Source organism: Vigna angularis, chromosome 3 (genome assembly GCF_016808095.1).
Source record: "Vigna angularis cultivar LongXiaoDou No.4 chromosome 3, ASM1680809v1, whole genome shotgun sequence".
Taxonomy (NCBI): Eukaryota; Viridiplantae; Streptophyta; class Magnoliopsida; order Fabales; family Fabaceae; genus Vigna; species Vigna angularis.
The window spans coordinates 21,023,277-21,087,511 of record NC_068972.1 but is presented as its reverse complement, the minus strand read 5'-3'; the positions used below and the strand labels follow the sequence as shown (position 1 = coordinate 21,087,511).

Genomic DNA, 64,235 nt, shown 5'->3' with positions numbered 1-64,235 from the left:
TATTTTGTTTGACTTCAAAACCTATTTTATATATATATATATATATATATATATATATATATATATATATATAAATAAAGGAAGTATTTGAAGTGTTCTAATCATCATATTATATATTGATTTTTGAATAACATGTTTATACTAATTTCTCACTCAAATCAAATTAGGCTTTACAATACATCAAGTTTGTTTATAAGACTATAATTCCAACTTTTATGTTATATTTATGCCATCTTTGTAGTTGACTATCGAATTAGGTAAAATTGTTTTTAATTTTATATTTAACTTTATATCTTTTGAATATCTTGCTAGTTTTATATGTTCATTTTTGTTTTTTTTTTCTTTACTATTCCATTTTGTTCAATTTTTGAAAATATGAGATTAATTTTGTCATTTAGCAACATTTTCCTCTTTCTTTTCACAAAGGCATCTACCACTTCTATAAGGTTATATCTTAGATTATTATTTGTGATCATACTATTTAACTTGTTAAGCAAAAAAATTATATCCATAAAATTGTTCCCACTCCTCAAAATTCAATGAACATATATGAACACCTTTTGTCTTCTTTATTTTTCATTCAAGTGTCTTCTTTTTCCTTGATTAATAACTTCATTTTATTTTCTCTAGTGTAAAATTTTGATTTTCTTAATTTGATTTTAATATTTAAAAAAAGTTAGTAATTTTTTTATAAATTTGGCTTCACAACATTATATACACAATGTTATATAAAGAAGTGCACCTCTTCCTTTTTCTCTTTATCGTAAAAATTCTATCAATCGTGAAAATTCTATCAATTTTTTCTCGCGAAATCACATGTTTTATCTTAAGTAAATAATTTTAAAATTTATATTTGATTACAAATATTTGTATAATGATGTTATATTGTTTGATGTAATACAAATATTGTTATATTCTGTCTTGTATGAGAAATGTAAAAAAGTAAAGTAACAAATAAATGTAATGTCTGAACATCTATTTTAAAAAAATAATATTACATATAGGAAGATGAGATATTGCATTGACCTACAACCAATATAGAAAATGAAGATATTACATTGGTTGGATACACAATTAACATAGTATGTAAAATTTTTACATGGTTATCAATTAAGGTAAAAGGTCTTTCATTTTTTACCTCAGTGAGATCTACATCAGTTCTAAAAATTGATGTAGAATGTCGAAAACAATCAATATTTTCTAGTACTGTTTCAAACAATAAATCTGCTTGAGACTTTTTTCAATTAAACCACTCTTTTTTAAAATCATGGTTCATTTCCACATATTATCCTTCCATTGTCCATGCTTATTTAGTGTTACATGCTTCATATTTGAATTAGCATACGATCTAGGATATATGTCCCTTGTAGCTTGTCTTTAACCTATATATCTTATTAGAATTGTATGTGTACCATATAAACGGTTGGTCAACATACTCCTCTCTGTTGATCAACCGGTCAACTTTCTCCCAACTGCGAACATCTGCCCAAACAGGCTTGGGGGCCTTGTTTCATATAACCGGTCGGTCTTCGTTACGGAACTGACTAATCGATAAGTATAAGGTAAATTGCTCTTCATAAATCCAGCATGATTAACAAGGCAAAACATACTTATGAACTATTGGCTCGTGATTGGGTCGGCTCTAATCAAAAGTTTATTTAGAAACCTATAAATACAAAGGTAAGGTAAGAAAGTAGATGATTACATTTATTGAACATTTAAAACTTAACTGTGACAACCGATCGATATAAATTATTAACTTGAGCGTCAAAGTGCCTTTTATAGGTACTCACCCACTCAGCTTGAATTTGACTGAAGAAAACTAAAAAATATTATGAAAGAGACCTTAGATAAGACGAAAAGAAGTAGTAGAAAGTGTGAAGGAGCTATTATCGACTCCTACATCCAAAATAATATGTTATTTTCTTGTCTTACATTTCCTTCTATTATGTCTTCAAACCATGTATTCCTTATACTAGCTTCACATATTTAACTATCTTCACATATTCAACGTAAGTCTCTTTATTTCCTCACATTTTTTATTCCAAAATTTCTTTCTAAAGCCCTTGCTTTTTGGTTCCTAATCTTCAATTTCATCTTGCCTTTTATATCTTTAAAACCAAGACTTTTTTCATCATTTAATTTACATAAACTATGTTAAACCTATCCTCAGAAAATCATGTCTCTAAAATTTAGCCATATAAATAAGCTCGTATATAATTAAAATTTAAGAAATTATTGTGATGTTATGAATGCTGATATTAATGAATAAGAATGAAATAGATGGAAGAAGAAACCTTATATTGTCGTGTGGAATATGGAAACTTTCACAGAAATTGAAATGAAAGAGTCAAAAAGCTGACAGCAAAAATAACATAATGGCTAGAGAATATCCTAAAAAGGGTCACAAGAGAGAGAAAGAGACAATTCCAATCTTCTACCCCCTCCTCTATAGTAATATCCTCTCTTATACTCACGTAGTGCTCCACAAAAAATCCTTTAGTGCAGAATTGGTTATTCTTTTCTTGACACTTTTGCGGTTGCTCTTGTTTTTCTCCTTCTTTGCCATGTGTCCATTGGGTTCTGCATCCTCCACCTGCTCACTTCCCGTGCCATTCATAAAATTGCTTTCCCCATGGAGATCAACCTTGTCCTCAAGGTTGAAGTTAGGATGTTCCATTTGCAAAGTACTCACATCTTCCCAAGTAGCTTTGGAGATATCAAATCCTTCCCATTGGATCAATACTTGAGGTATATGTTGATTTGCGCGTAAGATGACTTTGGATTGTAACACCTTGAGCGGTTGAATGACAGGGCCATGTTCATCGGTGATAAAAGGCAAGGTCATATATGGTTGTTGATTTTCTCCTTTGAATGGTTTAAATAAGGACACATGGAAAATTGGATGAATCTTTGATGTAGGAGGCAATGATAATTTGTAAGCAACAAGTCCAATTCGTTGCATTACTGGGAAGGGACCAAAGTAACGAAGGCCAAGTTTCTGGTTTTTGCGAAGGGTGACTGAATGTTGCCGATAAGGTTGGAGTTTCACAAGCACAAGGTCTCCCACTCGGAACTCCACATGAACTCGTTTATTGTCCGCATATTTCTTCATTAGATTTTGTGCTTTTGCCAAATTTTGCTTGAGACAGAGTAGTGTGTGATCACGATACATCAACATTTCCTGTAAAGAAGGGGGTTCTGTAGCATCATTCACATGATTAGGAAGAGTAAGGGGTATCTCCCATAAACTTCTTTGAAGGGTGTCATGCCAATGTTAGTTTGGAAGGAAGTATTATACCAGTATTCTGCCCATGACAACATCTTACTCCAGCCTTTCGGGTCATCAATGGTGAAACATCTTAAATACATTTCCAAGCATCGCTTAAGAGCTTCAGATTGACCATCAGATTGAGGATGTTAGGTGGTGCTCATCGCTAATGTAGCGCCACTGAGTTTACAAAGTTGTTGCCAAACATTACTTGTAAAGACTTTGTCACGGTTGGAAACTATGAATTTTGGTATTTGTGCAACTTCACAATGTATCGCATGAAAACTTCAGCTACTTGCTATCTTGAATAATCTACCTTAAGCGTGCAAAAATGTGCATACTTAGAGAGACGATCACCTCTCTCAAGTATTTATCAAGCTCTGATATATAATCAAATCTACGTCCTGTAGCTCTTAGGTAGACTCATGCCATGAGGATCATCATCATCATCATCTAGTTGAGATTCTTGTTGGCTACTTTGAGAACCCTCCTCAATACCTTGATATTGTTCATAAAGTGTTTTTAAAGATGACAATAATTTTGATTTCAATTCACTAGCCATACTAGATTCAAAGAGGTAGTCAATGAAGTAATTAACAAAATCCAACTTACTCCTAGGGTCAAGCACAACAGCAATCAATAATAAGATATTAATTCCATTAGGATTTCCCCAATATTTTTCATACTTGCCCTTCATCCTCATTGCCATCAATTTTATGCTCACATCACTACTCTCAGAATATTGTCGAATCCTTTTACCAATTCCAAACACCTCCTTCATATACATATGACTCGTGACATAAGATGAACCAGAAATGCGTAGGGTAGAGTCATAAAATATCTTTAAAAATGGTAGAATAGACCTCGCATATTCCCAATCTTCTTCTAATGGCACACCATCATTACTTTTGGCCATTTCAACACCAAATTTCTTATCTTGCATATCTAGCAAGACAAAGGCATCTTTGTACTTCAAGCTTGCCTTTAACATTAAGTAAGTTGAATTCCACCTAGTTTCAACATCAAGACAAACAATACCTTTGTAAGAAATTCCCTCTTGTTCAACACATGCCTTGAATCTAGCAAATCTAGCAGGAGAAGATTTCACATATTTAACTACACTCCGGATTTTTGAAATTGAATCTTTTATCTCTTTTAAGCCATCCTTCACAATCAAACCTAATATATGAGCACAACAACGCATATGAACATATTCTCCCTTCAAAACAAGACAATTCCATGATAACATCCTTCTTTTAAGGTACTGGACCCCAACATCATTTGCGCTAGCATTATCCACTGTGATGCTAAGGACTCGCTTCAACTCCCAATTATTCAAACAAGCCTCAACATGTTTAGCAATGAGCTCTCCTGAATGTCCCGTTGTTTGAGAAAAATTCAAAATTTTCTTTTGAAGTTTCCAATCATTATCAATAAAATGAGCTGTTAAACTCATGTAATTTAGGTTTTGGATTGATGTCCATGTGTCTGTAGTTAAACAAACCCTCTCACACTGCTTTGATAGAAACATTTTCAACTTTGTTTTTTCCTCTTCATAAAGTTCCCATATTTCACGCCTCAATGTAGTGCGGGATGGGACTTCAAATCATGGTTGCAAGGACCATACAAAGTCACGGAAGTCCTCATTTTCCACAAATCGAAAAGGAAGCTCAGACTTCACAAACATCTTCACCAACTTCTTCTCAGAATGTGGTTTTTGTTTAGTAAAATGTCTCCACACATCTGATTGACCCTTACTATTCTCAATTGACGATGAATCGATACAAGGAGGTAAATAATCCATTCTAGAAGTATTTGGTGTGAGGGTTTCTACCGTTTCTGACATTCACGTCACTACATTAATTAAGAGTTCAATCAAACAAAAGGCAAATTTATCTAAATGATGATGATATAGGGTCTGAAAACAAATTCAGAAATCACGTCACTACATTATGTCACTACATTTTTCTTTAAAAAGGATTAAACTTCAAAAACTATCAACATGAACATGATGTTGAAATTTCTCCAGCCAATTCAACAGTAATTCCTTACAATCGCTAATTGACAATATTACGTATCTAGTTAAGTGTTAAAGTACCTAGTCAGTCTGTACTCACCCAATAATTTCAAACATACTAGTTAGATAAAAAAAAAGATTAATATCTATTTAGATTTTGAGTTAACAAAAGGAAGAGAAAAGAGGACCCAATAGAAATAAAAAGAAATAGAGTAGATCAGCAGACTGCACATCAACAGTCATAGGATGATGATAATAGTTTATAAGCTTTGGATATGTTTTTAATTTATAGACTTCTAATGTATTCACTGATGGTTTATTTAGCTGATCTAGTTTCTTTTTCAATTCTTCTATTTTTAAATCTGTATCATTTTTTAATCTTAATGAATCTAATTCTTTATGTGGTACGTTGAATAACTTATATATTAGTTTTATAGGTTCTTTTAAACTACTAGAAGTTTCTTTTTGCATCTTACTTTCTATTCTAGTTAATTGTTTTGACATAATATGTATTTGAATAATTACGTTGGGAATGCAATTTTTTAATATCTTTTACTTGTACAGGCTTATCTTCATTTTTAAAATATTTATATGGACTAACTTCTATTTCTATATCTTTTATGGGTTGTATTACGATTCCTTGTTTGGAGAATATTCTGATTCTATTATTTCAGTATTTACTGTTTTCCAAGTATTCGATATTTTGTCTAATGGACATATAGATTTATTAATACTAAAGGGATATTCCAAGTTATTATCTCTATTGTAATTCGAAAACCTGTCAAAGAAGTATAATTTTATTTCATTTTGTCTTAGGTATTTATAAAATTTTTCTCTAAAATTTTCTACTTGTTGTTTTGTAAATGTTTTATAATACCAATCTCTCCTTTCTTTATTAAAATTAGCTTCATAATCTTGTCTAATCCAATTTTTATCTATTTCAAAAGTTTCATCTCTACTTAAAGTATTTAATCTTAAATCACTTAAAGTTCTAAGTATGTTTGACATCCTTAATCTTTCTCTAGTTTCCATGTAAAGGGACCACCTCTTCCACTGAACTTGAAATGATTCCACAAGAACTTGTTCATAGTTTTGTTCATAGTTTTGTATAACACTTAGAACTTGAAATGATTCCACAAGATTTGTATCTGACTGCTGCTCCACAGAACCAACATCATAAAAGGTTCTTTGTGGCTTCTCAATCTCAACTACCCCCTGAGCATCACTTGACAAACATGGACCCTTTGCCTTAAGGCACTGCCTGTTTTCATTCCCTATAACGATCATTTCACTGTCTTTGGAATTCAATGGAACCTGGGGTGTGTTCAAGGTGGCCGACATATGTGATTCACATTTCTCGACTTTAACACAAGAACTGCTCATGTGTTGACAAATTTCATTGAGAATGGTTTCCTCATTATTCACTTCCACATTTCTATCAGCTGGAGAAGCAATTGAACTTCCAGTCGGCTGAAGACTAACTGAATCACAAACATTTTGGTTGGAATCTAGAAAGCTTGTTGTGAGACGATGTTTTGGTTTGAAGGAGTTATTTCCCTCTCAAAACCTGGATGGTCACGATGGGATTCTAACTAAATTGAATACATTAAGCCTACTGAATCTTTCTGAGTTGGAGTCTATAGGTTTACATCACCCTTGGGTAAAGCCATACATTGAAAAGCTAGAAGTATTAGCAGTTCTTTGGTGTTCTCGGTTAGACAGATTAGTATGTTGTGCTACATCTTTCATTAATATGAAGTGATTGCTTGTGAGGAATTGTAGAAAAATAAAGTGTCTATTCACATTTTCTATGGCCAAAAGTCTGTTGAATCTTTTGACAGATGATTATAACAAATACATAATACTGGACTATATATAAAAATACTATATTTTGAAGCTAATTAAAATATTTACTAAAATGCATACCCCATAAGTAAACTTTTCCAAGATTTATGCTTCTTGGTTTTTTTGGACTACAGAGCATAAAGCCACTACCCCACTCACCCACCACACATCCTTGAATTCGAGAACCACTGAACCTAGCAGCAAAGGTTAAAGACACAGAGCCTTTAGCCTATAATTAAAATTCTAATTATACCCTTATTCTAAGTTCTTAGAGTTTTAATGAAAATTTAGTGGTAACATACAACAGTCATACCAGATGGTAACAATCAACACAAAGAAAAAAATATTGGGAGAGCATGGATTCCATCTATCAAAAGCTAAACAAGACACAAATATGCCAAGGTAAAAAAATGCTGAAAATCATATCGAACAATGCGACTAGGGTTCACACCAAAAGTTCACAGCAGCCTGGTAAACTCACCTTTGACGAGGGCAAGTCTTCGACGACGGCGAGTCTTTGACTACAGCGAGTCTTCAACGACAACGAACCTTCGAGAACCTTCAACGGCGGCGAGCGAACCTTTGACGAACGGGAAGTAACGAGAGGACGGCGAGTCTTTGACTACAGCAAGTCGGCAACGAACCTTCGGAAACCTTCAACGGCGGCAAGCGAAAACTGTGAAAACTGTGATGGAGAAAGGGAAAAGAAAACCTAATTTTGAGAGAAATTGTGATTGAGAAAAAGAATTGGGAAAACTGAAACACAGTTAACTGGTTAACTGTACTAGAATAAAAATAGTTCAGTATTTTTAAACTGAATTATTAATAAGTATAATTAGTTTTAAGTAAAATTAGTTTAAGTTTTTTAAGTTTAAAACAGTACAGATAAACTATAGTTTAAGTTTTTTTAATTAACTATGCCCAGCCCTAGCAGTTAGGTTCTCCTTGCCAGGCTTATACTCAATGGTAAAATCATACCCCTAATAACTTGTGTAGCCAAGCTTGTTGTTCTAGAGTATGAATGGTTTGTTCCATGAGACATTTTAAGCTTTTCTGATTGGTGCGTATGACGAACTTATGGCTAAGTAAGTAATGCCGAAATTTCGCTATAGCCTCAGTGACTACATGAAATTCTTGCGTATAGGCATATTGCTTCTGCATGTGTGGTGACAATTTCTTGGAGAAGAAAGCAACTCGGTGTTGGGATTGACTAAGAACAACACCGATGTTTGTCCTTGATGCATCAGTTTCCAATATGAATGGCTTGGAGTAGTTCGGCAATGCCAATACAAGAGCCTTGGTGATAGTTGTCTTGAGGTTATCAAAAGCAAGATTGGCTTGAGAATCCCAATGGAAATTAGACTTTTTAAGCAAATTGGTTAAGGGAGCAGCGATGGAAGCATAACCCTTTATAAATCAACTATAGTACCCGGTCAAGCCCAAAAATCCTCGTAATTGCTTCACTATTGTTGGGATTTACCAATCCAAAATTGCCTTCACCTTATTGTGGTCCATCGAGACACCCTTACTCGAGACAATATGACCAAGGTATTCCACCTCTTGTATATCAAAATGACACTTGGACAATTTGGCAAATAGCTGGTGTTGTTGTAAAATTCGAAGTACAGCTTCCAAGTGGTGTAAATGAAGTGGCCACGATGCACTATAGATCAATATATCATAAAAAAAACTAACATTGATTTTCTCAACAACCCGTGAAAAATTGAATTCATTAAGCTTTGGAAGGTAGATGGGGTATTGGTGAGCCCAAACGGCATAACAAGCCATTTGTAATGGCCTTGATGAGTTCGAAAAGCAGTTTTGAATCTATCCTCTGGTGCCACAAAAAATTGATGATATCCTGAGTGAAGATCAAGCTTGGAAAAATATTGAGCACCCCCCAATTCATCAAGTAATTCATCAACCGTAGCGATGGGAAAGCTTTCCTTAACAGTGATGGTGTTTAGAGCCCTATAATCGGTACAAAATCGCCATGTACCATCTTTTTTCTTTACTAATAGTATTGGTGAAGAGAATGGGTTGTTGCTAGGAGAAATGATGCCTTCATTCAACATCTCAGCAACCATGTGTTCAATCTGCGCCTGATGGCTGTGGGGATACCGATAAGGTCGAACTTGCACAAGATTAGTACCTGGCAACAAGGGAATGCGGTGATTATGAGACCGATTAGTTGGTAAGCCCGAAGGTTTATCGAAAACAGATCTATAATTATATAGGAGAAGGGCTAGATCCGGTTGTAAGTCAGCAGAGAAATCAATCCCTTGATCCTTTGGCCTCCTCTTAAGAACATGAGTTGTAAAGTATAACATTCATCAAGAGCATGGGTGTGAAACATTCTCCGTATATGATGGAATTGTGCTGGGGTTGGAATCATAGAGTTATCACCATGTAGAGTAACAAATTCACCATTTAAGTAAAATTTCAGAGTCAAAACACTGTAATCTGAAATATGAGGGCCTAATGTCGCCAGCCAGGATGCGCCCAAAACCAAATATGCTCCAGAAATCAATAATAAATAGACTGAAAGAGTGAGTGTATGGCCTTGTACTGCCACCTTGAGTTCTCGGATCAGGCCTTCCACTATCAAGGAGTTTTCATTGCGCACCATAACAGGAAAGGTAGAGATGGGTTCCATCGTAATTTCAAATAATTTGGAAGACGAGGTTGTAGAAAGTTATCGGAACTGCCACTGTCTAACAAAATCTGAACAAGAACACCTTGAATAGAGCCTTGGAAGTGCATGGTACCCACGCCATGAGAGCCTTCAAAAGTGTTGAAGGAGAGATGATGGTCCAAACGAGGTTCAGTGTTGGCATCAGTAAGTTGTGGCGATGGGTTTGTTTCATCTAGAGGTTCCTCATCCTTCTCATATTGCAGCAAAAGGTACTGTTTATTAGGACATCTATGGTTAGGGGTGAATTTTTCATCGCAAGTATAACACAATCCTTTCTCTCTACGACTTTGCATTTCAGCTAGTGTGATGTTTTTAAAAGTGGGTGGTTTGAAAGGTTGGCTAAATGGTTTCATGTTCGATGGGGGTAACAGGGGTTGTAAGACATTTGATTTCAATTGTTGGCTTGTGATTGGTTTTGTGTTGGAGGGTTTGGGGTAGCTAGAGGGAAAGTAAGATTTCGATTGAGGAGTGTATTTTTCTTCAAAAAGTTTGGCTAAGGACACAACTTTAAGAATAGAATTAGGTGACTGAGCCAACACATCTCTTCTTATTTCAAGTTTGAGGCCACTCAAGAAACAATCCAATATGGCATCGACTGTAAATCCTGTAACACGATTAGCCAAAGCAGTGAACTCTACATAATAATCATTTACAGATTCCAGTTGTGATAGTTTAAATAGAGCAGAGCGTGGGCATGCATAAGGAGAAGGACCAAATTCTAGTTCTAATGCCTTAGTAAAACCTTCCCAGAATTAGAAGGGGTTGCTTTTTTGCATCATTTGAAACCAAGGTACAACATCCTTCTCGAAATAAATCGCAACAATAGTGAACCATTGGAGCTAAGGAGTGGAGTAATACTCAAAAAATTGTTCAGCCTTAAAAATCCACTACAGCACATTTGTACCATCAAATTTAGGAAAATTAAGTTTAATATTCCTGACTTGAAATGACGGTTTTCTTCTAGAGTTCAAACCACCAGGGTTATTCTACTTGGAAACGTCCTCGAGTGCCAACTCAAGCTTCTCAAAGCGTTCAATATACTGGAGGTCACGTTTGTCCATGAGGTCGAGGATTTTCTTGACATTGGTGTCAAGTTCCTTAAGGCGTGTGTTTTTAGCCATGGTGGCTCAATGAAAGCACTAAAATGTTATGAACGTTGATATTAATGCAATAACAATGAAATAGATGGTAGAAGAAAACTTATATTGTCGTGTGGAATATGGAAACTTTCACAGAAATGGAAATGAAAGAGTCAAAAAGATGACAGCAAAAATAACAGAATGGCCAGAGAATATCCCAAAAAGGGCCAAAAGAGAGAAAAAGACAATTCCAATCTTCTACCCCCTCCTTTGTAGAAATATCCTCTCTTATACTCACGTAGTACTCCACATAAAATCCTTCAGTGTAGAATTGGTTATTCTTTTCCTGATACTTTTGTGGTTGCTCTTGTTTTCGTCCTTCTTTGCCATGTGTCCATTGGGTCCCACATCCTCCACCTGCTCACTTTTGCAGGTCTGTTTGTGGTTTAAAATCTTTATGCAAGTCAATGTTGTATTGTATTTTGTTTGGTAAAGAGGCATACAAAATTGACTTTGAAGTTTGCATAATACTTATTGATAGACTTACCAATGGCTAAATTCGCCAATAAAGTATATTCTTGAATTATCGACAGAAAAGGAGTTTATCGCTAAATATTGATGGATACATTCGTGAATAAGGATATATGTTTTTCAACGAATATTTTCGTCAATAATTACTGATGGATCTCTAGTCTGTCGATAAATTTTACTGATGAAGTAATTTTAAATGGATTTTTGTCCGTTAGAAGTTCGTCGAAAAAAAGTTATTATCGTCAAACTTTTGTAATTATTGATAGAAAATGGTCATCAATAACATGCGCTTTTTTGCATTGATAGTAACACCAATCTCTTAATTTTTTATGATGGCCAACCTAATCTTTCTCTCCTGTGAACATGATCAAAAGCAGGAATAGAATAGAAAGAAAAAAGGTTTTCAACCAAATGTAGTATGCATGATCATAGTAAAAGAGTAGCAGATAAAATATTCAGTGTACTAAAAATCATATTCAAATAAAGATAAACCAAATAGTTATTAAACACAATACAAATCAAACCAGATACAATTAAAAATTAAACCAACAAAACAACAACTAATCACAATAGTTCAAACAAAAGATTACTCCCTTTATGAATAAGTACCCAGGCAATAGCAAAGGCTAGGTTAATAAAAAGGGTTTTTGAAAGTTGTATCTAGTGTTAGTGAGAGATTAAATGAGGAAAAAGAGATTTGAAACAAATGTGCAATTAAGAGTTCATTAAAGCATGAGGTGGAAACTAGTCATATTAGTATATTAATAAATTAAATTGCGACATAATCGATTAACACCGAAGCAAGCACAAATGCAACTAGATACTATTTAATCGATTAATATCAACATATAATAGATTAGTATATGCAATAATATTAAAAATGCATATTTCAATTATACAAACAATGTCTAATATGCCAAAATCATGATTCTTCCTATTTATAAACAAGCATGCGATGGATTCAAAAGATGGGTTGTCAAAAACAACCATGTAAATGTTTTGTATTCCTTCTCCTATGAAAATTACCTTATTTGATGTAGAACAACAAATCAAACAATGGTTTACCACAAAAATTAACTTAAGATTGTCACATAGATGATGATACTAAGCAAGTTGTGCTCACCATATGTCTTGAGCATATTTTTATTAATGTAGTCTGAAACTCCCTTTATAGAAGACAACTTTCTTGCAGGCACTTGATTTGATATGCATTTCCATTTTATCTAAAGTGCTGAAAAATTTTAAAGTGCTAAAAAATAAAAACATATATACAGCAACATAATTTGTATTTGTAGAAACAGTTTTGGTAAAAAAAAGATTAGTTTTGTCTCCAAAAACATCTTCAAACATATAAAATTTTTCTTTACTCATATAATTATTTAAGCAGGGAATGATCCAAATTTGTCTTTACATGTATAGCCTAAAAAAATGACATTGATCGTTAGGTTTTTCATAACCCCTACAAAAGCAAGTAAAATACATCTAGGTACCCATTTTTTGTGGTTGAGTCCCTTTATGTTAGCATTATAGATGTTTTAGGGTAACCAAAAATATTTTTCACTTAGAATACTGACATTTTTTAAATAACAAGAATTTGATGTATGATCATTCTTTAAATAATAGAAGCAAGATACAAAAGTTGTACTGAATGACTTTTTAGAATGAGAGATATTAGCCATAATAGATCTTTTAATCAATTAAATTACAAATAACCAACTCTGATGCTAATTATTAAAAATGGTCACAATTAATATATTCAACTAAGAGGAGAGTGAATGGGTTCTTTTATAAAATATGGTTCTTTATATATTTCAAAATAGTTTTCAAAAAATTCTTTAATAAATTAACAATATATATGAATGATGCTCAATTTAGGTACCTTAATAATCTCCAAAATATAAAAAATTCAAAAAAAGAATGCACAACACACAAATTTTTGTATTTGTTTGATTCTACATTAATCTACATCTAGTTATCTAACAACCTTAGCCAGATTTTCAATGATAACATTAAGAATTAGAATTACAAAATTCACCTATGTAACTTACACTTTAAATATACAAAGAACTTGAAAAATATTCAAGATTTACAAACAAGAGTAAAACTACACACAATTACTCTAACCTACACCACAAAGTTAAAATAATACAAAAGAAAAAATTACAAGGAAGGAAGTCACTTGATTTATGAAGATATTACAATTTCTTCTAATGCCAAGTAGGAGTTTTCAATAATACATGATCTTGATCTTTCTTGGATGAACAAAAGATTTTGTAATTGTTAATCTCTCAAAATACTCTCGTCCATAGTCTCATGGTTTGTAATATAAAAAGAAATTCTTCAAAATAAAAAAAGATACATCCTTTTAAAGAAAAAAAGAGAGAAAATTATCTATATTAATCGATTATGTATATTACTTAATATAAAGACAAAAATAATGTCTTAATTCTACTTGATTAATCTATTATCTCTAGGATTAATCGAATAATGTAGAGAATAAAACATAATTTAAATTTTACATCAACATTAATTAATTAATTATGTTATTAATATAATAAATTATCATAAAAAACGTAAATAAAAAATCATTTTGACATAATAATAATTTTTTGATATAAATTTTGAATGGTTATCTGTGATAATTATTATTATTATTATTTGAGTTCTAAGTTAGAAGAATTCAAATTTGATTTTGTTAAAGATAACTTATATAGATCAAACTTCATAATTTATCATTTACCTTTTTCATATTTTTTTGCATATTATATTAATATTCTTCTTAAACTGAATATTTTATTTTTCTCATAAAATCACAAAATATGCTCTATATAATTAATAATTTGTCACATATACGACCAATAATTTTATGAACTTAGCTATATTTTCGAGTTATTGATTTTCGACAAAGGATAGTTTGCATAATCATAATATATCTGTGAATAAAGAAAGTAATTTTAATAAATTTTGTTGTTTAGTTATTTTAGTAAATTTTTCTATTGAACAAGTAAACAGATTTTCATGCACAAATTTAACTGATCAATACAAATCTTGAACTCCACCGATTATTTAAACACAAAAGTAGAATGAAAAAACTGTTAATGCGTGTAGTGTTAATATATATATATATATATATATATATATATATATATATATATATATATATATATATATATATATATATATATATATATATATATATATATATATATATATATATATATATATATATATATATATATATAAAGTGTAGAGAACAATCAAATAACTTTAATTAGTTATCACAATATTTGTATTAGTTTTACATTCTTTTAGTCAACTTTATCATCTAATTATTTAGATTTCTTTTGAAATTTCTTATTTTTAATTTAATTTGGTGGAAACAGGAGAAAGATATTAGCGACAAAAATACTTGGTATTTTTATACATTTAATTTTTTTTAATAATGATAGTTGTATAAAAAATGGTTGATTATAGGAATATTTTATCATTTAATTTTAAAATATAAATAAGAATAAAATTGGAATATTAAATATGTATTTCTTTTATATATTATCATAATTTTTTAATTAAAAATATATATTTAATAAAATAGGAGTATAAAATATATATACCAAAAAGTGTACATATATTTTTATTTTTTTAACTTGATATTTTATTACTTAAATCAATGTGAGAAAATAAATTGTAAAATGATTATTACAATATTTTCAAATATTTGTTTAAAAGCTCAATCAATCTGTTTCTGAAAAGAATAATTCAACATACTTGAAATTGTGTATTTGGCAGTGATGATAGAAAAGAAAAGTATTTTTTTAAACTAAGTTGGGGTTTTCAGCATATAGTTGACTTGTTTAATACACTTTTAAAAAAATAATTAAAAAACGCATTTTAAATATTTCTTTATTTTTATTTTACTTTTCAAAATAATAATAAAATAATAAAATTAAAATTGATTAAATCCATGAGTATTATATTATAAAAATTTACTCTGAAAAATATTTTTTATTGCAAATAAAATATATATTTTTTATTTTCTAACAGTAATCACTAAATTATTTTACTTATATCCAGATTTTTGAAAAAAATTATTATGACGCACGAATCCAGTTTTCTGCTCCATCGTTTCACGATTCTTAATTAAAAACATTAATTGAATTTATAATTAAAAAAAGACATATTTTTTATTATATATATACATAATAAAACAGAAATAAAAATATTGTAATAAATAATATTTTAATCATATTGAATATGGGTTAAATATGTTTTTGGTCTCTTAACTTTCAGTGAAAATTGAAATTAGTTTTTTAAAATTTTGGCCTAATTTGGTCCCCAAACTTTATTAATGTGTAAATTTAGTCCTTTTAACTAAATTTTGTTAGGTTTATTTAATGTTTTAAGTGCATTTCATGATAACATCTGAGTTCTTTATACCTTTTGACACATTCTTGCTTCAATGTTAATTGAGAAATGTGTTTGAAACATTAAATAAAGTTAACAAAATTTTGTTAAAGGGACTAAATTCACACACTTCTAAAGTTTGGGGACTAAATTAGTTCAAAGTTTTGAAGAGAGACTAATTCCAATTTTCACTGAAAGTTAAGGAACCAAAAACATATTTAACCCTTGAATATGTAAATGGATGATTAGTTTTGTTTTTGACTAATTATAATTTGATTTCGGTGTACAAATCAATTAAATTTTGTTATAGCATAATTTTTTTTTACAAAATAACTTAATGTTATATTGATTATAGAAAGTTAAAATTACATTTTAAAAAATAGTCTTGTACCGTACGGTCTCGCATCCAAAACCGAACGGCTCCCCGAGTCCAACTCTCCTAAAGGTCGGTATACCATATGGTCCCCCGACCCCGTGAATCGAACGGTTCTATCCAAGCTGACCACCCATACCGGTCGACCGATCATATGGTCAAATTACAAACGATAATAGTGCATTAAAGTCCCTAATGGAGATTAAGGCGTGATTGGGTCGCCATTAGGCCGACAAAAGGTAAAAGTCCATTACAACCAGTATAAATAAGAGTCCCAGGTATGATTTCGGGGGATGTTGCATGGGATGCACTATATACATGCATTACTTACCGCTCAGTTACATTACTAACTTGAGCGTCGGAGTGCCTTTGACAGGTACCCGCCTGTCCGGCTCAAAGGAGGAGGGAGAATGAACAACTTGGAACATGGGAAGATCAAGGTGGTCGTCCAGCCTTCAACGAGTCCGTCTACCCCTCAACGTGTTTGTCCAGTCATCAAGAACCGTCCGGTCTCGAAACCATCTCGGAATGTTTTAAGGGGTCTTCAACGTTCGTCCAGCTCCCAATGGTAGCCCGCTTAGAGCAAAGCCCACCCGGTCTTCATCCTGCAGCGCGTTGAACAGTGTTCGTCCGTCCGGCCTCTAGCATCCACCCACTCTTCAATACAATTAGGAGTGTTTTAGTAGGGTCACACCAAACCCGACCGAAACATTTTGGCGCCCACCGTGGGGTCGAGCTGGTATTCCCCATTGTAGCCACAAGGAACCAGTGAGTGGTGCCTTAAAAGAACGTCAACTCACCCTTTCGGCTTCTCATGCTCGGCCTCGACTACCCGACAACTCGGCCTTGTCTACTCGGCCACTTGGCCTCGTTCGCACGGCCATTCGAGTCTCCACTTTCCGACCATTCGGCCTCCAAGGTAATGCCTCAAACCTAGCCTCGGAGGTACCTAGCCAAATTTGGCATCAACCGTTCGGTCATTCATCGGCCTCAACTTCTCGACCTTCAAAGGCCTCAAACTCCTCGAGACCATCCCTTGGTCTCGACCATTCAGCCACTCCTTGTCCTCAGCAACTCGGCCTCCAAAGACCTCAGCCGTTCGGCTTTAATGATTAGGTACTTTCTCAAACCAGACCTCGCAGGTACATAGCCAAAATTGGCATCAACGTCAAATCATTAGGTCGTGCGGCCTTAAGTACGTTCGTCATCCGGCCTCGCCTATTTAGCCTCATAAGCCAAAGTTGATGAACAACAAGTTCTTTAATGAACCACTGTCAGCTTGGCCGGGCAGTGAACGACGAGTTCTTTGCTGAACCACTGCTGCCCGACTCTAGACAAAGTCCAAGTTGATGAACGGCGAGTTCTTTAATGAACCACTGTCAACTTGGCCGAGCAGTGAACGTCGAGTTCTTTGCTGAACCACTGTTGTCCGACTCCAGACAAAGCCCAAGTTGATGAACGACGAGTTCTTTAATGAACCACTGTCAGCTTGGTCGGGCAGTGAACGACGAGTTCTTTGTTGAACCACTGCTGCCCGACTCAGACAAAGCCCAAGTTGATGAATGACGAGTTCTTTAATGAACCACTGTCAGCTTGGTCGGGCAGTGAACGGCGAGTTCTTTGTTGAACCATTGCTGCCCGACTCTAGACAAAGACAAAGTTGATGAACAAGACACCCTGTTAACTTTCCTGGGTGGTGAATGGGACACCCTGCTGTCTGGAGCATTTCAAAGGTCAACTTCTCGGCCTCCAAGGCTTGAATCGTTCGGCCTAACACCGGCCACATCTTATCGGCCTCAACATCTCGGCCTCCAAAGGCCTCAACTATTCGGCCTTGAAAAGGTCTCAACACCTCGGCCTTCAAAGGCCTCAGCTTCTCGGCCTCCAAAGGCCTCAACCGTTCGACCTTCAAAAGGTCTCAACTCGGCGTCCAAAGGCCTCAGTCGTTTGGCCTCCAAAGGCTTCAACATTTCGGCCTCCGCAGCCTCAACCTTTCGGCCACTACTTGGCCTTAACTTGGCCTTCGTACGGCCTCACCCGCTCGACCTTTAAAGGCCTTAACTTGGCCTTCAAAAGGCCTTAACATCTCGGCCTCCAAAGGCCTCAACCGTTCGGCCTTCAAAAGGCCTCAACTTGGCCTCCAAAGGCCTCAACCTTTCGGCCTCCGCGGCCTCAACCATTCGGCCACTGCTTGGCCTCAACTTGGCCTAGTATGGCCTCGCCCGCTCGGCCGTAAAAGGCGTTAACTTGGCCTCCAAAAGGCCTCAACATCTCCACCTCCAAAGGCCTCAACATTTCAGTCGTTCGACCTTCAAAAGGTCTCAACCTCTCGGCCTTCCGTGCCCTCAACCTCTCGACCTCCCGTGGCCTCAACCTCTTGACCTCCAGTGGCCTCAACCTCTTGGCCTCCAATGGCCTCAACCTCTCAGCATCCCAGGGCCTCAATCGTTCAACCTTGAAAGGCCTTAGTTTCTCGGCTTCCAAAGGCCTCCAACTCCTCCGCCTCCAAAGGACTCAGCTTCTCGGCCTCTAAAGGCCTCAACTTCTCGGCCTCCAAAGGCCTCAGCTTCTCGGCCTCCAAAGGCCTCAGCTTCTCGGCCTCCAAAGGCCTCAACTTCTCAGCCTCCAAAAGCCTCAAATTCTCGGCCTCCAACGACCTCAAATTCTCGGCCTCCAATGGCCTGAACCGCTCGGCCATCTCGGCCTATAGAGGCCTCGACCAACCGGCCCTCAAAAAGGTCTCAACTTCTCGGCCGTCCATGACATCACAATTACTTAGCCAAGTTTGGCAATCAACCATTCGACCCCGGTCATTCGATTACAGCCACCTGTCCTTAGTCATCCGGTCACAACCTAACCTCAACTTTTCAGCCCTAGTGACTTGGTCATGAGTGGCCTCAAGTACTTTATCAAAGTTGGCATTAAGCATTTTGTCATTTGGCCTCACAACTGTTCTTCTTCAAATGGAATTCCAGCCAACCCCACCGTCAGTAAGCAACAACGGATCTCCACGATTTGTTACCTGATTTTGCCTCTCATCCACTCAAACAAGCAGAAGGGACTCATATACGAAAGCAAAGTAGAGAACTCGTCCTTTTTAGGAAAGTCATACAAAACCCCTTCGCATAATTAACATCATGCTCGGGCTTGGGGGGCTGATGTATCGTACGGTACACTTGGAATGCCTTTGACAGGTACCCGCCTGTCTAGCTCGGAGGAGGAGGGAGAATGAATAACTTGGAACATGGGAAGATCAAGGTGGTCGTCCGACCTTCAACGAATCCGTCTACTCCTCAACGTGTTCGTCCAGTCATCAAGAATCGCCCGGTCTCGAAACCATCTCGAAATGTTTTAAGGGGTCTTCAACGTTCGTCCAGCTCCCAATGGTAGCCTGCTTGGAGCAAAGTCCGCTCGGTCTTCATCTTATCGTGTGTTGAACAATGTTCGTCCGTCCAGTCTCTAGCATCCACCCCGTCTTCAATACAATTAGGAGTGTTTTACTAGTATCAAACCAAACCGGACCGAGAACATATTAATTATTTTAAAAATTAAACTATTATGAATTTATTCTTCTAAAAACATAAATGGTTGTTTGGAAGCTTTTGTATATATAAATAATAATTTTCGCAGTCAATTATACTTGACTTTGCTCGTTCTCACCGACTGTCACTCACAGGTAGCCGTGTCGGAACTATAACCACGGTCAAAGCTAAGCTTCTGCTTCTTTTTTCTCTATCTCGCTGACACTAACTATCATCGGAAACGGTAAGTGAAACCCTACGTGCGTGTTTCTTCGGGTTGAAACATCATATCCTCTCCAAGATCTGAATCTACGCAATGTAATGTAACGCACTACTTCTCCAGTAGGATCCAGAAGAACCAAACTCATCAATGAGCAAAATCCGTCGCTGCCAGAGGATTTTCATCCTCTCTCTTCTCTCTCTCTCCGTCGTCGCTCCCCTCGTCTTCGTCTCTCACCGCCTCAACCTTCTCACTCCTCTCGGTAAGTTCAATTCCTCTATCTTTCTCTCTCATCACGTGCTTCTTTGCTACTTGTTATTTTGCAATGTCGTTTTGCTTTCACCATTTTTTGTGACTCTTTCGATTGATTCTGCGCCTTTATGTTGCCGTCATTTCAGGAAGAAGAGAGTTTCTCGAAGAGTTATATCGCGCTGTAAGACTCCGGATTCCTGTTTTTTTTTTTGAAATCTGTTTCTAGCTCTTCTTGCTTTTGGTTGCCACGAAAGAGTTTGAGCCGGAGGATATGTTGCTTGCCTTGGTTTTTAGTACTGGATTTTAAAATGTAGTGTCGGTGAGTGGAGTTGTCAACGGAATTTCTCTCACTTTCCCGGAATTTAGTAGCGGAGAATCGTATTACTTCGGATTTGTTTGTTTTAAGTGGAGGAAACATTTGTGTTCCTTTCAAAGCAGCTAGTTGAACTATACCAGCTTTTATGCTCCGCTTTGGAACTTGAATTTATTTTAGGATAAAACTTAGATGCAGTTTGATACGTGCTACTGGTGTATTTTTCCAGTTAGAACTATAGTTTTATATCTGTTTTTTGTGTCATCAAGGTTTTTCATTCTCGATGTAAAACTTCAATTTTGATTTAATAACAATACCAAACACCTATGGATTGTTTTAAACGATCTTTGTTTATTAATTTATTTTTGTTGTAGGCATACAGGACGGATACTTTGAAGTTAAATGCTGTAGAACAGGTAATAAGAGTTTTGATAATGAATTTTCCTCATTGCGTTAAGTACTTGTTTTCTTTTCCGAGTGAATTGACATATAATACTTTTAAATTTTCTGCCTGTTTTTGAGTTTCAGGAAGATGCTGAAGAATTAGATGAACCAAATCAAGTTGTTTATACGGAAAAAGATTTTGTTTCAACAATTGGTTACGATTCAGAAAACAATCATGATTCTAACGAATCTAGAAATGCGGGATACAGAGGCGCCACTTTGGAAATAAATGGTTGGTATATATGAGTTTATGTTTTATTATTTAATTTTGGGCTTGCATATTGCCACTTAAGTGATAAAGTATATGGGTCTGTCTGAAATTTGTACTATTGTCGAGTTCAGGTTTCAATCAACACGGAAAAGAACACCAGGGAACTCAGCAGAATGATTTATCCTTCACGTCTCAAGGTAGGAATATACATGATTCACAGAGACTGTTAGAGAAGAATATTGAAGTAACAACCAAGAAGGTTCAAGAGATTAAGAATCAACTTAATTTAGCCAAGGCATACTTGAAAATTGCACCACCAAGCAGCAATTTGCGCTTGAGAGATTTGGAGCGGCTATCAAGAGAGATGGAATTAGTAGTTGGTGAAGCCACCCAGGATTCAGATCTGTCAATGAGGTAAAATTTCCCATGTAAGTCTATGCTTGCATCTAGAACTTTCAAGTGAAAACTGCTAATGTTTTGATCCTTGAAGAGAGTAAATATGAAACTTGAATTTGTCCCACAATCACTATGGTTAATTGCTAATTTTTTGAACTGAATACAGCAACAACAAAAGCCTTATTCCGCTAGGTGAGATCAGTTACATAGATCACAGTGTCACTGGTTTGATTAAAGATCAAATCATCAAATCTGAAATGAGTTATCTTTGATCCATGTTTGTATATTGATGGGTTTTACGTTGTTTGTGAATAGCCTAACGCACTCATTTACCTGGGTTTAGGATTGGCTATAACACATTCATTTTTTGTTTGATAAGAATTGTTAACAAAATTTGACAATTTTTTTCAATCTGAAAACAAGTGAAGTTCACAGTGCTTTGCAGAAAATGAGACACATGGAAGCTTCACTGTCTAAAGTCTACCGTGCTTTTCCTGACTGTTCTAATATGGCTGCCAAGCTCAATACAATGAAGCGTCAGGTTGAAGAGCAAGTCCGTTCTCAGCGACATCAAGCAACATATCTTGTACATCTTGCTGCAAGGACTGCTCCAAAAGGCATTCATTGTCTTTCTATGCAGTTGACTGCAGAGTACTTTGCATTGAGGCCAGAGGAGAGAAAACTTCCAAATGAAAATAATATTCATCGCACAGAACTTTATCATTATGCTGTCTTCTCTGACAATGTTCTGGCATGTGCAGCAGTTGTTAACTCTACTATCTCATCTGCCAAGGTAAAATAACTTACTTTTTTTTTGGATTAACTTTTATCTTGTTTTTTCTTTCAACACAGATACTCTCTAATATTTTTTGAGCTAATGTTTCTGTTGTGACTCCAATGTAAGTGCTGAAAAAGCTGAAAAAGAAAAAGAGATACTAACTCATACTAATAAGTTTAGCTGTCACGTTATTTCAAAGTAGACAAGTCCCTAGTGGTTAGTGGTTGCTTTGGTGGTTGATGACTTGATGTTCCTCTCTCCAATATTACTCGAAAATGCTTGTTTGACATTTGAGAGGGTGAAAATAGGAACTTGCGGGAAGAACCTGATCTATCATTATAATCCCTCCCCCTAACCTTGGGGAGTTAATTACAGGACAAATTGTACACAATGTTATTTGAAGTTGACCCTGACTACTTGAAAATTAGAATAGTTATTCTAGTTGCAGCTTTCAATGTTACAGAACTTATTTCAGAATCAAGAAGCCAAATCAGCAAATACCTAAGATGATTTATGATCTATCTCAATGTAGTTTGTTAGAAAATAAAATTCTCCTTTCACTTTCTTTCTACAGTATGTCGCCTTTCATTATTTAATTGGGTTGATATATATATTCCAAAAGAAAATTATTGTTAGTCACTCCCTGATAAACAGTCATTTCCAGTTAGTGGGAGCTCGTTTTACCTCGTCAGATTTCTCAGCATCTGTATTAAAGTGTCTAAATAAGTTTTTTTTCTCAGAAGAATGTTGTCTCTCTGCATCAATTCATGTCACTTTATCTTGTAAAGTTGTGGATTCATTATAATTTAGTTGCAGTTAAAAGTATGCTAACTTAACATATCTTTATATTAGTTTCTAAAGTACTTAGAAAATATTATAAAATCAATTAATCATCTAATTAAGAAAGCAATATTAGGAGTTGTTTTCCTGATTTTTCAATATTTCACGTTTTGTTTCCTTATTTAGTTTGGTTTGTTAATGGGCTGGTTTTGTACTAGTAATACAAGTACCTGGCCGATTTATTAGTATAAATAGGAGTATGAGATGAAGGTACTGCAACAAATTATAGATTATCAACAATATACTTTGTGTTATCATTTGCTTTTTTTTCTCTTCTCTCATTACTCCATAAACATACTATTTTTAATAGTTCTCATTAAGTGTGTATATATATTGTGGTTAGAAAGCTTGACAATGAACTCCAAATTGCAGGAACAGGGGAAACTTGTTTTCCATGTATTGACCAAATCACTCAACTTACCAGCAATCTCAATGTGGTTCTTGATAAATCCTCCTGGGAAAGCTACAGTCCACGTACAGAGCATAGACAACTTTGAATGGTTGTCCAAGGACAATTCCTTCCTGGAAAGTAACTCCAGCGATCCAAGATACACCTCTGAATTGAACTACCTACGTTTCTATCTTCCGGACATTTTTCCTGCTCTAAATAGGGTTGTGCTCTTTGATCATGATGTGGTGGTACAACAAGATCTCAGTGCACTGTGGAATATGGATATGAAGGGAAACGTAATTGGAGCAGTTGGAACTTGTCAAGAAGGAAAAATCCCATTTCATAGGATTGACATGTTCTTAAACTTTTCAGATCCATTAATTGGAAAGAGGTTTGATATCAATGCTTGCACATGGGCATTTGGGATGAATTTGTTTGATTTGCAACAGTGGAGGAGACACAATTTAACTGCTGTCTATCACAATTATTTGCGAATGGTACGATTAAAAAATGTCTTTATTTAGTTTTGTGCACTTCAATATTTTACACTAAAGGTGGTCATGGATTGGATTTTTCAAAATCTAGTCTAGATCCAATCTAGATCTAGTAAAATAGATTGGATCTATAATCCAGATCCATTTTAACTAGATCAACTACATATGATTTTTTTCGGTCTAATTTAAATTGGATTAAATCTAGATTAATCCACTTTGTCAATTAGATTAAATCATGTAAGATCAATCTAATACACTTGACTATAAGGCCTATTAAGACTTGGGCGGGACTAACTCAATTTGACGTGAACCCAAGCTGATTCATGTTGACCTAGGTTTGGCTCGACTTGGGTTTGAGCCTAATCATCTTCACCTTTATATTGGGTCAATTAATCTTGATTCTTCGGTTTGGGCTGATTGAGCTTGACCTACGGTCATGACCGATTCAGTTTGACCTTTGACCGAGGCCAACATGGCTTGCTTTTTTGTCTTAGGCCAACTTAACTTGACTTTTGGTGTGGACGAACTCATCTCAATTTTCGGCCTATATTGACTTGGCTTGACCTTCGACCTTGTTCTACTACGCTCAATTCTTTTGTCCAGACCAACTCATCTCGATTCTTCGACTCGACTGATTCGACTCAATCTTGGGTTTTTTATGACTCGACTCCACCCTTTGGCCCAAGCCAACTTGCCTGGACCTTCAGTCTAGGCAGACTCAATTTGACCTTCGAACCAGACTAACTCTCCCCAATCTTCGACTTGGTAGACATGCCTCAACCTTTGACTTGGGTTGACTCATCTTGACCTTTAGCCCGAGCTAATTTGACTTCACTTCCTAGGTCAACTTGGCTCGACCTTTGACCGGGATGACTCGAATCTACCTAGGCCGATTTGGCTTGACCTTTGTCTTAGGCTAACTTGACTCAACTTTCAGCTTGGGCTAACTCCTCAACCTTGGATTGAGCTGACGTGGCTAAACCTTTATCTCAACTTAGAACCCCCTTGATTTTGAAAATCCAAAATATGATCCAATCTAAATTCAATTAAGTGGATTGGACTTAATACAAAAGTATGGATTTGAATCGGAAAAAATCCATTTAAATAGACTTGAAGTAATATGGATTTGGATTATTATGGATTGGATTTCACAATTTGGATCTTTTGTCCACCCTTATTTTACCCCAACCAAATTTCTCCGATGTAAATTTCATTAGATTTTCGGTTAGACTCTTGACATTAACGAGGTAATGGTAATTTGAAGAACAATGTTTGGCATCCAAGTTCTTGAACCTCAATTGTATTGATCATCACTTGCGATTGTCTTTTTCGCATTTTAGCATCCTTAACGAAGTAGTTTGAGTTTTGATTCTGAATTACCTGAATCGGATGCTATTATCAGGCAAAGATTTGATATCACCAAGGCATTTTTTAGATTTGTATTCAAAATTGGCGTTTTCTTCTTGTATCTAATTTTGGTGGTTGAATCATAATGGGGAGTACGTCTCATCATTCAAATTACTGTTTTAGATGGAGCACAAATGTTAATTTGTTTGAGCAACTTTTCATTTCTTTCCCCGATGTTGTTTGAAAATAAAATTATAATGGAATAATTGTCTTATGTATTTGTCTGGGATAATGTTTGCAGGGGTTGTCGAGCGTTGGAAGTCTACCTTTAGGCTGGCTCACTTTCTATAACAAGACAGAGTTGTTGAATAGACAGTGGCATATTCTTGGCCTTGGTTATAGTTCAGATGTCGATCGAAATGAGATTGAGCGGGCTGCCGTTATACACTATGATGGTCTTAGGAAGCCGTGGTTGGATATTGCCATGGGCAGATACAAAAGTTTTTGGACCAAATATGTGAATTATGACAACCATTTTTTGCAACGGTGCAATCTCCAGGCATAGTTCAAAATTTAAAGTTCCCTCGACCCGATTTGAGTGGGCTTCGGTTGTTGACAGGCTCACGGATTGCTTCACGTTATTATTTCTTCAATTCTTCTTTAGAGTTTTCCACATCTCTGACCACCCCAAATTTCCTTGCATTTATTTCTGGAACTTTGGCAAATTATAGTCAAGATGAAGATTCAGTAGCTGCTTGCAGATGCAATTGGTTGTATATATAAATATTTAGTGTCTCTTAATTTATACCGACATTCTCTGCTATTCGGTGTGTATTTGGTTGGGCGACACAAGGCCTGAATGTGATTCATGTTGAAGCAACTCATACTTGCTTTCCTGTTAGAAGAGATTTTAATGTGAATTTGGAGCAAATGTGGGTCTTGCCCAGTTCCATGATGCATCGACTGGGAGCTGGTTTATTTACTTAGAAGAACACAATTGCAAATTGGGATGACGGCTGTGTTTTGAATTGTTCCGTGCGGATGATTTGATCTCTAGTCTTTACAAAGTGGAAAGGAGTGACGTCTTCATAGTGTTTATGATGGTTTTTTTTTTCTCATTCTCTTTCCTATGGTGTGGCTATGAAATATCAGAAGTTATATTGGTCACGAGGGTATTACTAGGAAGGTTTGGAAATCATAATGGACGAAAGGCAGCAGGCCTATTATTAGTAATTGAAGTTACATTTTGAGTGATTTGTTTGAAATGCTGATTTTTTTTTTTTATATTTCATTTTCATGTGGCTGTGTAACGGTCCCTCTAGTTTTGTAATCCTGGGAAATTTTTCCGAGGGCAATGTTAATTATACTTTTTTAATATATTTTAGACATATTTTCATCATTATCTGAAATTTATTAGTAATATATTATACAACAATGTGTGAGAATTGTGCTCTGTCTGTAAAAATCTGATTTTCTCTATGAATTTTTAAGTTATCGCTATCGAAATTAACAAATTTATTATATATAAATAGTTGTTATTGGATGATAATTACTGCTTGATCATTTTTCTCTTATTAAATAATTAGTTCAATTAACAAAAAAAAAGTTTGTTCCAACTTCCTAAAATCAGCTTAGATGAATGAGGAGAAAGTTGATCATCAAATGGATTAATTGACACATGGCTGGAAATGATTGGATTGCTGAAGATAAGGATATCTAACAAGGGGCCACGAATCTATCCATGTTTTGTGGTGTATAGGACTCTCTTTGGATCGGTGATATTAACTTGAACATTAGGTTTGGTACTAAGCTGGTACCCTTACTCTTTACAGCCAGATCATACTCTACCACTTCAGTTCCACACTCTGATCATTCGTAGTTACTGAAAAAAATGGCAACCATCTCCGCTGCTACCACCACCCCCTCGATCACATGTCTTGTGCAAAAGCGGCCTCTTGGGGTCTCATCTTCTGTTCTTGGTTTGTCTTTTCTCATCCTAATTTGCCATTGTAAATAACGACTTTAAGCTCTTTCATGTCTGATTTCTTCAACATGCCATGCAACCAGAAAGTAAATAAGTAAAGCTTGAGAGTTTTGGTTATCTTATCTGGATGGATGAGAATTTTAAGATACATGTTTTAATTGATTGTTTGGTTTAGAATAATGATTTCTGATGCAGCAACCCTTTTCTTAAGCATTAAATTATTTTATGTAGGATTGCCAACAATGGGTAAGGTGGGAAGAGTGAGGTGCTCCATGGAGGAAAAACCTTCTGTAAAGGAAGCAAGCAGCTCAAGCATGGTGATGGGAGCATCTTTGATGGCAGCCACCTGTGCTGCAGTCATGTCAGGCCCAGCCATGGCCTTGGTGGATGAGAGACTAAGCACTGAAGGAACCGGGCTTCCCTTTGGGCTTAGCAACAACCTTCTTGGTTGGATCCTGTTGGGTGTCTTTGCTCTTGTATGGGCTCTCTTCTTTGTCTACACTTCAACTCTTGAGGAGGATGAAGAGTCGGGATTGTCCCTTTAAATTCTGGATTCATCTTCTGTTGTGTTAAAACAAACTTGTGTGCTTAATTTCTTCTCCTTTCTTTCAACTTCAACACAATCTTCACCACTCCTACTTCTTTCTGTTGTCTGTTCAATTCTTCACACACTAAATAACATGAACAGCTACTCCACGGTGGAAGTGTAAAGTGGACGAGTAGAAGAAGAAGCATTTGTGGCGCTTAAAGAATCAATTTAAGAAATGCTAGAACCAATGTTTTCAATTAATTTTCCAAATCGCAATTAACCAAGAACCAAATTGCAATAACTACACCTATTACTTATATTTCTTTCGACCATAGAGTGCAGATCTGGTTAATTGTAATAATTTAAAATAAAATTATACAACTACGATAGGTTTATCTAGCTTTGGCAACATTAAATAGCGTATCTGATCCATCATCTAAATTGCAGAAGTTATTTATCTGCCCATTTTATTTATCTTTTTACCAAAGTGGTTTTATCAGTCTAAAGAATCAACCTTGAGTATTTCCATATTAATACTTTCACAATATTTTTTTTATAATATTTTAATATTATTTACGGGGTTCAAAATTATTTTATGATCAATAATAATAATTATAAATATCAATGTAAATTCATCCCAGAATGATACATATTCATATTTTGATTATGGGTATGTTCGAAATAAATAAGGTTTAAGTTTGAGTAGAGAATCTTAAGATGGGTAGACCTGAACAAGAAGAAAAAGTTCCTGGTCTTGGGTTAACTTCTCTATTGCAAAGGAGACAATTTAGGCTCTACAAATAGGAACTTCGTTGCAACAATCAACGTTGTCGAGGGAGAAGCTGTAGGAGTAGAAAAATTAAAAAAATGTTAATGCTCTTATTGTTGAAAACTTTTTTGTCTTAGAAATGGAATAAAGTGGTTCTTTGATATGAAATATTATTCTCCTTCCTCAAGTGCTACACAGTTGTATCAACATTGCAGATTTTTATTTTGATATGAACTTCACTATCCTATAATCTAAAATTATAACTATTTTAAAAAATCAAAATAATATAAATTTAAATACATTAAATATATAAAAAAAGTTTAAAATATAAAAAACAAACTTATATAATAAGGACCAGACATTTATGTTCTGTATAAATGAATGTTTTTCACATAAATTGTGCTATTTCTCTTATTTTTTACTTTGATGGTGTAGTTCATTATTATTGTTATTTTAATTTAGAATTCATTCAATTTCATGTCTTTATTTAACAGATGACTTATTAGTACATTAACATTTTTTTTATTCGAAATATTTTATTTATAGGCTGATTGCATTAGTTGATTGATAGGCAATTGAAACACTTTGAATATTTAGGACACTTATTTTATTTTATTGATTTTTAATTAAAAATAATCACTTTATTTTTAATCTATTTCATGTTTTTAAAGAAAGCTAAAGTTTAATACACTTATTAACCCTTATACATATGACATTTTTTAAAAATCTTTTCTTAAAAATAATTCTTACTACTTATAAATTAAATTATAATATAGTATTTTAAATATGATATTTGTTTGGAAGAAAAAAGAAATACTATCTTCTTATTTTCCTTTTTGAATCTTTTGTATTGGCATATACTTATATTATTTTATGGAATATATTTGATGATTCTAAAATTACATAATTAGGGTTTTCTATTTTAGAAGTGAAAAGGAGTATAAAGCTATATTGCGACAAGTAAATTTGCATTAGCAAGCAAAAGGAGTCCACAAAGAGAGAAGTGAAAAAAACAGAAATACAAAAGCAATGGCAACTTCGCTCTCTTTTTCGCCATCGCTCTCTCTCAACACTCTCTTCTTCAACAAAACGCTTCCATTTCCTCGCTCTTCTTTACTCCGCCGCCCTTTCTCCAAATCCCTAATTCCAATTTTCACGCGCCGCTGCACCTTCGCCGTGCGCGCCCAATCTCAAAACGGAGCTGATGCTGTCGCCGTCCACTACGACTTTGACCTCTTCACCATCGGCGCAGGAAGCGGCGGCGTCCGAGCCGCTCGCTTCGCCGCGAATAACGGTGCTTCTGTTGCTATCTGCGAGCTCCCTTTCTCCACCGTCGCTTCCGAAACCACTGGAGGCGTCGGCGGAACGTGAGTTTCTCGTTTTCCCTCTGTTTTTACATTTGCGATTTGTTAAACTAGGGTTTCTTGTTGTGGAGGACAGGGAATAGTGGATTTCAGGCTAACAGGCTCTTTTGACAAGTCACACAGTGTTAAATATGTAATTGCTTTTTTGATGCAACGTAATGAAAATATTTAAATACTGGTATTACTGTAATTCCTTTCCGTCCTTAAATTACAATAGATTTAAAATGTTTAGTGTAGGTATTAAAAAAAATTTAATATGGATACTAATTTTCTTTTTGGAAGTACAAAATAGTAATTAATCAATTATAGATAATAAAAAATAAAAAAGAGTTAAGCTTTTCTCATATTACTTTCATAATCTCATCTGTAGAAGTTCTATCTATATCTATTAGCTTCTTCAAAACTTTATTTAAAGTGTTGCATACAGCTAGTTTTAACCAATTGGAGAAACTTAGTTCATTTTTTTAAATATACAATTGCAATTTATCCAAACCGGCTTATTTTCTTTACGATATCACAATAATGACTGAGCCTTAAACTCAACTGGTGGTGGTTTTTGTATGAATAAGTGTTTACAACTTAGCTATTTCAATTAATTATCCCTCTATTATGGCCTTCTCACTGTGTTCATTGATTGTGCTATTCAGTTTTTGTTCCTTTGTAAAAGAATTCAAATGCTTATTTTTTATGTTTCCTTTTTGTCTTCTCCTTGTAGCTGTGTAATACGGGGATGCGTGCCAAAGAAGTTGCTTGTTTATGCATCAAAATTTTCTCATGAGTTTGAAGAAAGTCATGGTTTTGGCTGGAGTTATGACAGTGAGCCCAAGCATGATTGGAGTAGTTTGATAGCTAATAAAAATGCTGAGTTGCAGCGTCTTACTGGCATCTACAAGAATATCTTGAACAATGCTGGGGTCAAGCTGATCGAAGGGCATGGAAAGGTAGGATAATGCTATGGTTTGGTTTTGAAGTTCTTTATAGCTTTCTATATATTAATCAATGAATGAAGATTTTGTTTTTATTTTATGGTAATGTTGCTTTTGGAATCCGCAGATTATAGATGCTCACACGGTTGACGTTAATGGTAAGCAATATTCAGCCAAACACATTTTAGTTGCCGCTGGAGGTCGTCCCTTCATTCCTGATATTCCTGGGAAGGAATACGCAATAGATTCAGATATTGCCCTTGATTTACCATCACAACCTGGGAAAATAGCTATTGTTGGCGGTGGTTACATTGCCTTGGAGTTTGCTGGTATCTTCAATGGTTTGAAAAGCGACGTTCATCTCTTTATACGGAAAAAGAAGGTTCTGAGGGGATTTGATGAAGAGGTATGCACTCATGAATGATATATAATTGGAGAATTGGTACTGCGTAGTAAACTGTCCTATTCAAATTGTGAACTGTCTGCAGATTAGAGATTTTATTGGAGAACAAATATCTCTGAGAGGTATTGAAATCCATCCTGAGGAGTCTCCCCAAGCTATTACGAAGTCAGCTGATGGTTCATTCACTTTAAAAACCAACAAAGGTACAATGAATGGTTTCTCACATATTATGTTTGCTACTGGACGAAGACCTAATACTAAGGTATTATTTCCAGTTGTATAGTTTTACTTTTTAGTAGCTACCTGTTTGAAATTTACATACGTGCCTATATTTTTTAGCTTAGAAAATGATTTAGAGGCAAGGAGTTTGATTGACCTTACCTATATTAACAACTTACATCATTAAATATATCAATAGAAACAAGTGTTTAACTATTGTTTTAGTTCGTTATGTGGCAATATTTTCCCTAAGTTATGTGCTTAATTTTCTTTGAATGATTCTATGCTGATGCTTCATGCTAATTTCTGTCTTTATTGAAGTTCAAAGGTCTGGAACTTTTGAACTATGGTGTATTTTCTCTTGTTCCATAGTTGGCCTAGTTTCCTTAATAGTTGAGTTACATGTTTCAAATTTTAATATTTAAATTTTTACTTTGCAAGCATCTTATTTTTACACATTGAACAGAAAGAGACAAAAACATAGAGAATATGTATGAACTTTGATTTCACTGCAGAACATAGGGCTGGAGTCTGCTGGTGTGAAACTAGCTAAAGATGGAGCAATAGAGGTAATTTAAGCTTTATCATTGGTTCTATTTGGTGTATATTGATATGATCTTGGTCTCACACTTCTTCATTCCAGGTTGATGAATACTCTCAAACATCAGTTCCTTCAATCTGGGCAGTTGGAGATGTTACAAACAGAATAAATCTGACCCCAGTTGCTTTGATGGAGGCAGGGGCATTAGTTAAAACACTGTTTCAGGATAGCCCAACAAAACCTGATTATAGGTATTATATACGTAATGCATCATGTTTAGTTATAGGTTTTTATTTGCATTTTGCTGGAGGTCACATGGATTTTTAAACAAAATATCATTGATTATAAATTGGTAAAAGAACTGATAGAGTGTAAAAGTAGTCCTGTGACAATAACGGTTGCTTATAAAGTTTGTGTAAAATATAGCTTGACTTTTTGTATTATTACTATTCCTTCATACCTATAAAATATAATTTTTCCATTTATTGCAATTCAATCCTGGATAATCATTTTAACTGCTTGTTTTTATTGTTAAAAACACAATGAAATATCCTGGTCGCTGGACTTCAGAAAACATTTATTTGAGATGTCAAATGTGCCAATTATATAATATAATTATTAACCTTAAACATATGCTAAAAGATAGAATCCATATTCTAATATTTTTAATCTTCATGAATTGCTCATACATTTTGAGACACCAGTGTTAGGATTAAGAAATTCATATATAACCTTCAATGTTGACTTAGTGGCTGGTCTGGGACTCAGTTATATCCTCAAATGGCATCACTATTTACAGAGAATATCATTATACAAATCCAACTGTTGAATCATCGGTATCTCTATTCTGCCAATCTTGCACACCCAATGATTACAATTTTGAAATATTTTTATTTGTTTGAAAGCTTGTTCATAAATCTTTGATGATTAAAGAAGTAATAGACAATGTATCTCAATTCACATTTGTGATGGAATTAATGAAACTATTTGTTAAAAGGTCAAATTACTTGGAATTCCGTTACCTTATTTGCAAATATTGAGAACAGAGCTGAGTAGTTCAGCAAAGGTGAAGAAACGAAAATCTTTATTGTATTTCAAACAGTTTGAAATTTTAGTTCCTGGCTTAGTTCCTATTTGTTGGGACCCAACCAAATAGAATTTCACCCAATAGTTAATAATAGAGAAACGGTTGAAAAAAATGCCAAACAGTGTCTTGCTAGTAAATCTTCTGTTCAATCATTCATTAGTGCATACGTAATGCTCTAGCTTTTCGTTGCCATAATGTGTTTCATCATTCCTAAACGTGCAGGTAATATCGGAAGCTAATCTTGGTAACTTGTACACACTATGTTTTAGTAAATTCATAGCTTACCAACTGATTCTGTTACTTTCCTCTTTATCTAGAGCTGTTCCTGCCGCTGTATTTTCTCAACCACCAATTGGACAAGTTGGTCTTACTGAAGAACAGGTGAGAGAATTATGCAGTGTCTGATTCTCATACATGCAAATGGTCTTGTGCATATTTTAATCGGTTGTGCAGATTAATGTTTTATGACGTTTTTTGTGATTTTCCAGGCTTTACAACAGTATGGAGATATTGACATCTTCACTGCAGATTTTAGGCCACTGAAATCTACTCTCTCTGGGCTTCCTGACCGGGTGTTTATGAAAGTAGTAGTCTCTGCAAAAACAAATGAAGTTTTGGGTCTGCATATGTGTGGAGAAGATGCTCCTGAAATTATACAGGTTTTTAGAGTTGCTACTGCTGCTCTGTATTGCCTTGTTAACGATACGTGAAATTTCAATTCACTTGATATGCATTCGCTTGATGCCCAGGGGTTTGCAATTGCTATTAAAGCTGGCTTAACCAAGGCTGACTTTGATGCCACAGTAGGCGTTCACCCAAGTGCAGCTGAGGAATTTGTTACCATGAGGACTCCTACTAGGAGGATTCGAAAGAGTCAATCATCTGAGGTAAGTCGATGACTCTTAGCTTGTCTTCCATTGATTTCTTGTCTAGAATTTTGGTCAACAAAATGAATGCCTTGGTGATTTAAGTGGTAATGAATAATACATCAATTATAGATTTTTGGAACTGAAGGCCACTACATTTATTGAAAAATAACAATAAAACAGAGCTGCGGCTGCCCTATTTGTTTTCTCTGACTGGCTATCGAAGGTCTGGCAATGTGATTTTCATTTGGGCTTTAAAGTCTGTAATTTTCAATACTAATGATGCATTCTTCTAAAAATTTTGAATTGGTAGTTTTGCAACTTTCTATAATATAATGTTGCGAATGAGTAATGGTTGTTCCGTTTAATACCAGGGAAAGTCGGGTTCTGTAAAAGCTGCAGCAGGAGTTTAACTATATTGCTCTGCTTAATTGTTATACTCGAAGAAACCAGTCGGTGCCTCAAGGTATCAATGAATTTCTGTTTGCTGAAAGAATACATATTTTTTCGTAGGGACTTGCTGCGTTAAATTTCTTAATGGTGAGTTTGGACTTCAATATTTTAATTTCAGTGGATATTAGTATCTTGTTCGTGCAGTGGTGCCATATGACACGTGGACAAGTAAAATTACGAAATGATATGTACTTTCAGTAACTGACTGGGTTAGTTGTCTATTTTCTGATTCTTAACCAGATTGGTTATCACTGAAATTATCGTGATTGTCAAATTGTTGGACGAAATTCAGGACGATCTTCAGCGACTGAGTTTTCAGCACAGTGCATGGAATGTTAAAGTGACCCCGGAGAAGGCGAGTGAAGTTTTCGTTGCCATTTTATTTAATTATTTTCATTTTTCTTTCGCCAGTCCTTTCATGTACAAAAATAATAGGAAAATCCTTGTGGGAGTTTGATTTAAAATAGTCTTTTTGTATCGAATTTGTAGTGGGAATCAAGACAAAAGTCAATGGTCATAATGAATAATGGTTTTCTTTTGTAATATACATGGCGTTATTCACTGGAAAATTTATCCATTCTTGTGGACTAATGATAGGACGAGCGGAGTTAGGCTTAAGAAATAAAATTTAGTGGTCAAATTATATGAGAGTTATGAATGTTATAATATGTTTATTGGTTAAAGGATTTATAGGATGCGTTTAGGATAACTGTAATTTGCTGATTAGATAAATAAAAGGCTAGCTTGGGGATAGCCACCCAATTCTTCTTGCAACCCTGTCCAGACTTTGACACCCATGGATTCATCTCATCTCAATAACGTCTGTCTCCTCATGCTAAATATATTAATAAAGATTAAAACATTTTATACTATTTTGTTTCTTTCTAAGTTGGTTGTTCTCGGGCTAGAAAAATATGGAAAGGAAAAATGAAGCATATCCAGAATAACTACATAACCATGCCTACAAGTATTTATTCTTTTGGTCAGTAGCATTAATTGATGAAAGCCGCATATGTCGTTTTCATAATGATAGAAAAAGAAAAACACAGGATCAATATGCGGTCTAACTTTTTTTCATCTCTCTCTCTTTCTATATATATATATATATATATAATTTTTTTAATTTATGTTTTTACATTTTTTTTATTCAACTGAATTTTTATTTTTTTTAAGTAGAATGAGTGTGATTTTTTTTTCATTAAATCAATTTAATGCAGTGAGATATTAGGTGTCACAATGAATACTAGATTATTTTCTATCTCTATAATTTTATTTATAACTTTTTTTTGTAATTTTTTTTTCACCTTCAATCTTTTATCATTTTATTTATTTATTATGTACTTGTATGTTTTTGTTGTTTGGTATGGACTTGTATCATTTTTTACATTGTTGATGAACATATGACTTTGTGAATATATATATATATATAAAATTATGTTGATATGTGATTTGGTTATTGAGAGAATTTTAAAGAGAAATTTTATGTTTTGGTGATTGTTTAATGCATGCTTGACATATGAAATTTCATAAATGAGATATCTTGATATATTATTAATCATTCAACTCATATAGAGATGAACGAGGTAGGGGAGAGAATGGTGGGAGGTTATATTTTTGATTTTAGGTGTGAAAGATTAACATCGTGCGTACTAGGATAATAACTCTTATGTTTATGATTATGTAGAGTATAAATACTACTACGAATGCACATATATAATGAGATCTTATGTTAAAGCATGTATATTGATAATTGAGTCTAAATTCAAGTGTATATATGTTTTTGTGAGTTTCTAATACTTTATAAATATTTATCTAGTATTTGATATGATTAAATGAGCTAATTAAAGTACCTGAAAACACTAGAAGGGGGTTGAATAGTATTAATGAAAACTTTTTGCAACCCTTTTGATATAGCACGTAATCGAGTTCTTGAAATCTTCTTTTAAATAATCGTATGCTCGATTTAATAGGATTTTTCAATAATTGTTTTTAGTGTGCTATTCAGAATATATATATTGCAACATTTTGTGAAGAACTTCCTTTATGAAATAAATCGTTTAGTTTGGAAGATTCTTGTATTTAGAAATAAAGCACAACTGCAGGTTTTTACAAGATTATCGTTTTAAGTAAGAGAAGATATAATTGCACAAGAGATTTGATACTAGTTCACTTTAATTGAGCTATGTCTAGTCTCCTCTGCAGAGGGTTCCACTATAATCTTCACCCGATTACAAATGAGTATTAGCATTACTCCTGGTATACTCAGCAACCTTGCCGAGATTTTCTTTAAGTATTCATACCAATTTTGGTACTCAACAACCTTGTTAAGATTCCTTAACTCAAACAGAGTTCAGTTAACGATTGCTTACAAGTAGTTCAGACTATATCTCTCACAGAGAGGATTTGATTACAATACAAAACAGTTTAAATACTTTCATGTGTTTTCTCTCTTCTCTTTTACAATCGTAAGCAATATGACTATGTAGCTTGAGAGTATTTCTTTCTCTTTTTCTCTTCTTTTATCTTTTCTTCAGCTTAGATGTACTCTTTTTCTTGAGTTCTTTCTCCTCTCTTTTTCAGGTTGAGTATGTCGTTGTAAGTTTTTCTTTTCTTATGCTCTCTTATTATTCTCTTGATTTTGTTTTTGAGAGATCTTTTATTTATAGGCTTCATGGTTATATGTTTGTGAGACTGAGTTTGTAGTTTAAAGTCTTGATACTTGTGTTTTCTCTTTCTTCTTTTTACAGCAGTCGTTGCGTAAGTCAATTTTGTTAGAGCATACGTGCTTTTTCAGTCCTTTGCTTGAAGTAGGTTGTACGATCTTTTTAGACTTTGCTTCAAGTGATGAACATTTTGTGAATATCTTCTTTGTCTCTAACGTTCACTTTTTTATATTTGATCTATAGCACCATGGATGCTTGTAGTATAGCTTATCTACAAAATTAGAGTAAACTGTGCATGCAACATATATGTCTTTTCTTATCACTTTTGTTGTTTTTGAACGTTGAATATTTAATGTTTGCTCGAAACAACAAAGTGCTTTTTGATTTTCTACAATTGGGTAACATTTTTTGATTAAGTGTTTTTCTCTAAGGATACCAAGCATAGATATATACTTCATCATAAGATGAGATATTTGTTAAACTCATGGCATCGTTTAGTCAAGTAAACACTTCTTTGGCTTTTATATCTTTTTAGATAGATATCGTTTAGCTTGCTTAAGCTTTCTTACACATTTTAATCATTAAGTTTTTTTAATATATTTTGTCAGAGACATTGTCTCGATCTATTTTGTTTTCGAGAGAGGTTGTATACATGTTCAAAGTATTACCATCATTGAGCGTTTAACTTAATCTCTCTTGGACACTTTTAGGCAGAACATCATTAAGTCATGCGTCTGAGTGTTTTAACATAGATGCTTTTCTATTTCCTATGACCTAAGTGTTTACCTAAGTTTTCTATGTTTTCTATGTTTGGGATTCAAGCTCTAAGTCTTGTGTTTTCATCTTAAGTTGTTTTCTGTTTATTATCCCGTTTTAATGTTATTTCATTAAACTTCAAAACATTAAAGTTTTTGGGCACATAGACGATTTTATCTTTAACACTAATAATGTTTTCTTTTGAACACTAACTTATCATGTTGTCACTTTTGTTGTCTTTTGTGTATTGTTTATTTTTTTTACGATGATCATGTTATTGACATGAGCATATGAGGGATAGATGTTGAAGCATCTTTGATGGAAAACGATGACATTGTAAAGTTTTTTTTTGGTTGTCTTATGGTTATATTTAGTTATTTTAGATATATATTATTATAGTTATTTTGAAGGATTATTTTTGTTAAACATGAAATTTCGCATCAAACTTTTTATGATGGGACACCTCAACAAAATGAAACATCATCATATTTTCAATTTAGCAAGAGCTTTATGCTTTCAAGCAAACTTACCTATTAAGTTTTTGGGTAAATATGCTTTTACAATTGAATATTTGTAGAAAAATGTATTTTTTATGGATTATATGTTCATAAATAAAGGATGAAAGTTGTATGATTTGTAGAATGGAGAACATTTTATTTCAAAGGATGTGTCTTCATCAAAACATTATAAGGACCTGAAAAATATTAAGTATAATAGTAGACTAAGTGCTAGAGCTTAGTAAAAACTACAAAGTATGAGTGAGGTGCTAGGTGTAGTTACATATAGTAAATACTTTGTGTAATTGCACGAAGTTAAGATATTTTGATGATGACAAAAATAAGTTCAAGAACGTAAACATACAAAAGATATTGGAAGACTTGTGATTTAGTAGGTTTGAAAATTAAACTTTTGTAATACGTCTTGTCATGAACAAAATTGTGTGTAGGAGTTAGTTTAAAGAGTCACAAAGCAGCCTTGCACAAGATCACTCAGGAAAGCTTTAAATAATTTAAAAAATATCTTTGATAATCAATTAACTATAGTGGTAATCGATTATTCAAATGAATTTTGATTTCCTAGAAAAGTCTCTATGATAATCGATTATCACCTTCTGGTAATTAATTATCACATTAGAAAAAAGTATTTTGAAAAATTTCTATGATAATCGATTATCTCTTGAAATAATTGATTATGAGCGACAATTACGACTTGACTCTTCAGTTTCTTGACTTAATTCTTAAAAGAGAGAGTCTATATATTTTTCCTAAACCTAGTTTCTAAAATAAATTTTCTTTTAGAAGTTTAAAGCTGAGACTGCGAAAGAAACTCTTTGTGTTTGTCAAAAAAGACTTTGTAAGACCTAATGTTGGTAGAGCAATAACTTTCACTAAGTGTGTTCTTGAGTGTTGCTATAGTTACTAGAAAAAATTGTTCATTTTTTGTGTAACTCAAAGGAGATATTTCATTTCTTGTGTGATTCAAGAAAGATGTTGTTTATCTCTTAGTGTCTTCAAAAGAGATTACAAGAAAAAAAACTCATTATCTATAACAAAAATTCGTAGGTAACGCAAAAAATTCGTAAGTAATATTATGTTACTTATAAATTACCTACAGATAAAAATGTATAGATAAAATAATCGTAACAACCGTTACCACAAATTTATCCGTAAGTAAATTATCTACGGAAAAATCCATAGATAACTACATATAAACACATAATTTGTAACTAATTATTTACATATAAATTTGTAGGTAATTATTTATGAATAAATTCATATATAATTAGTTACGAATACATAATTATTTATAGATAAATCCATAATTAACGTGGTCAGTTTATATATAATGTTTCACTAGTAAGGTCATTACAAACATAATAAATAGCATCAAGTAATTAACATCAAATATTCTTTAACTAAATTTAACTCTCTCGTAAAACCAAACATTATAAAATCAAACTATATTAGATAAACAAAATCCAACCTTATGAAAAAGTTACTAATGTAACATAGTCTAATCTCTAACAATATTTAAACAAAAGTTTCTAACACAGTAACAATAATGATTAAAGTTCCTGTAAGTACAAAATAATTAATGTTGTTCTTCATCTTCTTTCTACTCTTCATTTCAAAATCTTTTATCATCTTCTTCATCATGATCAAAAGCAACAAAAATAAAATAAAATAAAAGCAATACAGTAGAGGGAAAACGCCTTTTAGAATTACAAACCTCCCTAACCTGAATATTGGAAAAATATTGGTTTCCAACTATATCTTTGTTGGATTCTTCGTAGGTTTATCAACCCATCCTTGAGACAACACTCGATGATTACGCACTAATTTTTCATCTCGAATGACTGAGTAAAACTCTGTGCAAGAGTAAATTGCAAAAGTTAAGCAACAATCGTCTATACTACAATGTGAACTAAATGGACATCATGCAACATCTAATTTGAACATCTCTCTCAAATTCCTGGAAATATATGCTAATGTAATCATGCAAAGAAAGCACAAGAAAAAAATATGGGAAAACATACATAGATCAAGCACGTGAAACCTTCAATTCATTAATGGTCAAAGTGCAAATTACAAAATAAGGGGTTGCTTATGTTTTACTTACCTATGGATCGTATCTTTAGAAAAATTTCCACTATAGCACCCCAATATTACATATGGAAAATCGGTAGATAATTTTTTTACTATGACCTAAAAAAAATTCATATAACTCAAATTTTCATATCCGTTGAGAAAATTGGTATATAACACTACTTTACTTACAAATTCAAATCTAAATCTGTATATAATAATTTGTAGTTAAACTATATCTTCTTCGGGAATGCAAGTTATAATTTATTTTAGTAATTTGTTAATCCTCTTTAGAGGTTAACAATTGGATATTGTGTAAATCTCACTTTCCTATACTCTTTATTTTTTTTGTTATTATTTAAGGAATCATTTTTAATTATGAAGTCACTTTATAAAAAAGTAAAAAAAAAATAAAAGCATAATTTTATTAAAAAAATCAATTCAATTCCCTTCTTTATTTTATCCTAACGCAATTATTCAGTTGGGTGATTCTAACACACATTTATAATTTTAAGACAAATGTATTACATACAATATTATTAAAAAAGAAAATAATAACTAGTAGCCCTGCTTGTCAAGTTGTTCCTACAAGGATAATTTAATTAATCTTTATACTCCGTGGGTTGTTGTTTAGGCAATGAGTGAAAAATTAACTTTTATTTTAATATTACATCAAATGTATTTTTAGTCCTTTTAATTACAGAGTCACTTGGTAACAAGGTCGTCTCTTTAAATTAATAATTAACATGTTCTTAAATTGAATGTATCTTATAGAAACTTTTTTTAGAGTTAAATAAATAAAAATAGATTAATATCTTGAAGCATTTAATTTTATAGTATAAAATTGATAATTATATATGTAAGAACCTAGAAAATAGAGTATTAGAGTTGATAGATATTTAAAATAATGAGACCAAGTATTTTAAATATTAAAATAATTCAATAATATAAATAGAAATTCATAAACTCGTCTCATTATCTAAAACACGTACCACATCTCTAGAACTCTTTCTCTAAGTTCCATTTTTCTTCTTTCTACGATTTCTTACTCCTTGATCAATTGTTTGACGATCAGAAAAATCCTAAGAGATCACAACAATATATTCTCCATCATCATCCGATCAGTTTCCTTTCTAGAACAAATAATTTTCTACTCATTTTCTTAAATTTGTAGTTTAGATGCAGGCGACAAAAGTTTCTCGCATGTGTCGTTCATCCTCCTTTCTAGTTCTTTATTGATCAAAGCTCCTAAGGACTCACTTTGATCAAAATTCGATGATTTGTATGTGTTCCTAGGATTCCTTGGACTCGAAGCAAGGGTAGAGCATTGCGTAGAGCTTGGTAGATATTCTGATAAGGTAAGGGAAGCTAGTGTTTTCTTTTAATTGAATTATTAAGTATGAAATGATATTTGGTAGTATATGAAATTAATGCATGTTGTTTTTTATGTTAAAAATTGATTGTTATTGTATTACGTATTTTGGAATGATGCTACTTGGTTGAATGATGTTGGTGTATTTTTATGATTTGTTTGGATTTGAGTGATTGTCATGAATTCTGTTATTGTGAGGTTAGTGGTGTCAAGTGGATGAGATGTTGAGAAGAAAGGTTTATGTGAAATCATAGGCCATCTTGGTCTAAAATAAAGGTTTTGATAGGTGAGATTTTGTAACAGTGGTCAAAGAGGGAGAACTGGACTTTAGGGCCTGTCTTGTAGTCATTTGGAACTTGTTTAAGTTATGAGTAGGTAGATATATAAGTTAGGACAAAGTGATAATCAATTAGTTGCAATTTGAATGGTTTTAGAGGTATTTTAGAGGTTTTGAGTAGTGAGTTTTAGAAGTAAAAGATCCGAGGCAAAGTGGAGAACTTGAGGTTTGTTTTTAGGTCATTTTGGACTTGTTCAGACTCCTAACTAGCTTACTTATGAGTAAGAATTGGTAGAAATGATTTATGGTCGTTAAAGTAGCATTTTAGTTGATTTTGAATGGAAGTTCTATGGTAGAATGAGTTAAAATTTGTTTGGATTGGATTATATATATTTGGATAGGTTTATTGTAGCTTAGAATACCAATTAGAAGTTGGTAGAAGTGCATAGGATAGGAGATGTGAGGTTGAAGGAGTGTTATTTTGGCATATTTGGAGTGTTGCAAAATTATGCAAAGTGGGTGAACGAGAAAACAGCTCGCTGGGCGAGTAAATAGGATTTTGATAGTGAGTTTCAGGGGCTGAGCGAGCTCCTTCGATTGGCTGTGGGAGCTCCTTGTTTTCACTTTTGTCGGGCGAGTGAAATTGCTCGTTGGGTGAGCTAGGGCTCGCTGGGCGCCAGGATTTCAGGCGTTGGGCGACTAGTTGTCCTGCCTAGGTGGATTCTACTTTCATTTCTCTTATGAATCTGAATGTATATGGTATGATATCAGTCTTATGTGCAGTAATGAACTTCAACTATATGATGGTATGGAATAAATCTATGTAAAGGATGTGAAATATGGTTATAGGGATTTCAAAGAGAAGTCCTTAAAATGATTTTGTGTAAGTGTATGTATTGATATGGGATGCTATTAATTAGAGATTATTTTGACGCTTTCAATAACTTCTAGTCTTAAGAAGATAATGATAGTTATGTGGTAGAGAGTAGCAGAATGTCCTTAGTCTATTGGTTAATTGTTTGGTCATAGATGCTTGAAAGGATTAACCTTAGAGTGTGGTGATTGTTGTTGAGGAAGTTTTTGTTGTTCCACCTCAAAGGCATAACTTCTATAGTTTGAAATCAATACATGTATCTGGATGGTCAGTCTAGAGTTAGAGGAAGAAGTGTGTATGAATATTGTTAGTGGTTTATAATTGACTTATAAACCATTGTTGTAATTGATTATATGTTCATTCTTTAATAACAATAGCTTATCATTTTCTTTGTGTTTGTGTTTGCTTATTTCACAGGATTGCCATAATTATCTTTATGATGTAAGCAGATGAGGAGCTTTCGTTAAATCAATTGTTAGGTCGCAGAGATGTAGCATAAGAGTAGATTTAGTTTATTATCTTGTTAATCTTGTAATTATATATGTATATGTATTTCCTTTTGGATAACATTTAGCTACACTTATCTTTCTAGTGTAAAGTTATCTTGTTGATTTCAAATTTATTTGACTTTTTTTAGTACATGTTATACTTTATAGTTATACCTGGATAGCAATAATAGTTCATATATACTTTTCAAGAGTGTTCTAATTTTATTGATGTGTGATGAATTCTATAATAATATTAATACTATTAAAAATTTGGGATATTACAATATTTATAGTAATTACAATTGTATAATTAATTAATATATATATATATATATATAAATCTAATTTATATATTACTTTTAGTAATTAATTAATCGTCATTAATAACTTCCTCAAAATAGCATTAAAAATAAATAAATAAAAACGATATGAAACTTAAAAAGAAAAATTAGTTCAATAAAAAATTCAAACCTTCCCTAAAATTTTTGTGGACAAAATTATAAACCATTTTTATGTAAATTTTTGTGGACAAAATTATAAACCATTTTTATGAAAATTTTTGTGAAATTTAATATATTGGATGCACGATCAATCATATTTATAAAATGCCCCAGAAAAAAAATATAATTTTGCAATTTTTTTCGATTCGTCTAAAGAATTAAAACAGCGTAATGAACTTATTCATCACATTTAATCATCATTACATCTATATTGAATTAAAAAACAATAACAAATCAGCAGCATAAAATTACAAAAAAAAACTGATTTTGATAAGAATTGAAGGTTAAAAAGTGCATTTTTAACATGCACAACGAAAAAATGGATCTATTGTAGATAAATTATGCATACTAGAAAATAATGTTTAATTTTCTTTACATATATTAATTTATCCGTATTAATAATATTTTGTCTTTAATAATCCAATGATGAAGAACAAGTCTTTAATTTGAATGAAGAATCTTATCCTATAATATGAATGACAATAAAATAAATAAACAAAAAAATAGTAAATAATTTAATTACTACTAACATAACATAACCTAATAGATACCTCAAATCCACATGAATTTGGATGGTTGGGAGCTAAAGCAATTAGGATTCCTGGATATATAACACTTTTTATGAGTTATGAGATCTACCTGATCCTTAACAATACACACCCTTCATAAATGAGACTAATTTACTTGACCATTACTTAACCAACTTTGAGAAGTGTTCAATATTTGAAGAAAAACTAGGACAAGGTATCTGACAAGGTGGTAATTATGATCTTGTGTTTATTTTAAGTGAGAGTTTTATATATATGATGAATTACAACATGGAAGCATCATGCATGAGATGAATTGGTGAGACCGAGTTGGGTGAGATGGTGATGCATATCTTGAGGATGAAGGTCAAGGTTTGGTCGTTCAGGCTGAATCCAGCGTCCATCATTGCTCCTCATCATGCCCTTGTTCGCATCTTGCCTCCAGTTTGGTGGAATCATGTGATGGTCTTTCAGGAAGTCACATCCTTTATTCACCAGTGCTGGATCTCTTCCACTCGCTAGCACGAATCTTTCACCCTTTCCATGGTATCTGCACATCATCAACCATTTGACTTGCTTGATGGTTGTAAGAATACATGTTTCTTAGGTTTGACCAAAGAACTATTACTGGCAATGTAAACACGAAATTAACAACTTATACCGAGCTTCCAAGAAAGCAGTCAAATAAAAAAAACAAGTATTTTGTCCTTGCTAGTATATTCAATATAGCTTCAACTTCTCCAATAATGAAATTCATGGATGGCAATGCCACTATCTAGTAATTTATGATGCATATGGTCCCATTCTTATCTAATTTATTACCATAATACATATCTATATGAAGACCAACAAAAATGTTCATCACTAATTAATTCAAATATTGATCCAGTCCTTTTATAATACCAATATATCCCTTTCCCTCAACGGAATCAGTATTAATTCTTGTCACTGACGTTATGTATTAGGTTGTTCATATCATCATCATCAGTTATTGCTTCTTAAAATAATCAATGCCCACTAAAATCTATCCCTATCTCACCTAATAGCGACGTAAGTTACAACTAATATACTATGTTATTTATTCTTCTTCACAAAACGTGCTATATCATACTATATTGCCAACTATACCATCTTTCTCAACCGACAACACAAGTTTTCAATACAAATATTTGCAATCGGACCATGTGCTTTGATTTTATTTCAATGTAATCTCAAATTAAAACTAATATATTTTATTTTTTATTTTTTGTTTCTTAAATATGGTTTTAGTTTCTAAAGCAAAATTAAAATTTACTATTATTCTAAATTTTGATACAGTATAAACATCAAACTTTAAAAATAAATAAATATAATTTTTTCACCCAACTGCATTAAATTATTTTATGTGTCAAATCATGTTTTAGGTTGACTTTTGTACTATACAAGGGGACGAGCTGGGCGTTAAAAACGATCCACTGGAGGTGATCAATGCAACAGTAAATAACCGATCGGAAGGCGGTTAATGGCATTAATGTGTATTAATGGTGAATAACTCCTATATCGTGCGAAAGACATTTATAGCCAATTAATGGATAATATCGGGCACATTATGTCGGACATAAAGGCGTTAGGGAATGATTAGGCACACGGTTTATTGCATTAAAGGACATTAAATGACGTCCAATGGACCGGATGATTACAAAGCCTATAAATACAGCACTAATGACCAGGTATATTTGACTTTTTTTATTTGATTGGAGACCTTGGAAGACACCCCACTAACTTGAGCGTCAGAGTATTTCCTTGCAGGTCATTCCACTGAACCGATCGAGAAAGGAGACCTGAATCATTTTACACAAGAAGAAAGAAAGCAAGTAGAGCAAAGAGCTCGGATTCGCTTTAAACATAAACAACTTTGGTTGTACCATTTGACTCATTTCTAAATCAAATATGAATATGAAACACCATTTAACATTAAAAAATTTTAAGATCATTAGACTGAGAAAATTATATTAATTGATTTTTTAAGTTTAACATCAAAATATATCAAAATTTTGATACTAATTTTCCGTCTCAGTTAAAAGATTACAAATATATTTAACTCTAAAATTTTTATTTAGATTTTAATTTGATAATTAAATAAACAAATTCAATTAATTGATTTAAAAAAACATTTAGATAGATATAAGGGCAACCAAAAAATTGCACATAAAATATGACTATATTCCAAATAGTTCATAATCAATAATAATAATAATAATTAAAAGAAAATATGTAACACATAAAAGAACATAACGGAATTAAAAGACACGCATATGATATGATGTCGTCTAGCACCCCCATTGCAGATTACATATGCAAAATAACTCGCATGATTTATTCTACCCTTATAGGTTGGTTCAGGAAAACAGCACAGAAATCATAGCAGAAGAGCTTATAATGCAGAAAAGGGTTTGAAAGATGAAACTGACCCGTCCAGAAGATGCAGAAGAGCTTCCAAGTTATGGGCACAGACTGCATCACCATTGGGATTCAGAAACGGCGATTTCATGTGGTCAAGCGCCAGCTCCACCCCAACGTGCGAGTAGCTCCATGGCAGCCCCTCAGCCACCTTCATCACCGCCGCCGGCAACTTCTCGTTAAACAAAACTCCGGGAGCCTTCGGCACTACATCATGCACGTTCACCACCCTCAACACCTTCACCCCCAGCCTCTCCAACCTCTCCTTAAACCTCACGTTCCCCACCCGCGGCCCCGAAAACGACATCACCGTAACCGCCACACCCCTACTATCCCTCATAACATTCACTCCAGTCTCCACAAGATCATACGCGCTCAAAATCGCCAACGCACTCCCCAAACTATGCCCTGTTATCGTAATGCTCACTTCCTCCTCGCTATAAATCTCCAGCAATCTCTTCACCTCCGTCAAAACCTGTTCCCGCGCCGAGAACTTGCAGTAACCGCAACTCTCTTCTTTATCCGTGTAAAGATCTACAAATCCTGACTCCACCTTCACCGTCTCATCAGGACATGAGATCCCGTTTGAGCAGATTGGTTTCAGGAAATCCATGAGGTCCGCCACCCACTCGAGGCACGTGACTGTGCCGCGCCACGCTATGACGATGTCGCGTCTGCCGAGACGGCTGGTCATGGCGTCGTCGGAAACTGCGACGTAGCCCGCCCAATTGGCGTGCTTGCTCCACATCTTAGACCAGCGCGAGTGCTTGAAGAAGTTAGGGAGGTTGATGTTGGCGGTTGCGTAAAGGTAGCGCGTGACGGTGTAGCCGACGCGTGGCATTTCGAGGGAGGAGAAGAAGTTGTGGGGCGTGAACCTGCAGCTGCCGCAGTACTTGGAGAAGGGGTCGAAGTCGAAGGCGTCGTAGCAGGCCTGGGCCATCTCGCCGTAGCGGATCATTTCCATCCGCATGAGCGGGTCCATGGGCTCCAGAAGCCCGGCCCAGTCGTCCTCTCCTTGGATTTGGCGCCAGGCTTCAGGGAGGCGCTTGAGGTGTTCCTCTAGCTTTGGTTTGTAGTTGTGGTTATGCGTGTGATGCGTTGTTGCTTCCTCCTGTTCTTGGTCTCTAACGGTGGAGCTTGAGGAGTTCTCACGTGTGGCTAGTTTGATTGAGTTTTGGGTTCGTGTGAGAGGTGTTTGGAATCTGGATCGGGGTAATGGGAAGGTAAGTTGGCGCGTTTTGGGGAAGGGAAAGAACATGTTTGAGATTGAAGGACCAGCCATGGCCATCTTCTTGGGGAAGAAGCTTTCTGTCAACAAAGGAAAAATAAGAAAAATGTTTTTTAACAACTTTATATGAAATATTCATACCCTAAAAATATTTTCAATAAAATATTATTAATATAGGTGTGTACAACCTCGTGGATTTGGAGAATATTGGATTGGAAAATGGGTTTTATTATTAAAACATGTATATAGTTATTTGTGAGTTTATTTAAAGAGATTTAGAGGTTGAAAAAAAATATTTTTAAGTTAGGAATAGAATTAATATGAAAAATTATTTATAGATTAAAAAGTCAATATGTTTCTAAATTATAAATAGTAGACTTTGTAAAATATAAAAGAAAAAATAAGTGTAAAAATATAGATTAAGTTTTAAAATATAAAGGACATATAGATAAATATGGAAAGTAGACTTTCTAAAAATATAAATAAGTGTATAGATAAAGTAGTATAATGTGTATTATTAGACTTACAGTATTGACAAACTTGTTTAATGCATATCAAATGACTCGTAAGGATAGAATAATCTAATGTGTATTAATAAACTCATATAATGTGTAAAACTAAACATGTATCATCCTCTAATTAATGTACAAACAAACTTGTCTAATGTATATTGTTAGACTCATCTAATCAATGTATGAAATGACACATTTATATCAATATATGGAAACATTTTTTGCTATACATGGCTTATATGGAAACACTCATCTAATGTGTATTTATACTCATATCATATATTTTTCGCTATACTAATATAACCAATATATGAACAATTTAACTAATGTGTATTAATAGACTCATATTATTTGTGAGTGAAACTAATTGTCTAATACTCATCTAATGTGTATTATTAAACTTGTCTAATTAATATATAGAAAAATTTGTCTAATATTTTTTCCTTTAGTTATCTAATTAATGTATTCTTAAACTTGTTAACAAAATAAAGACAAATAGTAAGGTAAATTTTCTAGTATATTATTTTCTTATATTATAATATATTATTTTTTTCTAATGTTTTGTCTAGTTTTTATTGTTAAATCCATCTAATAAATATTCTTTAATAATTTATTACATGATAAAGTAATTGAAAATTAAAAAAGAATAAATTAAAGGAAAGAAATAGTATAAAAATATTAAGAATGTAAAGAATATAATATAAACATATTTCTATTTTTAGCGTAAATCAATTTAAAAATGAAATAAATCAATAAAAAAAAGTAAATATCTGCATGTGAAAAAAAAATATAAATAAAAAATTAATTTAATAATGTACTAAAAAATTATACTTGCCAACAAAATAAAAATTGATAATAAGGTAAATTTTATAATATCTTTTTTTCTTATATTATAATAGATAAATTATAATAAATTATTTTTGTTTAATGTTCATATAGTTGATAGACTTATCTAATAAATATTCTTTAATAATTTATTATATGACCAAAAATAGAAATTATAAAAGCATAAAATGAAGAATAAAAAAATAATATAGAAATATTCAAAATAAAAAATAGTATAAAAATATTTTTAATTTTTAAGATAAATAAATTTAAAAATAAAACAAATGGATAAAAGAATAAATAATTTCTATGCTAATGTGACAAAAAAATAAATATAAATAAAAAAGCAATTTAGTAAGGTACTAAAAACCCAACTTTTAGGATACTCATCAACAAAAATAAAGATGAGTAATAAGGTAAATTATCTAATCTTCTTTTCATAAATTATAATAGATTATTTTAGTCCATTGTTATATCTCTGGTTAGACTCATTTATTTAAAAATAAATCTTAAATCAATTTTAAAAAAATGGTAAAAAAGTAAATAATATTTATGCACATATGACAAAAAAATAAATGTAAATAAAAAAATAATTTCGTAATGTTCTAAAAAAACCAACTTTTAAAACACTGGTCAACAAAATAAAAATGAGTAATAAGGTAAGTTTCTTAATATCTTATTTTCTTAAATTATAATAGATTATAACATTCTTTTTGTCTAGTATTAGCATTGTGTTTGTTTATCTAATGAATATATTTTAATAATTTATTAAATGACCAAATAATTAGAAACTATAAAAACATAAAATTAAGAATGAATAAAAAATAGTATAGAAATATTAAGAATGAAAAAATAGTGTAAATATATATTTCAATTTTTAGTATAAAGATATTAGATCGATTCTGAAACAAAAAATCTAATATCTTTAACTGAAAAAAATGAAAACATTTTGTTGCATTGTTGGCAAATTTACTGCAATGGTTGACGATAGTGCTCACGTATGCTCTGTTGAAGGTTAACGGTGGTGCGACTCTGATTTGTTGCATTCTAGCTCCAAGTTTGTCATTGGCGAGGTGGCGTTCGAATAGTGTTGCATGGCTCATTGCAAATCTGGTTTGCGAGCTTATTTTTTCGATGCTACTGGTGCGTGGAGCTCTGGGGATGTTCGTGGTTGTAAGGCGCATTGGCTAACGGTGACAACAACGTTGAGGACGATGCTAATGTCATTGCAATGGTGGAGCTCTAATAGACCAAAATTGTGATGAATGAGAAAAATATTGCATTGAAAGAGAAGGTTTTGAGGCTTTGAAAATGAGAGAGGAAAGAATTGAAAAGTAAAGAAAAACCGAAGGTTGTGTTATGGGTGGTGAGAAGAGAAGGAACTTTGTAAAAAGTGAGAAAATAGTTTCGCGTCAAGACTTAGATTGATTGTTTATTTAACTGATCTAATAGGCACATATTATATTAGTTACATTTATAACTAATTTAATATGTACATATATTATATCGGTTCCTACTACAATAGGTCTAATATAACTCTTAGTAATAAGTCTAATATAAAAGAGTAATATTTTACCATAAGAAAAATTAATATTACCGATGGTCAAAATTCTTCCATAATACAAAAAATTTGTTGGTAAATCAAAACTATTGATGGACTACTAATGATAAAATATTTGTTGGTAAAATATTCACTAATAAATTTTATTAATGGATAAAAAATCTCATCAATAATTACTGATGACCACAAACTCGTCGATAATTATTTGTTAGTAATTATCGATGGAAGAAATTGGTCACTAAATATCATAATTTGATTCTTCTTCTTCCTCCTCCTCCTTATTTTCTTCATCTTTCTTTTATTTATTTTTTCTTTACTTCTTTTTTTCCTCCTTCGGCTCAACTGTTGCCACTACTGGCTCCTTCAGCTCTGACGTTGTTGATAACTCCACCTCCTCCTCTTCTTCCTTTTCCTTCTCTTCTTTCTCTTCATTTCCTTTCACTCTTCCTTTTTCTCCTCTAATGCCACCACTGCCTTCACCACTATTGTCGTTCCATTGTTGCTCTGCTACTATATCATTTTTTACTCCTCCCCCTCCTTATCCTTCTTCTTCATTTTCTTTTCTTATTTTTCTCACATATCTCTGATTAATTTATAAACATATTTCATCAAATTTAATAGGAATTTTGACACTTATTTTACCAACGAGTTTATTAACGAAAAAATTCATTAATGATCAAAATTCTAGATTATAGAGAGATTTAAAAAAAATTCAATTTATAACAATATTTTGCATAAAATGGTCGAAAATCCAAAATGAGAAATTCAATGTCATTTAACCAATGAAATTTACTAACAAAAAAATCCATCAACAATAACAATTCTAGATTATCAACGCCTTTTACCATAAATATTTTATCAATAATTCAAATTACAAACCAACATATTTATTTCTATCGATAAAATTTGTCAATAAATTTTATTTTATTAATAAATTTATTTTTATCAATTGTTGATAATAATTTTTTTATAGTGTTTAAACTTAATGTAACCATATTTATGAAAGGAAATTATTTAAAAGGTGAAAATAATAATGTTTATGAAAGGTAATTATTTAAGGAGAGAAAATAATAGTGTTTAAATAATTGTATAATATATACACATGCCAAAATTAACAAATTATTTGGCAGAATTTATGGTGTGTGTAGTGTTAGAACCCATTAAAAACCTCAAGTAGTAGGAACCATGTGTCAAGGAAAGGATTCAGATTTTCAGAAAGTGGAAGACTGGCTACAGGAGAGTGGACCGATCGGTTTATGCAGGAGGTATTTAAGTTGAAATTTTGAAATTCGGTCCCACTTTCTGCATGCACCCTTCTTCTCCAAACTACTGAAACCCATTTTCTCCTCATTCTCTCTAGATTTCCCCCACCTTCTCTCTAAGAAATTCTCATATTTTCTTCTTCCGATCACCAATCAGGCACCGTTTGAACTCTTCCAGCGTCAATGGCTTTCGTTTAAACCGATCAAGTTGTGGTTTTAAGTGGGTGAGTTACTTTCTCCTTAGAACGTTCATTTTCTGTCACATGCAAACCCAGATTCTGGTTGCATGAGTTTATCATCTCCTTTTAAGCACATTTCTGGTCTTTTTTTTGGTTTAGTTTCACAAATCGTGACCGTAGGACTCTAAGATTTCTGATGGTGAGCTATTATGTTCAAATTGTGAACGTCCGGCTACGCTTAGAGGTAAGGAAAGCTTATATAATTTGATTATGATTCTTTGTTTGAATGATTGAATGGTTGTTGATCGTTGGATGAATATGAAGCATGGTTATTACTGCATGTTTGGCTGTATGAATGTATGAGTTTTAAATGATGAGGAACTGGTTTGAGATATGGTTTTGGATTTTATGTCTCCAGTATATTGTGTAATTTTTGTGTTGTCAACCGAGAGTCATTATTGACCGTTCGGTTTATCCTTGAGTATTCGGTCTGGACAGGATTCTTCTTCTGTGGAGAATTTCAGTTAATGACCGATCGATTTTCTCTTAGTGTGCTTGTAAGTAAGCGTTCGGTCTAAGTATAGTTTCCTCTTTATGCTTCCTAAATAGTTTAGTTAATGTATTTTATAATACTTAAAGTCGTAGATGTTATCGTTATCCTTCATTAAAAATAAGTGTTGTGTAATTGTATATATATATTCCTTCATTTTGATTTAAGTTCAGTAGTGCTCGATCTTGGACCAAAGCGGTCGATCTCAATAGTGGTTGGTCTTTAACCAAGCGCTCGGTATTTATATTATACTCCATTGTTTACTATCTTTGAACTAAGAGTGTTCGGTCCAAGTCAAATAGTATTCGGTTTAAGCCTGTATGGTTCGGTTTAAGTTCTTAGGTTTCACAAATATTTATCACAATTTTCAGTTAAGTCTAAAATACACATATTCTTTAGTATTTGGTACATTCTTAGAAGTTTTGTCTAGTAAAATCACGTCCTGTAGTAACTGATGAGTAACCAGTAGACGTCCAAATATTACCACGAGCGTTCGATTTATTATGATAGTGTTCGGCTTATGAGGAGTCTTATCTAGAATGGACCGTTCGGTCCTGTTCGATGTATAAGTGGAAGACCGCTCGGTCTTACACTAGATGTCCAGCTTGTTAGTCTAGAATGTATCCAAAACGTTCGGTCTTGTCTCTAGGGGAATGTTATTGTTCAGTTTTGATTTTAGATGGGATCTGTTTGTATTGGTTCGGTATGATTGTATTATTAAATATGAATGGAATAGAATGGAAATGAAAGAGTATTCCAGGGAGGAATATCTCATGAGTGGTTATTGAATGGTAGAGTATGAATGTGGTTATGCTTAGCTGGCGGTTATCTTGATATTTTGTGATTACTCATTCTCAAGTAGAGAGGAGTAAGTCATGTGTGAGAGTGGCAGGAGATCCTAGTCCATAAGGTGAACTTGGACGGAACGGACTAACCTCAGGTGGCAGCTGTTGAGGGCATCCCAGCTATTACATCACCCGGGTGCAAAAACGTCGTAGATACACAGAATTCATATAGTCCGGACAGTTAGAGTAAAGTGGTTGCTCATTGCATGCTTTGACTTGAAATTTTGATTGGAAGTGCATGATTGGATGTTACATAATTGTATATTGAATTATGTTAGATTTATGTGAAGTATAGGTTTTACTGAATTAATTAAATTACATAAGCTTACCCTATTCTTTCCTGTCTTGTCTGTATTGTCCGTTCGGTCATGTATTTCCTATTGCGATGATCATCCTGTGGATGTGAGTAGAAGGAGAAGAGCTGCTAGAAGAGGCCTTGGAAGAAGAGGAAGTGAAAGCTAAACCATAGGATCATTCGGTCATTATTTTGGGTTTTATTTTGTATAACCGATCGGTGTGAGTGTGGTGCTGTGAACCGTTCGATCTAGACTGTGATTTTGAAAAATGAGATTTAGATAGTGAGAGTTGTCTTAGGATTGAAGGCTAATAAGGAAAATTATACGTAGATACTCAGAGTCAAGTTCTATGTTGGTGAATTCATTGAAAATCTAATTTTATGAAAATTAAGAAACTAAGCCTCATTACACATAAAATCTACAAACATACTTGATACTAGGAATGCGATACCTTTTTTATAATAAAAAAATGATAGATAACAAAAAATAATTACTGAAATAAAAATATTATTAATTTCCAAACATTAATGATAAAACTAGTGGAAACACTTGTTATTTCTTTTAATAACAAAAAATAATAAAATTATAATTATTATAAAAGTAAATATAAATAAAAATTTTAGTATAAAGTTTGTATTTTTTTTTAAGTAAATAAATAAATTTTAAAAGATTTCCTTCACAAATAGAATTAGTAAAGTAATTATTTTAATTTATGAAAAAAATATTTATTAAGAATAGAAAACAGTATCTTACACAAGCTAATTTCTTTTATATAATGTGTAGATAAATATGATAAGAACCTAGAAAATATAGTATTAGAGTAGATAGGTGTATTAAAATAATGAGACCAATTATTTTACTTTAAAATAATCTTATAATATAAATATAATTTTATAAACGTGTCTCATTACTTTAAGAACACTCCATCTTTCTAAATCACTATTCCCTACACTTTCTCTGCCTTCTCTCTAGATCTTCTCTCATTTGAGTTGTCGGTTTGACGATCAGGAGGTGCCTAGACGATCTTGGCGTTAAGGACAACAATCTAGACCGATCAATTTCTTGATTTGAGTCGGTAAGTCGTTTTTCCCCTTTCTCCGTACGTTTATAACCTTGATCATGCAACAATTGCTGTTTGCATGTGTTTGGGTGCTTTCTTCTTCAATTTCTAGCTCAATTTAGGTTTTAAGAGTTGTTTTCTATCGTCAAACGGTGATTTGTAGGTGTTCCTAGAAATTCCTTGCGTTGCAAGCAAGCTGTCGGGGTTTTGGTAGAGGTGTCCAGAATTATTCAAGGTAAGGGAAGCTAGATTTATGTTTTTGATTAGTAGTTTGACATGTATGTGTGATGAAGTTTGTGATATAATAATGATTGAACTGAATTTAGGTATTTGAGTATTATTGTGTTCTATGTAATTTGATTGCTTGATTTTGAACTTGTGAAGATGATGATTTTGAACTGAACTGAATGTGGTGCAAAGTTGTTTTTATCATAATGGATGAGGGTAATATGTCATAAGGATAACTAGATAGAAGGTTAAGTGAATTATGCATGTTTTGAGTTATTTTGGAGGAAGGGAGGTAGTGAAAATGAGAACTAGAGGTCAGGGATTCAATTGGTTTGTTGGGACAGTCTAGGTAAGTCATTTGTGACTTGTTTGAGTCATTCAAATGGTCAAAAACATGTGCAAAGTGGTAGATTTGAATTTGGGTCCTTAAGATGATGAATTTGATGTTTTAGAATGGAAATTGGTTCATAAACACTTTAATTTAAGGTTAGGAAGGTTTAGAATCACTTAGACAAGTCTAAATAGGTACATAATACAATCTAGGAATGTTAGAAGTTGGGAAAAATAGTTAGAATTGGTATTTTGTGGTTGAGTTGCATAATTCTGCAGAATTTCGTTCTGCAGATTATGTAGACTTGTTGAGCGAATGGATTCGCACAGCGAGTCACCCTGGTGAGATGCTCTTTGTTAGGGCATTCGCCACAACGAACTCGTGCGCTGTGCGAATGACTATAGAGAGTTGCTCTCTGCCTAGGCACTCACACAATGACTTGGTGCGTTTTGCGAGTGGTTGGAGAGGGTTGCTCTCTGTCTGGTGATTGGCATGGCGAATCTAGGTGTTGTGCGACTGGTGGTGGTCTGGGATAAATGCTAGTTTAATTTGAATAGTGAATGAGTGCGCTTTGTGAGTGTTTGGGGAGTTTGAGCCACTACTTGGGGGCTCTCGCATAGCGATTTGAGGCGTTATGCGAGGGAGAGAGGTCTGGAACCTCTGAGAGTTTATTCGCACAACGAGTTTAGTCGTTGTGCAAATGGTTATGAAGGGTAGGTCTCTGGTTGAGGATTCACATAGTGAGTTGGGGTTGCTATGCGAAAACCCTCTGGTTTCGCTCAACGATTGTGTTCGTTGTGCGACTGGTCCAGGTTTAGTTTACTCTTTTCTTCCTCTGTTCTTGAGTGGTTGAATGATGTTTAATTCATTGAATGTTATGTATAAGATGTATGAAATCATATGAAAATCTGAGGTATAAATGGTGATTCAAAGTGAAGAAATGTATGATTCAATGTGGTGTAATTGAGTATCAAAGTAGGATCTCTTGGTGAGATCCTTGTATTGTTTAGAATGAATACAGGGAGCTCAGTCTTGGGAGTTATCCTAACACTCTAATGATATTTCATTCTCATTTAGAGAGGATTGATGCATTTGGTGAGAGTAGTAGGAGGTCCTGGTGTAGGCGCTACTTGGAGGCCTATTGCGCGATAACGGACTAACCTTGTGTGTGGTAGGGTGAAACCCATTGGCAATGGCTTTGCAAAGCAGTAGAGGCCACCACAAGTGCATAACCTGTCATAGCTTGGTATTCATTTTAAGTCCGGACATGTCAAGTCTAGGTTGTAACATGTTAGGATGTTTTGAATTGGTTATTTTGTATGAATGCTCATGTGTGTGTGTGTGTGTGTATATATATATATATATATATATATATATATATATATATATATATATATATATATATATATATATATGTCATTTGATAACCTTAATGTTTTTATATCTACCTTACCATTTTTGCTTGTGTTGTGTTTTGTATGTGCCTTGTTATTTTTTTTTTGCAATGATCGTCATATGGATGTGAGTAGAGGGAAAGAAGCTTTCAGTGATGCAGGTCTTGGGTGAAGATGATGCTTCGGCTTAGACTAGTTTTCTTCTAGTATTGTATATAGTTTTGGATTAGTTGCTTGTATATAAAGTTTTAAATTTTATGGTTATTTTGGGATAACTATAAGGTATACTACTTTATGTATTTTGTTGGATAACTATATTACTTTATCATGCATGTGACTTCTCTTTAACATACTTTATACTATATATTTTGGGATGTTAAAAATATAAATAATTTTTATAATTTTATGTTAGATATTTTCATTAGTTTTGTTATTCATAATTATAGTTATTTTTATTTTAGAAGTGTTTAGTTAAAAGATAAAATGATAAAAGTTTGTATATATATATATATATATATATATATATATATATATATGTATGTATGTATATAAATTTAATTTTATTAATATTACAGACAACAGAGAATAGCATGTAATAGAGTTAGCCGTACACTTTAAAAAGTAATGATAAAGTAAATTTTAATATAATAAAATACTTAATATGTATATATAAATTTTTAAAAATAATATCTGTGGTAACGTACTATTGTTAGAATTAATGTGAAGAATGTGGCCAATGTGACACCCAGTATATATATACTAAAAAAAGAACAGCGATCTTCTTAGCTATAAAGTTTGTTCCCTTTCACTATCAAAATAAACACCCAATATAGCCATTAGTGTATGGTGTGGTTATTAGCTTCCATCAATTAACACCCAATATAATATCTTTTAATTACGAGTTATACAAAACAATATTAAAAATAAACTAATAATTATATAAAACATATACAGAGAATATCACATATTAGGTATTCTACAAAAAATTACCTATAAAATACAACATTCATAAATGATGATATAAAAAAATATATTATATATTTGAAAAAAGATTACTTGACACCAGTTTATACTAAAGTTTTTTATAGGAGTAAAATATTTTTAATAAGAGTACCATTATTTTATGTATTTATATTTTTAACATGAGAGTAACTTTGTTTTTATATTTTAACCACTTAAGGGTAATTTTGTAAATTAAAAATATTTTTAACATATTTTAAAACTTTTTAGAGGTGTTAAGTTTATACTAAGCTTCATAGTTTAATATAAAACGTAGAGTAGAGTAAATACTCACATTTCTTCATAAAGGAGAATGCAATTTATTTTAGCGATGTTGAGTAATAGACTAAGGTATATGTTTTAACGTAATAGGATAGGTGGTGCAATTAGAATTTTTAAAATGGGCAATTTGATTTTAACATGGGCCAGTTATTATCCGATGCTCCTTCCACCACCCCATCTTCTCTCTAGACCTTTCTAATTTTTTTTAAATTCTAAATTTACTCTTTTTACTTTTTATTTTTACCAATTTTACTTTTTATTTTTTAAAATCCTAATCTCAATCCCCTCTCACTTTCACTCTCAATAGCAAGCTCCCCACTGTCATTTTTTCTATTTCTCTTAATTTTCACTTTCGTTAACACAAATTTTGACAGAAAAAGCAAACTCCACTGTTACTTTCTTTCTTTCTCTTAATTTTCACTTTCATTAACACATAATTTGACAGAAAAAACAAATTTTGCATGGTATAAATTTAAAACATTTATAACTTCTGATGAGTTTTGAAGTATCATGATTCCATAATATAATCTGCTAAAAATTTCTTCCCCACTTCCTTGTCTTTAAATAACCAAACTTGAAAATCTATGCTTAAACTTGAAACTATGAACCACCAGGAGATAACCCTTGCCATTGTAAATCAAATCGTTTAGGCTGCAGGAGCAACTTCTCTTCGATGATCACTAGGTGTTCAGTGAATCTCGGGGAATTTGAAAGAAAATGGAAAATGTTGTATTAACGGAAATGAAAATTAAGAGAAAGAGAGAAAGTGACAGTGGGGGGAGGGGTTGCTAGTGAAAAGGGAAAGTGAAAGTGAGAGGGGATTGAGATTAGGGTTTTAAAAAATAAAATGTAAAATTGGTAAAAATAAAAAATAAAAAAAAGAAAATTTAGAATTTTAAAAAAATTGGGAAGGTGTAAGAAGAAGATAGGATGGTGGAGGGAGCATCACTTATATATTTAACTCAATATATTAGCTTGGTTCTTTACTACAAACTAACGGGCTCAAATAATCTATGTTGTCACTTTATAAGCAGGTTTAATTTACTTACTAAAATTAAAATTTAACATAATTGTAATTTTTTTTTCTAATTTATTGTTTATAAGTTTATTTAGATTTGAAATAATGCAGAACCAGAGTATCTAACAAATTAATCTCTTGATACCTTCGCTAATAAACAATTTAATAAAATTTTATAAAACATCCCAAATAAATAGTCTAAAATACTATTTATAACTTATCACAAGTCTAATATGATAGAATAGTTAACAGTACATATAAAATATAAATAATAAAATATAAATAGAGTTATCTAAACATAAACATAAATTAAACTTTATATACAAAATTTTAATTCCAAAACTATGTATAAATGGATCCTTAAATACAACTAAAAGAAAGAGCACATAAGTTATATCTAGACATTAGTACTATCTTCACCCAATGCTTGTTCTGATGACACATCTTCACTCTTTGCTCACACCCAGCACATGATCATCGTTACAGAAAATCAATACATCCAATCAAACAATAAACAATACAAAAGAAGGGTGAGCTAATAATAAAAAAAATAAACAATTGACACATTAAAATTCAAATTATACACTCCATTTCATTCAAAACAAACCAAACATCCTAATCATGTTATTGACCTAGGTAAACTCATCTAGATAGATATATTGATGTCAGACTATGACAAGTTTAACACTTGTAGTGGTGAAACAACTTACTCCCCCAGCTAGCACACAAGGTTAATTCGTCTACCACCTATGGACAAAGAACATCAGACCATAGACTAGAATCTCTTGCTACTCCTTACCACATAATCCCTTTTTCCATTTGAGATAACATGATTATTGAAACGTCAGGATAACTTCCAAGATTGAGTTCCACATCAATACATCACTTACTTGAAACCATCACTGAGAATTTCACCCTAGAAATTATTTCCCAACCAAATGAAGTTCAATCACACTTTTCATAACATCATATCATTTAAAAATCACATTACTGAACAATTGACATAACATTTCAGCATTTAAAAACCAAGCATGGAAGAGAAGAGAAATAAAAATATTTATAACAACTCGAACTCACTCGCCCAGACAACAAAAATTGTTTGCCCAACAAAAGCCCAAACAGAGGGCTTCCCAAGCCTAGCGAGAGAACTCGTCCAGTTCCTAGAACTCACTGTCCAAGACTCCCAAAACTCGTCCAACGAGAGCAACGAGCCCACTGTCAAAATTCCCTACAACTTGCCCAACGAGCTCCAGCGACTACAGAATTCTGCAAAATACCAATTATGCAGAATTTGCACCCTTACTACCTACCGTTTCTTATATTTGTCCATTCTACCAAATTCTATCAATTCCATTTGAGGTTATACTTCCTTATTGACCCGTCCAAGTGTTTGTATCTAAACAATAACCAATTTCAAACCAAAATATCAAGAATTCCCAACTCAAAATAACAAAAGTTCTACTCTATAGGCCATGATTCAAGTTTTGCAAGTTTTGGCTCATAACTATACCACTTAGGGGTTTGAACAAGTTACATATGACTCAAAAATAGACCTCGAATACTTAAACTTGCGTAAAGCCTTATAGGTCAAAATCTCACCATCCAAAACATCTACAATGTACCAAAAATCCATTTGGAAACACCCTCTATTGCTTACTTAACATTTCTAAACAAATTTTTTCACATTTATCTCACCCAACCAAGTTTCAACTAACAACAAAATAATTCATAAATCACCTCATCTTCATTTAGACCATTTTTTTAAAAAACCCCATTTTTAGACCAAAATTTGACTTACCATCTAGCTTAACCTTCTCTTCCTCAATTTCTTAATCCAATATCATAACTAACTTCATAAACACAATGAAATCACAATTAAAATTTATTCCAACTAGATTCATCACAGAAATCAAACAATCAATTAACCAATTTAAATCATTCTAATCACAATATACACATTAGCATGAAAAATTATAGTTTAACCAAATTCAACACAATCTAATCAAACTCATGAATTTGAAATAGAAATAAGAAAGGTTACTAGTTTCCCTTGCCTTAAAGAGAACTACACAACTCTAAGAATGTCCAACTGTTGCTTTAAACATAAGAAACTTCTAGAAACACCTACAGTCCGCAGAATTAAAATTAAAGTGAGTCCTTAGGCACCTCCTGATCATGACTCAAGCGTTAGAAAAAATAAAGAGAAGATAGAGAACTCAAGAGAAAAACTTTTAAATAAATTATTTGTGTTTTAAGTAATGAGACGAGTTTAAGAAATTTTATTTATATCATTGAATTATTTTAAAATTAAAATACTCTATCTCACCACTCATCAATTCTAATACTCAAACTTTTAGATTCTTACTCCTTCAATTTAAAAATTTCTATAATAATTTTTTCAAATATTCAACTAAGCCACTCAATTTTTAAAAGTGCAACAGTGTGGTAATTTTCTCTTCTCTGTTTTAACTGTTTTAGTTAATTTTATAAATTGTTGTTATACTTTAGTTATGAACTATATTTTGCATAAATTAAAATTGCCAATATTTTATTTGCTAACTATTTTATTGTCAACTGGATGAAAAGTTGTATTTTAAAAATTGACTGACCTGATAAAACCTTTTGTTAATAACAGGGTCAGATTGAATAAAATAAATAATGGGACCAAAAAGATAATTAAACTAAAATTATTTCGAATGAATGGTGGTGGATGCATGACAATTTTGAATAAAAAATATAAAATGAATATAGGGAAGAGAAAATAGTATAATCAAGCTATGTTACTATTCAATCACCTGTTATCATGTGATCGTGGGCAAGGTTTTTTATCTTTTACATATGATCTTAAAAAGTCATGTCAACAATTATTTCTAAAAATTAATTTGATCGTGTAACAATATATAATCATTAAACTCATAAAATTGGTAGATAATTTTTATTATAAACTAATACTGATTGTTTCGGTGGATATTTTTGGAATCGAGAGACTAACCTGCTGACGCGTCTGGGCCGCTCGCTCGCTTCCAAACTCCTACTGTTGGCCGATCGGTGTTGGCGCAAGCCGATCGGTCTCCTTCTTGACGAGGGTGGATGTACCTGCAAAAGATACTCCGACGCTCAAGTTAGGCGTGTGATTTTGAGGAGCCTCGGCTCTTAGTTGAATGTTTTGTGAATGATTTTCACTATTGAGTATTGGAGAGTAACGTAGAGTAAATAATGCCTAAGTGGAACGTACCTGGCTTTTGGCCCTGGCTTTGTATTTATAATTTACCTCATGGATCCTGAGCTGATATAAGCCCAATAAAATATAAACAGAATAAGATATAAACAGATTACCTGAATATTCGGTTGGTTGTTTGTAACCACTCGGTTAATATTTTATACTGTACACTATGCCCCCCAAGTCCGAGTTAAGCGTTTGGCTTTAGCCGTGGTTAACTATAGGACTGATGAGTTTGAGGGAGGCTGCGTTTGCGGAATTGAAAGCGTTTTACCGCTCGACCTTCAACATTAACCGAGCGGGATTTACCGCTCGTCCTTCAACAGGAACCGAGAGGAATTTACCTCTCGGTCTTCAACATTAACCGAGAGGGCTTTACCTCTCGACCTTCGACATTAACCGAGCGGGATTTACTGCTCGTCCTTCAACAGGAACCGAGAGGGATTTACCTCTCGGTCTTCGACATTTATCGAGAGGGTTTTACCTCTCGACCTTCGACATTAACCGAGCGGGATTTACCGCTCGTCCTTCAACAGGAACCGAGAGGAATGTACCTCTCGGTCTTCGACATTTATCGACAGGGTTTTACCTCTCGACCTTCGACATTAACCGAGCGGGATTTACCGCTCGTCCTTCAACAGGAATCGAGAGGAATTTACCTCTCGGTCTTCGACATTTATCGAGAGGGTTTTACCTCTCGACCTTCGACATTAACCGAGCGGGATTTACCGCTCGTCCTTCAATAGGAACCGAGAGGAATTTACCTCTTGGTCTTCGACATTTATCGAGAGGGTTTTACCTCTCGACCTTCGACATTAACCGAGTGGGATTTACCGCTCGTCCTTCAACCGGAACCGAGAGGAATTTACCTCTCGGTCTTCGACATTTATCGAGAGGGTTTTACCTCTCGACCTTCGACATTAACCGAGCGGGATTTACCGCTCGTCCTTCAACAGGAACCGAGAGGAATTTACCTCTCGGTCTTCAACTTTAACCCAGGACTTACCGTTCGTCTTTGAGAGGGCTTTACCTCTCTCCCGAGGGGGATTTACCGCTCGATCTTCGACCTAGGAGTGTTTCCTAGGGAACGGGCTTTACCGTTCGGCTTTGAGAGGGTTTTACCTCTGCTTTGAGCTAGGAGTGTTTCCTAGTGAACGGAATTTACCGTTCGTCGTTGAGAGGGCTTTACCTCTCTCCCGAGGGGGATTTACCGCTCGGTCTTCGACCTAGGAGTGCTTCCTAGGGAACGGGCTTTACCGTTCGGCTTTGAGAGGGTTTTACCTCTGCTTTGAGCTAGGAGTGTTTCCTAGTGAACGGGATTTACCGTTCGTCGTTGAAAGGGCTTTACCTCTCTCCCGAGGGGGATTTACCGCTCGGTCTTCGACCTAGGAGTGCTTCCTAGGG

At 33.3% G+C, this 64,235-nt stretch overlaps 4 protein-coding genes across 13 annotated transcripts; 3 read left to right on the top strand and 1 right to left on the bottom strand.

The window, feature by feature from the left end:
- The first annotated feature begins 19,841 nt into the window (after positions 1-19,841).
- Positions 19,842-26,821, top strand: LOC108326496 (probable galacturonosyltransferase 6). 4 transcript variants are annotated; one of them, XM_017560029.2, is made up of 9 exons: positions 19,842-19,977; positions 20,080-20,215; positions 20,352-20,386; positions 20,893-20,934; positions 21,047-21,194; positions 21,305-21,587; positions 22,005-22,362; positions 23,560-24,075; positions 25,721-26,821. In XM_017560029.2, exons 2-9 carry the CDS (start codon positions 20,104-20,106, stop codon positions 25,982-25,984), a joined length of 1,758 nt encoding a protein of 585 aa, XP_017415518.1. In that variant the 5' UTR covers positions 19,842-19,977; positions 20,080-20,103; the 3' UTR covers positions 25,985-26,821. The 4 variants fall into 4 exon arrangements, with proteins under 4 accessions (XP_017415518.1, XP_017415517.1, XP_052730331.1 ...); XM_017560028.2 differs by having other exon boundaries at positions 20,077-20,215; XM_052874371.1 differs by having other exon boundaries at positions 19,842-20,215; positions 23,566-24,075.
- Positions 26,822-27,203: 382 nt separating this feature from the next.
- LOC108325118 (photosystem II reaction center W protein, chloroplastic) lies at positions 27,204-28,035 on the top strand. Its single transcript, XM_017558129.2, has 2 exons — positions 27,204-27,398; positions 27,635-28,035. The coding sequence occupies exons 1-2, from the start codon at positions 27,311-27,313 to the stop codon at positions 27,946-27,948; spliced, it is 402 nt and encodes a 133-aa protein (XP_017413618.1). The 5' UTR covers positions 27,204-27,310; the 3' UTR covers positions 27,949-28,035.
- A 1,619-nt stretch (positions 28,036-29,654) lies between these two features.
- LOC108326338 (glutathione reductase, chloroplastic) lies at positions 29,655-35,105 on the top strand. 6 transcript variants are annotated; one of them, XM_017559788.2, is made up of 12 exons: positions 29,656-30,068; positions 30,781-31,006; positions 31,119-31,397; positions 31,480-31,656; positions 32,129-32,182; positions 32,257-32,405; positions 33,559-33,622; positions 33,730-33,900; positions 33,991-34,128; positions 34,482-34,573; positions 34,679-34,769; positions 34,853-35,105. In XM_017559788.2, exons 1-10 carry the CDS (start codon positions 29,731-29,733, stop codon positions 34,518-34,520), a joined length of 1,635 nt encoding a protein of 544 aa, XP_017415277.1. In that variant the 5' UTR covers positions 29,656-29,730; the 3' UTR covers positions 34,521-34,573; positions 34,679-34,769; positions 34,853-35,105. The 6 variants fall into 6 exon arrangements, with proteins under 6 accessions (XP_052730575.1, XP_017415277.1, XP_017415279.1 ...); XM_017559790.2 differs by lacking the exon at positions 34,679-34,769; XM_017559787.2 differs by lacking the exon at positions 34,679-34,769 and having other exon boundaries at positions 34,801-35,105.
- A 9,554-nt stretch (positions 35,106-44,659) lies between these two features.
- Positions 44,660-48,470, bottom strand: LOC108325354 (phospholipase A1-Igamma1, chloroplastic). Of its 2 annotated transcripts, none has more exons than XM_017558417.2 (2): positions 47,053-48,467; positions 44,660-45,152 (listed from the first exon to the last, which is right to left on the bottom strand). In XM_017558417.2, exons 1-2 carry the CDS (start codon positions 48,327-48,329, stop codon positions 44,903-44,905), a joined length of 1,527 nt encoding a protein of 508 aa, XP_017413906.1. In that variant the 5' UTR covers positions 48,330-48,467; the 3' UTR covers positions 44,660-44,902. The 2 variants fall into 2 exon arrangements, with proteins under 2 accessions (XP_017413906.1, XP_052729985.1); XM_052874025.1 differs by lacking the exon at positions 44,660-45,152 and adding an exon at positions 46,003-46,422 and having other exon boundaries at positions 47,053-48,470.
- Between the last annotated feature and the right edge of the window lie 15,765 nt (positions 48,471-64,235).

Bases quoted from the DNA above. Each gene is read 5' to 3' on its own strand.
- LOC108325118 (XM_017558129.2), top strand. From the start codon at position 27,311: ATGGCAACCATCTCCGCTGCTACCACCACCCCCTCGATCACATGTCTT. The intron at 27,399-27,634 runs GTTTGTCTTTTC...TATTTTATGTAG, and splicing joins GGTCTCATCTTCTGTTCTTG to GATTGCCAACAATGGGTAAG.
- LOC108325354 (XM_017558417.2), bottom strand. From the start codon at position 48,329: ATGGCCATGGCTGGTCCTTCAATCTCAAACATGTTCTTTCCCTTCCCC. The intron at 45,153-47,052 runs GTCAGTTTCATC...GATGATGTGCAG, and splicing joins CTTCTGCATCTTCTGGACGG to ATACCATGGAAAGGGTGAAA.
- LOC108326496 (XM_017560029.2), top strand. From the start codon at position 20,104: ATGAGCAAAATCCGTCGCTGCCAGAGGATTTTCATCCTCTCTCTTCTC. The intron at 20,387-20,892 runs GTAAGACTCCGG...TTTTTGTTGTAG, and splicing joins TCGAAGAGTTATATCGCGCT to GCATACAGGACGGATACTTT. The intron at 20,935-21,046 runs GTAATAAGAGTT...TTTGAGTTTCAG, and splicing joins AGTTAAATGCTGTAGAACAG to GAAGATGCTGAAGAATTAGA.
- LOC108326338 (XM_017559790.2), top strand. From the start codon at position 29,731: ATGGCAACTTCGCTCTCTTTTTCGCCATCGCTCTCTCTCAACACTCTC. The intron at 31,398-31,479 runs GTATGCACTCAT...AACTGTCTGCAG, and splicing joins TGAGGGGATTTGATGAAGAG to ATTAGAGATTTTATTGGAGA. The intron at 32,183-32,256 runs GTAATTTAAGCT...TCTTCATTCCAG, and splicing joins CTAAAGATGGAGCAATAGAG to GTTGATGAATACTCTCAAAC.